This window comes from Rutilus rutilus (genome assembly GCF_951802725.1).
Source record: "Rutilus rutilus genome assembly, chromosome: 18".
NCBI lineage: Eukaryota > Metazoa > Chordata > Actinopteri > Cypriniformes > Leuciscidae > Rutilus > Rutilus rutilus.
In genome coordinates this window covers 31347289-31419377 of record NC_140231.1, presented here as the reverse complement: position 1 = coordinate 31419377, position 72089 = coordinate 31347289, and the positions used below count along the sequence as shown (strand labels likewise).

The 72089-nt window shown below is 37.3% G+C and overlaps 2 protein-coding genes across 2 annotated transcripts in view; both read right to left on the bottom strand.

Moving 5' to 3' along the window:
- Nucleotides 1–35966: 35966 nt before the first annotated feature.
- On the bottom strand, nt 35967–51303 carry smad7 (SMAD family member 7). Its single transcript, XM_084387429.1, has 4 exons — nt 50232–51303; nt 49209–49262; nt 45544–45615; nt 35967–36871 (listed from the first exon to the last, which is right to left on the bottom strand). Exons 1-4 carry the CDS (start codon nt 50692–50694, stop codon nt 36333–36335), a joined length of 1128 nt encoding a protein of 375 aa, XP_084243555.1. The 5' UTR covers nt 50695–51303; the 3' UTR covers nt 35967–36332.
- Nucleotides 51304–62024: 10721 nt separating this feature from the next.
- Nucleotides 62025–72089, bottom strand: part of dym (dymeclin) — an 80259-nt gene continuing 70194 nt past the window's right edge. The window contains exon 17 of the mRNA XM_084386620.1: nt 62025–63793. Within this exon, the coding sequence (XP_084242746.1) occupies nt 63644–63793 (150 nt within the window). The 3' untranslated portion in view covers nt 62025–63643. The remainder of the gene's footprint in view (nt 63794–72089) is intronic.

Genomic DNA, 72089 nt, shown 5'->3' with positions numbered 1-72089 from the left:
ACACACACACACACACACACACACACACACCGTGTGAATGTGATGCAGGCAGGAGTGTGACCGCATGAATTGACATGCTGTGAATAACAGCTTCCTGTCTCCTAGAAACAGCGTGGCGGTGAGCGCTGTCAGCATACCGCTGTTCACATTTCCCACTCTGTGTGTGTGTGTGTGTGTGTGTGTGTTCTGTCTGTCAGACAGACTGATATGAGGAAACAGCATCAGCCTTCAACATCACTTTAACTTAAAGGATATTTTTTTATCCTTTCAAAACGCTGCTCATCACCTATTTACAGCTAGTGTTTGGAATAGTGTACTTCACAATATATACTGTATAACACTACTTTTTTTTCTTACACATTTTACTAAGTCGGTGAAAAGATGTCAGCATGCAAAAATTTCAAACAGTAGTTTGCTGTAATATTGCCATATGACCTCATCACGACGCATGTTCAAATCAGCCAGTGGCTTCAAGTTATTTTCTCAGATTTAAATATTCAATTATTTATTTATTTTTTGTTGTTGTTTGTTTTATATTCAAATAAATTATTTACATTATTATTCATTTCATATAAAAAAAAGTGTTTTAATATATAATTATTGTTATTTTATTAATATTATTTTATTTCTAAAATAAAAATAAATTATTTTAATTATTATATGTGTTTATACTTTAAGTATTTAAATCTGATATTATAAATTTAATAAAAAGGATTTTTATTATATATTTTTTGGTTATATTAATAATAAATTATTATTATAGATTAAAATAAAAAATACTTAATTCATATTTTTATTTTATTGTCTTTTTATCTTAATTTAATAATAATAATAATAATAATATACTTTAAGTATTTAAATCTGACATAAACTTTGCTGAAATAAATCTCTATGAAATGTTCATTATTACAATTTTTTTTTAAAATAGCATACTTTTTAATACAATTTAGTGTAAAATGTCTGAACTTTAATCAGAAATTCTTTTAGCTCTTGCATCACATGGAAATGAGAGGTTGAATTGATCGCATTGCATTGTGGGATACAGTCTGTGTTCCAAAACATTCTTCATAAAACAATCATTTCCTGCTCTGAAATGTGATTGGATAAGCGGCATTTGGATCTGTCTGCATATTTTGTGGAGTATGTTTCTGGGCTAAGGCAGATTGTGTGTGTGTGTGTGTGTGTGTGTGTGTGTGTGTGTGTGTGTGTGTGTGTGTGTGTGTGTGTGTGTGTGTGTGTGTGTGTGTGTGTGTGTGTGTGTGTGTGTGTGTGTGTGTGTGTGTGTGTGTGTGTGTGTGTGTGTGTGTGTGTGTGTGTGTGTGTTTAATTGTGAATGAAGGCTGACTGGAGCCAGAACCTCCTCTCTGTCTCTCCCACCCACCAACACTGGAGCCCAGGCACCAAGGACGAGCGTCTCTCTCTCTCTCTCTCTCTCTCTCTCTCTCTCTCTCTCTCTCTCTCTCTCTCTCTCTCTCTCTCTCTCTCTCTCTCTCTCTCTCTCTCTCTCTCTCTCTCTCTCTCTCTCTCTCGCCACAATACACTATTGAGAATGTGAGACACAAACAGGCTCAGGACTGACGCCATCACTGCTGGAATAGACAGACAGACGTAGAAAACAACCGTTTACATGAGCAGATATTTAATTTTTCTGTCCGCTCACCCACCACATTTCTTTGTGTGGTCACTATTATCATCATTCTCTCTCTCTTCAGCTGCCAGACATTGTTGTATTTCTTCAGGATCAGTTCTGGTCATATAAACCGCGTCTATTTCTGTACTTTTTTTGTTTGATGGTGTGAATGTGTAAATTGTCATTCCTCTGACAGACAGAAATAATCCTCTGAATTATTTTATTATTCGCCTGTCTGGAATACTTAATTCTGATTGGTTTAATCATAACATTCTATGGTCAAAAATAATAATTTTAAATATTTAAAATCATTTTTTTTAAAGTATTTTAATAATATAAATAATGAATGAATAAATTAAAATAATTAGATTATCAATATTTGTGACTAATAAATACAAAGTTCTGTCATGAATCTCTAGATGGCGCAGGCTGTCCTTAACTCCATTTACTTGCAATCTCATAATTCTCTATAGGGCACAGCTGATTGATTATTTCTGTATCAGTAGCCAATGAGCTCGCTGCTCAACCTTCAAATACTTGGTCAGCATTTGCTGTAGCAGTTGCAGTGCGCTTTCAGAAACCTCCCCAGCTCCACCTGTATAGATCTGCTAAGGGGTTATTTCATGTATGTTATATGTGCAGCAGCAGCATGTCTTTTTTACAGCAGTGTGTCTGTATGTATTTGCAAAAGCAATAGTTAGTCCCATACTTGCTCTGCAGCAGCAACAACCAACAGCAGCAGCAATAACAGCAGCAGCAGCAAAATATTAGCAGCAGCAACAATAAACACCAGAAGCAGCAGCAGCAGCAGCAAAATATTAGCAGCAGCAGCAGCAATAACCAACAGCAGCAACAATAACAGCAGCAGCAATAACAACAGCAGCAGCAATAACCAACAGCAGCAGCAATAACAACAGCAGCAACAATAACAGCAGCAGCAATAACAACAGCAGCAACAATAACAGCAGCAGCAATAACAGCAGAAGCAGCAGCAGCAAAATATTAGCAGCAGCAATAACCAACAGCAGCAGCAATAACCGACAGCAGCAACAATAACAGCAGCAGCAATAACAACAATAACCAACAACAGCAGCAGCAATAACAGCAGCAGCAACAATAACAGCAGCAGCAGCAATAACCAACAGCATCAGCAATAACAGCAGCAGCAATAACCAACAGCATCAGCAATAACAGCAGCATCAGCAATAACAGCAGCAGCAGCAATAACCGACAGCAGCAACAACAACAGCGGCAGCAATACCAACAGCAGCAATAACCAACAGCAGCAACAGCAATAACAGCAGCAGCAATAACTGACAGCAGCAACAATAACAGCAGCAACAATAACAGCAGCAGCAGCAATAACCAACAGCATCAGCAATAACAGCAGCAGCAGCAATAACAGCAGCAGCAATAACCAAAAGCAGCAACAATAATGGCAGCAGCAATAACAGCAACAGCAGCAATAACAATAACCAACAACAGCAGCAGCAATAACAGCAGCAGCAGCAGCAATAACAGCAATAACAACAATAACCAACAACAGCAGCAGCAATAACAGCAGCAGCAGCAGCAATAACAGCAACTGCAGCAATAACAATAACCAACAACAGCAGCAGCAATAACCAACAGCAGCAACAACAGCAGCAGCAGCAATAACAGCAACAGCAACACCAAAAACAGCAGCAGCAGCAGCAATAACAGCAGCATCAGCAATAACAGCAACAGCAGCAGCAGCAGCAATAACAGCAGCAGCAGCAATAACAGCAGCATCAGCAATAACAGCAACAGCAGCAGCAGCAGCAATAACAGCAACAGCAGCAGCAGCAGCAATAACAGCAACAGCAACACCAAAAACAGCAGCAGCAGCAGCAATAACAGCAGCATCAGCAATAACAGCAACAGCAGCAGCAGCAGCAATAACAGCAGCAGCAGCAATAACAGCAGCATCAGCAATAACAGCAACAGCAGCAGCAGCAGCAATAACAGCAGCAGCAGCAATATCCAACAGCATTAACAACAACAGCAGCAGCAATAACAGCAGCAGCAATAACCAATAGCATATCAACATTGTCATAACCATTATCATGCCAAACACTCCAAGAGTTGTCATGACAGAAATATAATCATTTATTAAAGGGGTGGTTGATTATGATTTCACTTTTCTAGCTTTAGTTATTAGTGTGTAATGTTGCTGTTTGATAAACAACATCTGCAAATTTACGACGCTTAAAGTTCAAAGCAAAGGGAGATATTTCCTTTTCCAGAAATAGTTTTTTAAGGTCTACAACAAAGGACTGGTAGGGACTACACGAGCTTCCTCCCGGGTTAGTGACATCACTAACCCTAAAATATAAAAGGCAGAACAGTTTCTGACATTTTAGTGCGTGTCTGTGTGAGGAAATCGGAGCTGCTAACACAGTAAACATGCACAAGCTTTTGAAGCCCCGCCCTCTTCTTGAAAGGGAGATGCAGCTCATTTGCATTTAAAGGGACACACACAAAACAACACCTTTTTGCTCACCCTCAAAAAGGGACAATTTTAACATGCTATATAAAAATATCTGTGGGGTATTTTGAGCTAAAACTTCACATACACACTGTAAAAAGGGACATTATACCACTCCTTTAAACATTAGTCTTTTAGCAAAAGTGATTTTGGTGATTTTGATGTCGATAAAAAGGATTAGCATGGTAAAATGGGTTGATTTTCCCTTTCAACTTACACCATTTTAAATGACGTTTCCAAGAGAGAAGGTCATGTTATGAAATAGATCACTGACAGCCTAAATACAGTATACATGCCTGTGATCATGCTATTGATTAGACGATTATGATGGTGTTGATTAATTGATGTGGTTTTGGCTCAGTTCTGACACTCATTAGACCGTGTTTGATTGACAGCAGAGTGTAATTGATATGGTAATTCATCTCCCTCTCTCTCTCTCTCTCTCTCCATCTGCTAAACACAGCTCATCTGCATTGTATCCTGCGGTCAAGTGTTCTCTTCCCCATCGCTGTGGGTCGGGGGTCACCCGGGTCGAGCGAATCTGCCCCGCCACGTGAGCCACAGAGACGCATTCATCGCGGCACGCTGACACACACACACACACACACCTAATTTCTCGCTCTCCTCTTTTGACATGCACATCCTCATTCTCGTTTATACAGTCATTCCATCATGCTCTCTCTCTCTCTCTCTCTCACTGATATTCTGGCTGACATTGCTGGCATGGGCAAAGTCTTCCACTCTCATCTCTGTCAGAACAATCTTTTCAGTCCCCTACTGTGTGTGTGTGTGTGTGTGTGTGAGAGAGAGAGAGAGAGAGAGAGAGAGATCCTAAAATTCCCACAAATTCTTCGCATTGGTTAAATGCTTCCAGTAGCCTGTGCCAGTAGAATCGTACACAATGTATTCTTATTATTGTGTCCCAAAATGACTGAATTCGTCAAATAATTTTCTGCATTTAATACAATACAGATTGTTTCAAAGCATTTTTACAGTAATGAACAGGAAAATAACAGTGTTAATGTTGCAGCAATTTCAGCTATAAGCAGCTCTACAGAAGACAACAGTGTTCTTGTTTTTCAGCTCAGTATTCACTGTTGATTCAATTCAGTTCAATAACTGTCAATGATGCAATCAATTATGAAACCAATTTATTCAGCTCAATTAAGTTCTCAACTAATAGTGTCAGTGTAGTCAAAACAATTATATTTCTTAATATTATACAAAAATAATAATAATTTGTAATATTGTTATTTTTATTATATATTATTATATTTATATTATAATATGATTAATATTATATTTAAAAAAAATATTTCTTAATATTATATTTAAAAGACAATATTAATTGTCTTCTAAACCCCATCAAAAACTACAATGCCATATTTTTTTCTTATACTAATATAGTTGGTTGACGGTTCCCAGGCAACATTAATATAGGACTTGCACTGATATGATCTTTATGATCATTTTATTCTGATTTCGGCCTTTTTGTAGCTTGACACCAAATCTGTCCTCGTTCATTGTCATTGTATTGTAAAATGGAGCATGAAGATTTTGTTAAACATCTTTTGTGTTCCTAAGATCAAAGAAAATGGGGTTGGAGTGACATGAGGGTGAGTAAATGAATGAATTTTCATTTTCATCTCTTTGGAGTGCATAGATGTTGCTTTAAATGATTTTATTGTAAAATGTGGTTTATAGGCTTTGTTATATTGTTAACTAAACTCATTTGGAAGTGTTTGCATAAGTCAGGTCGTATAAAATCACACCACACATCGATTCACGAAAGGATGTTATTTTTTTCTCACCTTGCGCAGTGTATATATGGAGTCTTGAACACACAGTGTAGCAGTATTATTGAGAACTGATGTCTGAGAGCTCTGAAGCGCACACAAACTCAAGAGTGCAGGTTTGCATTGAAATAACCACAAAATACTGTCCCAAATATAGAATTTCAGTATAGAAATATTGGGTCAAAAGATCTTTCTGTAAAGCAGTTTAGATAGAGCTCTTAAAGGCACAGCAGCACAAAAAAAAAATAATTAAAGATCAAAGTGGTCCTGAAAAACAACCTCAAAGAAAAAATTATATTATAAAATATGCAAGATATATGACCCATAACCAGTGCATAGATGGTCTTCTAAAGAACTAGAGGTAAAATGTTCTTTGTGGAACTTAAAAATGTTCTTCTATGACATCAGAATGTTAAATGCCTTTTGGTTCTAAATAGAATGTTTATTTTTAAGAATGAGTGTGAACATTCATAAGCATCGCAGCTGACAAAAATATGTTCTAAGAACATTTCTCTAACGTTACCATTAAGTTATGAAAACGTTTTTCTCTGTATAAATAACACTGTGACAATAAAGTGATTTGATTTGTTTTTTGCTAACGTTCTGAAAATGTTTTTAAAGTCCAGAACACTCTGAACAAACGTATTATTACCATTATTGTTCATAAACTTGAGAGAACCTTGCCACAAAGTTAACTAAAGTTCTGAGGATGTTCCTTGTTATCTGGGATCTCATATAAATGAATAGTTAATTATGGGATCTTTTAGATGTTCAAATTAACTCCAGTTTAATATGCAAAGACCACTATAAATAAAGCCGTGTCATTGATCTGTTTCAGAATCCCGACCAGCCCGTCACAGCAGCACTGACTCAACAAATGGTGTGAGTTTGGGGGCGGGGCTTTCTGTTTGACTGACCAATGGGAGGAGTGATCCTTAAACTTATAGTGATGCAAAGATGTAAAGCCTCAACTTTACAGCAAAGACATTAAAGGTGTGTGTGTGTGTGTGTGTGTGTGTGTGTGTGTGTGTGTGTGTGTGTGTGTGTGTGTGTGTGTGTGTGTGTATCCCTCTGTCTTCCACTCTGATTTAAGATTTCATATAAGTAACACACTTAATTACCAAAGTTTGTCTAAGAGTGTGGTCAGAGATTGTGTGTGTGTGTGTGTGTGTGTGTGAGAGAGAGAGAGAGAGAGAGATTCCAGACAGACCACCCCACTGCCTTGTTTGAGGGGGTCTGTGGTCTCACTCTCATTCCTCATTTCCTTCTGTTCCAACTTCTCTCTCTCACACACACACACATACACACACACCGCAGCCGTTGAGTGTTTCTATCTGTGAAGCATCAGTAGCTAATGTTATGTTGGCCGTTACCATGGCAGCTAATAATATTCATCAAACCATGAGCACCAGTGAGCTGCAGCGCTCCGAAAACTTCAAGCACACTTATAAATATATGAACTGTATTATATAACAGAGTATTAAACCAAGTTTCATTTATTGTAATGTAAAACATTTGACCGTAAGATGTTGGCTCAGTTAACTAATACTTACTGATGCTTCCATTAGTCCTCCAAAAGAATATCATTTCGTTGTGGAATGTGAATAATCTTACTTACCCCAACGTTGGAAAGTGGGCGTGAAAGTGGGCGTGGCCACTTTTACTAAAACGGCCATCCTCTCGAACGGAATGAGATAATTTCACCGAACTTGTTGAAAAATAGTATACTATGTATGTAAATACATACAAACAAAAATACTAAGTATGGGCTCAGTCTGTGGACGCGTGAAAAAGGACACGGCATCTTGCCACTTGGTGGCGCTATAAAAAAAAAAAAAAAAAAAATTTGTTACAACTATAGAACTATATAAACTATATAACTATTCAACTGCTAGTCCGATTGACTTGAAAACTGGCACACAGTGTCTTTGCACAAGTTGTCTATGAGGACATTCACGTATCAGGAAAAACAGTGACACCACTGTCGTCGGCCAATGAAATTTGAGCACCTGTCAGAAAAGGTTAACACAGGGCGATCGGAACGAAACTCGGTGGGCCTGTTTGACTCACGGCCCTAGAGGCCTGTGAGAAATGTGAAAGAAATCGGCCACTGGGGTTGTTCGTAAATGATTGTATATTATGCTATTTTTTACACATGCACAAGATATACAACTTTGCCTCTGGGACCACCGCTGTCAATCGAATCGTTCGTTAAATATAGGAGACTATATGAAAAACCTACTTACGCAAACTAGTCCGAGGTTTTTTCGCTCAACCTCAATAAAACCACTGCAACACTATTCTCTGGACTCTCACGGTCAATTATTATTAAAAAAAAGTTGCACTTTGGCATTTGGATAGCTATAGCGGGGGTCATCTAGAAAATGGGTGTGACCAAGTGTGCCCAAGGCCTATCATTCCTAAAGGAAAACTCACGACATTAGGTTATAATAACCTATGGTTCAAAGCAACATATGGTTCTAAAGAAGCATGCAAACTTTTATGGAGATCAGGCCATATGTGATTCTATAAACATATATTTCCTTAGAAAATGACTCGTATTGGCTGTGAATGGTCTGTTCCATCTCTGGATGTAGATTACAGGCATGCATAAAACACATGCATAAAAAGATAGATTAAACACCTTTTTACCTTTTTATGCATGTGTTTAAAGGCCTTGAAGCACTTGAACCCCGTTAATTATATTTATATTATAATATTATAGAGAACAATGAAGAAATACCTGGAATATTAAAATGTACTGCGTAACGTGAGTGGCCCTGTCAAGAGCAAAGAAAACCTGAGAAATTACAGTATAAACAATTACGAGAGAGAGAGAGAGAGAGAGAGAGAGAGAGAGAGCTGGGCTTTGATTAGAGCTTCATTATTCATCTGATCCGCCTCACTCATTTCTCTGCTCTTTTCATCCTTCATTCCTTTCCTTTCCTGATCACTCTCTCTCTTCATCCTGTTTTCCGTCCATTCCCCTTTCACACACTCTGCGTTTGTCTTGCTAAATGGCGTCTGGCATGTCAAATTATTGCCAGCAGTTTAGCAATGGAGCAAACCTTCAGCTGAACACACACAAACCCATTCAGAGTGTGTGTACTACACTGCAACAAACTGTGACTCAACAAAACTAAAACACTCCCATTCTAATCGTAATCAGTGATATTGTCTTCACTGCAAGCATTAACATAAAACAACATGACACCATAATCAACCGATCCCTCTGAACTACAACTGCACAATGAATCCTAATGAATGCCAAAATGTCTGCTAGTACACGACACTCTTCGGGAAAATGGTTCCAAACTTTGGCTTGTAATGATGCTGAACGGTCTTTATTGGCATTGATGGTTCCATTTAGAACTTTTAACACCCATGGAATTTTTCTATTCCACAAAAGGTTCTTTGTAATAGAAAAAAGTTCTTTAGATGATAAAAAAATGTTCTTCACACTAAGAAAAAAATGGTTCTTCACTGAAATGGTTCTTTTGCGAAAACCCCTTTTTTGGAACATTTACATTTAAAGTCCCCCAGTGGTGAAAATCAAGCTTTTAATGTTGTTTATATGTCTATGTGGTGTTTATAACATGCTTTATTAAGACAAACCATGTGCAAATTCATAAGTCGACACCATTGCTGAGTGTTTTCTCCTTAAAACTGCAGTGAAACAAAGACAGTCTCAAAAACACGCTTTGAAATCGCTGGTGTTTCTGACGTCACAAACTACCTCGTAACCAATCAGATCAACGTGTGATCGTCAACCAGTGGATCTCTGAGCTGAGTGAGTGAGTGGAGGCGGGGCTCATTTGCATATTCATAGAACCGCATATACTTAATGAAGCAAGGGTGTCGAGTTACATTCAAGATATTTTAACGCATGACGATTTTGGTTTCAAGGAAAAAACGTTTAACCCTCATGTGGTGTTCAAAACCCTATAACACCTGTGGTGTTCCCGGTCAAAAATGACCGGCCTATAAAAAATAGCTTATAAATCACTCATTATACCATATTTTCACCCAATCTTGGATTCAATCTTTTTGTCAACATGTTCTCTTTCAATAAGGACTGGTTTTATATTTTGATTTGCATCTGAATAATCATAGGCCTCATTTATTTGAGAGTAGGCATTTCATTTTTTGAGTAATTTTTTTTTAATTTTTGAATAATTTTGGAAATATTAAATAAAATCTGAAGAAAATTGGTATTGTTGATCACACTAGTCTACTCTAATGTTTCACCAGGAATTTTGTTTTGAAACTTTTGTTTTGTAAAAAATATGGCACATAGTCACACTTGTGGTGTTCTCGGTCAAAAATGACCGGCCTATAAAAAATAGCTTATAAATCACTCATTATACCATATTTTCACCCAATCTTGGATTCAATCTTTTTGTCAGCTTGTTCTCTTTCAATTAGGACTGGTTTTATATTTCTGTTTGCATCTGATTAATCATGGGCATCATTTATCTGAGAGTAGGCATCTAATTTTTTGAGTAAAAAACAAATAATTTATGAGTAAATTTGGAAATATGAAAAAAAAATATGAAAAAAAATGGCTACTGTTGATCACACTAGTCTACTCTAATATTTCACCAGGAATTTTGTTTTGAAACTTTTGTTTTGTAAAAAATATGGCACATAGTCACACTTGTGGTGTTCCCGGTCAAAAATGACCGGCCTATAAAAAATAGCTTATAAATCACTCGTTATGCAATATTTTCACCCAATCTTGGATTCAATCATTTTGTCCACTTGTTCTCTTTCAATTAGGACTGGTTTTATATTTATATTTGCATCTGATTATTCATAGGCCTCATTTATTTGATAGTAGGCATCTAATTTTTTGAGTAAAAAACAAAACATTTTTGAATAATTTTGGAAAAATTAAATAAAATCTGAAGAAAATTGGCACTGTTGATCACACTAGTCTACTTTAATGTTTCACAAGGAATTTTGTTTTGAAAAACTTTTATTTTGTACAAAATGGCACAGAGTTACTCTTGTGGTGTTCCACTGGGCCATTGAGGGCCATTGTTTCAGTTGGCCATTGAAAGTGAATGGGAGAGACATGTGTTAGAAGTCCATGAGGAATATCTTTAGATCTGAGTGATGGATTATGGTGAGTTTGGGCTCTTTTTAATCTTAACAATCTCATGTAAATAATGATGTGCCATTTTTCATGATCGATGTATGTTTCATGAAGATACGAGTAAAAAGGCCAAGTCTAAGCTACCTTGATTGGCTACGTGAGTCTGTGCGTCTGTGGTATTTGTTTGTGTTAGAACTCCATGAGGAATATCTTTAGTTCTGAGTGATGGATTATGTTGAGTATGGACTCATTTTAATTGTAAGCATCTGCTGTAAATAATGATGTGTCATTTTCCACAATCGGTTACGAATTTACGAGCGGAAATGTGTCTAAAATTCAGAATCCATACATGGTTTACACATGGGTCTCTTGAAGGGCTTCTTTTAGAAAAACCTAGCTCAAGTTTAGTAAAAAGCCTGAAACAATTATGCTTGTTGTATTCTACTCATTGAGACCTTTCAAATGACATATGACACAGGACTATCTGAGCTGTATGATGTATTTGACATATTGCTGAATGTAATACAAAAAAGTAGTTTATAAATTATGATTTTTTTTTCTTCTAATTATCAGCAAATAACTCAGCACTACTTAGGAGTTTATCAAATTGGCTACATTCATTGTAAATTTCAGACTCTAAGCTTTCAAATGACACCTATTTTAAGTTGATCAAGGTAATAGTTTTGAAAAATATTATGATTATTTATTTCGCAGCTAGGTGGCGCTTGCAGGGGGTACACTCAGTTTTAGAGTGATAACTCAGCAGTCGTTCGGAGTTGATCAAAGTGATTAGATGCATTAAAAAGCTGAGATTCTAAGCTTTAAAATGATATATATTTTGTGTTGTTCCATTCATTGGATGCATTGGTCTCTCCCATTCACTTTCAATGGCCCATTGAAACAATGGCCCACAATGGCCCTCAATGGCCCAGTGGAACACCACAAGTGTAACTCTGTGCCATATTGTACAAAATAAAAGTTTTTCAAAATAAAATTCCTGGTTAAAAATTAAAGTAGACTAGTGTGATCAACAGTGCCAATTTTCTTCAGATTTTCTTTTCTTTTTCCAAAATTATTCAAAAATAATGTTTTTTTTACTAAAAAATTGAGATGCCTACTATCAAATAAATGAGGCCTACAATTAATCAGATGCAAATAGAAATATAAAACCAGTCCTAATTGAAAGAGAACAAGTGGACAAAAAGATTGAATCCAATATTGGGTGATAATATTGCATAACGAGTGATTTATAAGCTATTTTTTATAGGCCGGTCATTTTTGACCGGGAACACCACAAGTGTGACTATGTGCCATATTTTTTACAAAACAAAAGTTTCAAAACAAAATTCCTGGTGAAATATTAGAGTAGACTAGTGTGATCAACAGTAGCCATTTTTTTCATATTTTTTTTTCATATTTCCAAATTTACTCATAAATTATTTGTTTTTACTCAAAAAATTAGATGCCTACTCTCAGATAAATGAGGCCCATGATTAATCAGATGCAAACAGAAATATAAAACCAGTCCTAATTGAAAGAGAACAAGCTGACAAAAAGATTGAATCCAAGATTGGGTGAAAATATGGTATAATGAGTGATTTATAAGCTATTTTTTATAGGCCGGTCATTTTTGACCGGGAACACCACAAGTGTGACAAGGTGGCAAAACCCCCCGTAAAAAATTAAGAAAATTGTCACAAAACATTTCAGAAGTAGTTATACCATTTGTGAAAAAAGTCACTAAGTTTCAGTCCAAAGCGACAACATTAACTAGTATTTTCAGGAAAAAGAAAATCTTCTCCGGGTCAAAATGACCCGAACACCACATTAGGTGGGTTAAATATGTCATTTTGGTGATCAAAGATGAGTTTTAAGGGATACAATTATTGACTACAAGGGGGACATTAGAAGAAAAGTGCTGAAGTGCTAAATAGAACTCTTTTCATAAGGTTCCATAAAGAGCAATGCTTTGAAAGTGCGATATAGAATCTAAAGAACCTTTTTAATAACAGTTTATTTTCATTAACATACGTTTTTTTTATATAATTTATTAATATTATGCTTTTTACCTCCACGTGGTCTTTTTACCCCTATACATAATAACCTGTTGGCTTTGTTTTACATTAAAAAAACCATGATTGGTAGGAAACCAGTGACAATTTGAAAGTTAAAGAGATTTTACGAAGGATATCAAGTGTTGAGAGTATGTTGACAATCTGTGCAGTTTGATGTTTGAGCTCGAGAAACCCGATAAGGTGCTTTGAAAGAAAGTTTTGACAGTTAACGATTCAAAATAAATAAAGAAATAAAGAACCATTTGAGCATAAAAAGGGTTCTTTACGATGGTATGGTTCTAAATAAACATTTTCTTTTAAAAGTGTAACGTCAAGATCTTATTGTCTCTTTGCGTTTGTGATGTTTGACCGCGGGAGATTCTAACCTTTCAGTCAACCTCTGGCCACACAAACACACAGACTGTGGGAACGGCCTTCCATCTGAGGACAGTACAGGCACACACACGCACAGATGTACCATCTGACACACACCCACATTCATTCACCTATTCAGAGTCATTGTCCTGGATGCTTACATGACTGTAATCATGTGTAAAGCATCATAACGCCTGTAATGCGGTTTAAAAGTAATAATTAAAGCTAATTAAACCGATATAATGATCTGCGTGTGATGTTTCCCGCTGTGAGGTTTACACGCGATATTAAACGGTTTTAATGTATAACTGCAACTGGATTATATTAGATATGTATAGAATAAACAAGGAGCTTCACTGACAGTGTGTACATATTTAAAGCAAGAGTTCTGTCATCATTTGCTCATCGTAATGTCGTTCCAAACCTGTATAACTTTCTTTATTCTGTGAAACAGTGTAACTATCATAGAACTAAACCCATAAAAAATATAATTACTTGAAATATGATAATAAATAAATAAACTATTTGATTTCAGCTATTTGCAAAGGCAAATTTCTTTTGTTTTCATTCAACTGAAATAGCTCAAATTTTATTTAAAAAAAAATAATAGCAATGACAAAAACACAAAACTAAATTGCACAAATTTTAACTAAAATAACAAAATTAAAAAATTGAAAAAAATATTAATAAGTACTTTAATAGTATATCAGTGATAATAAAATAACACTGCTGTGAAGGACTTGAGCACCATATTCTATACTCAGTATTAACCATTACAGCAAAAGGGAAGATTAACAGCAGATATCAGCTTAAATATCCGTGTATTAGTATGACATAGAAGCCTTACTAACATTTCTTACCCCTGAAACAAACCTTCTCTTTCAGAATCTGGATTTTGGACATTTGACCTTGTTGTAAAATATAAAATGGGTCCAACAAAGATGTTCTTAAATTTCACAAACGATAATAAAAGGAAAGTTCACCCAAAAATGTTTTTGGACCCCATTGACTTTCACTGTATGGACAAAAACGGTTCTTTAAACAGTTCAGGAACTGTGAGTAAATAATGACAGATTTTTAACTTTGGGGTGAACTATCTCTTTAAGTAACTTTAAGTTTCTGGTTGTTTTGCTATATTTGTGAGGGTCGCATTATATATAATAGAACTAACTTCTGAACAATCTGACTGCAATAAAGTTTCATCAAATTTCATAAACAGTCCTCTGTGAAAATATGCCAAAAGGTGTCTGCGAAGGGTGCAGTAATATGCGCTACACAAGTAAGTACGCAAATATGCAAATGATTCATCAATGCATTGCTGTCAGGAATGCTCTCCATCCGCTCATCTTCAACAGTCCAGTCATCTAGTCAGAAACTACATTTCCCAGCATGCCTCCTGTCCCTCACCTGCACCTGTTCCCCATCAGCACTCCAATCTGGACTGTATAAAAGCACACACCTCACAGTCACTGTCTGCTCTCTAATGTGGTTTACAGACTCTATACCTGAGAAATCTCCATTTATACTCCGCCTATACCTGTCTACTCACCTGTTCTGTCACTCTCTCCTGCACCCTAGTAAAGAACGTAAAGACTCCATTAGTCAGTATTCATCTGCTCCATATCTGACTTCTCCATCACTCTCCTGCTTAGTTGTTGTTCACCTCTGTGCCAATAAATCCCTGTTTTGGGTTCAACTAACTTCAGAGTTCTCGGAGAGTTTCATTAAAGTCCCCCTGTGGTGAAAATGTAGGTTTTAATGTTGTTTATATGTCTATGTGGTGTTTTTAATATGCTTAAGGTCAAACCATGTGTAAATTCATAAGTAGGGCTGCACGATTTGGGGAAAATGTCATATAGCGATAATTGAGGTCAATATTACGATTGCGATATGCGATATAATAAACAAATGGTTTCATGAGTCAACTTGCTTGGTTCTCAAGGAAAATAAATGCACACACAGATTAGTGATAATCTGCCTAAAGAAAAAAAGTTCTTTAGTCAAGAGCAGTGAGTATTTTTCTCTGTTCCCTTTGTTCTTTGATTAACTTTAGCGACAGATGTAATTAGTGGCTACTGTGTACTGTCCCTTTAAGACCAGCTGCTGCTGTCAGAGACGCGGATCTCACACGCGCCTCATTCTCTCACGAGTCATAACTCTTCACGTTCATCATAAAACTACTCTTATGTTATGAAGATACTCGACAAAAAGACATTTTGGCATAATTGTGTGTGTTATTGTTGGTTCAAGCTCGAAAGAGAACTGTATTCTGGCATGCTGTTTTGTGCGCACGGACGATATTAGCGCGAGTCTTGTCAGGACATTCACAGGCAGCGAGCTCTTTTTTGTCTTATCGCGCATGGCATGAATGGTTTAAAAGCATTTGCATGAATAAGAGCGGGATCATGTAACACTAGCCAAAGGATGCCAAAAATTAACAGATGCTGCGTTAATTGCGTTAACAGCGCTAATTTGTTTATTTAATATAAAATCGCAGCATCATATAATCGCGTAGGCTTGACATCGCGATTGCGATATGATTAATCTTGCAGCACTATTCATAAGTCGACACCAGAGTATTTTCTCCTTAAAACTGAAGTGAAACAAAGACAGTCTCAAAAACATGGTTTGAAATCGCTGGTGTTTCTGACGTCACAAACTACCTTGTAACCAATCAGATCAACGTGTGATCGTCTCTGCAGTCTTATTTTAGAACTATTTACATCCTATTATAGTATTTATTAGCTTTTATTTTAATATTTTCAGTGGTCATTTTGATTTTAGTTTAACTTTAAGTCATTTTGTTTTGCTTTTTGTCATTTGTACTTTTTTGTTGTATTTATATTTATTATATAAATATAGAATTTTTGTATAGAATTTGAGAATTATTATTAATTAAATATTTTTTTCAGTCAAAAAAAAAATAGTTTACGTTTTATTCTGTATACGTTATATACTGTCATTTTTATTCGTTTTTTCATTTCTATTTAGATTTTTTTTATTCACTTTTAGTTATTTTAGGAACTACACAAACTTATTTTAGTTAGTTTAAGTTTGTATTTATTTTATTTCAGCTTTATTTCACTTGCCAAAAACAACTTTGAATAGTTTTAGTTGTAATAATAGGATAATGTCCGCTACTCCGCTTGCTATAGCGCCTCTTGTGGCAATGTTGAAAATGTGACGCATGCTTTTGTTACATTATGAACTGCAATTATGTATATTAATTATTTACGTTCACATAGGCCTACATTGTGCCGTATGGTTACGCTGATTAATTCAATGCACAATAGAAGTCAAATAACAAACTTTAATGTTGGCTTGAGAGTGAAGTTTGAAGGATTTGAAGGCAGTAGTACATTGTTAGCATGTTTGAGTATGTTGCTCTCGTTTTAACATGTTGCTAACACAATTTACCACATTGTTAGCATCGTTCTATAGCATAAATTGGCATATTGCTAGCATGTTTTACATGTTGATAACGTGATTTAGCACAGTGTTAGCATCGGTATAGCATTTATTAGCACGTTTAATCATTTTCAAGCATTTTTTAACATTTTGCTAGCATGATTTAGCACACTGCTAGCATGTTTTTATTATGAATTGGCACACTTCTACTATGTTTTGGTTAACATGTTGTTAGCATTGTTTAACACGGTTAGTTAGTTAGCTAGCTAGCTAGCTTATTTAAACATTCTGTCAATGTAAGTCTGTGGGATTTTCCCAAGTTTTAATTTTCATTTAATAATAGCCTAAGTTTAAGTAGCATTTCATTATGTTGGCTTTCTCAAGCCAACATAATGAGAGGTGTGTTTAATTAAATAAGATGGAGGGAAACCGTAATAATTCCTAGGAATTAGTTAATGAGGGCTCAGACAGTCTGTCTGACCATTTCTGTACCGCATTCGTTTTTCATGATGCAAAATGAGCTGACGTAGTGTCTATCATGCATCTTAATGTTACAAACACTGTGTACGTTAAACCACTTGAACCTCCCTAGCATTGACCAATCAGATTTTAATGTTATTGTCTCCAGCTAATCTGCCCTATCCTCGTCAAACACACAAAAAACGAACAACTTTAGCTCAGACGCCGTGTGTGTGTGTGTGTGTGTGTGTCTGTGTGCTCATGGGTTCTCAGACTAATTATCTCTAATTGACCTGGGGAAAATGTCAAGCCTGTATTAACGCTGCATGGTAGCAGCAAACGATCAAAGACATGTGGGGGAAACTACAGGCTTCAGTATGTCTGACACACACACACACACACACACACACACACACACACACCCTCTGTTTTATTGTTCAGAGGTGCAGACGTGATTTTCAGGAGATCAGTCAGGTTTAAACACATGAATAGAGCAGAATAACCCTGAGCCTGTCAGAGCACGAGATGAACCAGAGATTCTCGGCTGTCAAAAGCAGATCATCTGAAAGTTTCGGCTGATTTTATCATTGACAATATGGAAACGCAGCAAAAGTTAATTCTTTTTAATGATTATTCATAATGATCATTTTCATGCATTCACTGATATATTTTTAGCTTTGAACTGACTGCAGTGTCAGAATCATGTGTTTCTTGTCTCTCATACTGCACTTTTTTTTTTATTCTTCAAATACTGAACATTTGATTCAGGTATTTTAAGAGGAATTTTTTGCAAATATTTTAGTTTGTGTCATTTATTATTTTTATTTATTTTTTTAACCTACTTTTCCAAAAAAATATTTGAATGCTGAACAATTCATAAGGTATCCAAATTTTTTCAGACATTTTTAGTGTGAAAATGATTTTGCCATTATGTATTAATTTAGCTGTTTAGCCAAATAGTTTATGAAGTATAGGTCATTTATTTGTGAACAATTCACTTAGAAAACAAGACATAACAAAAGTTTAACAATAAATAAATATTTCATATTTTTGCCATTTAGTTGCATCAAATTTGCAGTGAGCAAGCTTTTTCTCTTCGTTTCTCAGACAGCTGATCGTCAGACGTCAGCAAACACACACACACACACACACACACACACACATCAATCTTTCCTTTAGCTGGAGTGACAGACCTTTATTATTGCACAATGGGAAACCCCCTCAACAATCCCCAGAGAGCTGCAGATGGTCGCCCATCACACACAGCATCCGATAACTAAAGCTTATCTCTGCAGATTAATATTCATCAAGAGCAACAGAACACGGTAATGTGATCAAGAGTCCAAACAGACGTACAGCAGGAGCCACTTCACGATCAACACACCCGATCTAGCCACTTTCGGCATGTTTTACGCGTTTGCGTGCGTCTGAGACTGTCTCTCATATCTCTGACACCTCCGAAGCTGCTGTTTTTATTGTTTTAATCAGTCATCTGCAATCAAACAGCCCACAAAAACCTATAGAGCAGCATGCAATATTCATGATGAATGCTGCAGCTCTGCCGTATAATATTGCATTTCAGTTATTGTCAGGCGCGCCGAGGACCAGATGATCATATCACAACATTTCAGTGATGTATGGTTTTAATCTAGAGGCTATGAAGTGTGTGTGTGTGTGTGTGTGTGTGTGTGTCTGTGTATTTTTAATACATTTTAAAGATTATTTGTTGCGAACTATGTTTTTATATATATATAAAGTTTGGGGTTTTTTTATGGATTTATTATTAATATAGATTGTATACTTATATACAAACTGAATATATGAATATATTTTAAAATGTAATTTATTCCTGTGTTCAATATAAAGTTCAAAAGAAGAGCATTTAGTCTGTTTGACATATAGGCTACATCTTTTGTAATGTTATAAATTTTCTTAATGTCACTTTTGAACAATTGAATGCATCCTTGCTGAATAAAACTTAATTTCTTTCGTTCTTTCAAAAACAAATCTTAAATTCTTACTATTCAACACATCAGACTGTTGTAGCCTATTGGTTGAAAACACTTGTAGTGTACACATTGGGCCAGGGACGTGCAGAGAGTTCCTCAGGGGCTCAAATGTAAAAAACGGGCATATATATATATATATATATATATATATATATATATATATATATATATATATATATATGCTTTGCATCACATAAATAAATTACATTAAAAAGTATATTCAAATAGAAAACCATTATTTTAAAATGTTTTTTTTTTTTTCTGTATTTTTGATCAAATAAATGCAGGCTTGATGCGCATGAGGGACTTCTTTTTTTTTATCTTTTTTTTTTTTTATTAAAAGAAAATAATGTGTGAGCAAATTTTTGACCAGTAGTACTGTACCATTATACTATTGCTGCAAAATTATCAAAAATGTCACCATCTAATAAAGTCACCATTTGGCTGTTGTTGTCAGCCTACACTTCACATAATAGGTCTGGGCTTCATTTAACAAACTATGATAGTTTCATCAAATGGTAAACGGTGTATCAATATAGACTAAAATAATACAAGTGACTTGAATACTACTTACCTGGTGCTGGTTGTGTGCAGTGCTTTGTAGTCAATTAATATCCATTAGTTCAACGACGCAGATTCAGATCGCTTCATAAATGTAAGTCCGTCTGTCAATTAGGGCTGGGAATCGATTCCAAAAAGAATCGATTCCTCGATTCCGAGGCGTTGGGAATTGAGAGTCGATTCCAAAGGTTGGAATCGATTCCATTAGGGGAATCGACTCCTCTTTAAGATTTTTTTTTTTAACACAAACCGCGGCCTGTTGCCGAATTCATCTGTCAACACAATCACGTCACCTGTAAAGAAATAAAGTTCAGACTACTAATATACTATAGTGGGCGCGCGACCTACAGTAGGCTACATTTATTGCATTCGCAGCGTGAGCTGGAGGAATGGTTAAGCCTGTTTTATGCTTCTGCGTCGAACTGCCGCCGTAGCTACGTCGTAGGCTGTGTGTAGCGCGCGTACCCTACGGCGTACCCTGACGTGCACCTCTCCAAAAATGTAACAACGCGTCAATTCTACGCCGACACAAGCGCTGTGATTGGTCTGCCAGAACCCCTCCCTCGGGGTTTCACACGCTCCCTAGGTACGCGTCAACGCGGACAACGACACAGAAGTATAAATTAAAACCAACACGTTGCCTACGGCGTATAGGCTCCGGCGTAGGTCCGACGCAGAAGTATAATGAGGCCTTTACTGTGGGAACACAGTGCTTGTGTGTAGGGGTGCGTGCGAACATTATAGTGTGCACGTGACCTACGTATGACACAGACAGAAAAGAGCTCTTTTCGTGCTTTATTTGTGTCGCCGACTCGCCGCAGGTGTGCGTGTAAAAATAGTTTATATGTGTAAAGGCCTAAAAAAAGTGAATGTGTAAAGGCCCTAAAAAAAGTTTATATGTGTAAAGGCCTTAAAAAAAAAAAGTTGTGTAAACTAAAGGCCTAAAAAGTTTGTATGTGCAAAGTGTGCATGAGTCTGTTGCTGAACAAAATGCTTTTAGAATTTAACAGGAATTTTAGCTATAGTTTTATGATACTGGATGAAATTATGTACCACAAATAAATAAAAATCGATCTATCCACATATACACTTAGTATGTGGATAGATCGATTATGTGTGTGTGTGTTTAGTTAGGTATGTAGCCTATGTAAAATAGAATCTACCGCATATGTATATGGTGAACATATTCCTAGTCTTTACACTGTACCTGATGCAGGAAGCACGACGTGACAAATCCCCGAAGTAAATGCCTTGTTCTATTTATGACCAAACACTCGCAAGTCGCGGACAAATGGATTTGCAACGGTCGCTTTGTCACGCCCGGTGTAGAGAGTTTCTTGCTGTGTGGCACGGTAAGACGCGACAATGTTAGACATGCTGTTGGTATTAAAAAAGAAAAGAATCGAAAATAACAGTGAGGAATCGATTCCAAGAATCGATTCTTTTCGATTCCAGAAACAGGAATCGGAATCGGAATCGATTCCAAAAAATCCGGAATCGAACAGCCCTACTGTCAATGTAATTTTCAAACGATTTATTTATAAATTACTGCGCCACTTCACATCATCCAATGAAATTTGAACTTGTTGTGCCAGATGACGATTGGTCTTTGTATTATACATGACAAACAGGCTTCAATGAATTATGTAATATTTTAAAATATGTGATATGTGGATTTTTAATTGAATCGACACACTACTTTTTATTATTGAAAAAAAAAAAAAGTAAAAAATTGTTTGGTTTATTTTTTTTCCTGTGGTCGAGCCATATAGGCCTACTCACTGAAAGAACCACATTTGGCTCGAGACTGAGCATCGGTTCCCGAGCAGACTGTGGGATACCTACGTTTACATTAGTGCATTTTCATTTTAAAACGCATAACTTTTGCTACGGTTATGCCTGCTGTCCACACACACTACTCCGGAGTTTTAGACCCTCGAAAACGGAGACTGACCCGTGACCCCGTCAGTCAAGACCATAGACTGTAAAAAAGACCGGTTTTTGACTGTCAAAATGCTGGCGGACACACAGCTACAGTGAGTTGTTCAAAATCTCTCTTTTTAGTGAACTCTGTGTACACAAACAATGTTCTCAATGCTGGAGTTCATGTGTAGAGCCTCTGGTGATACTTCCAGCAAAGTTTCATGTTGTGTTGAGCCTTCTTAGTGTTTTAAAAATAGCGATTTCGATGCTATCATAGTCGTGCCCCAAGCACTCCCATTCAAAAGGCAATTTGACCTAAAACGAAAATACGGTCAAACTTAAAAGTGGCGTTTCCATCCTAACTATGCTTTTAAACGAAAGTTTGCCTCGGGTAGATTCACAAAAAGACCCTAGGCTGCATTTTGGCGAGAGTTACCCTTTAAGACAGGTTGAAATGTCATTATGTGGTGAACCTGTTTTAGGGTTGATTAATCAATAGAGGTGTTTTGTTTGCTGTCATGATCCGTTTACTGCAGCTAAAGAAGAACCTCACACACACACACACACACACACACACACACACACACACGAGTGACATCACTGTGGTTTCCTGTCGGTACATCACCGTCGCCCTCGGAGACAGAGACAGACATGATGCGAGAGATGAGCTGCTTCCTGCGGGAGACACACACACACACACACACACACACACACCTCGCTTTACATCTCACACACACACACACACACACACACACCCCTCGCTTTACACCTCTCTCTGTCTCTCACCAGCTCACTTTAGATCTGTGAACGTGAAAATAGATTTTTGAGCAGATCTCAGAAATCACGACATCCTGCTAACACACCTTCATCTTCTTCATCAAGATATCGTCTGGTATTTTAATATATCCGTGTCACTCTCAGAAATAAAGGTACAGGAGCTGTCACTCGGGTGGTAGGCCTATAGGCCTACTCTTCCTAAAGGTGCTAATATGTACCATTTATGGGTAAATACGCTGTCAAACCAACAAATAAATTTTTTACGATGTGTGTGTGCCTGTGTGACGTGTTTCTTTATCCTGAGAAAATTAAAATGATATAATCAGGCCAGAGATGATTTATTAATTTACTTCTCAGCATACTTATTTCAGCGGTGTGTTTGCTTGTGCTCTATGAACTAGTGCGTGTGTGTAACGTCTGTCTGTTCAAGTCGGGATAAGGTCACTGAGGTTTCACATTGTCTGTGAGTGTGTGAGAGAGAGAGTCTATGTGTGAGTCGATCTGTGTGTGTGTGTGTGTGTCTGTGTGTGAGAGAGTCTGTTTGTGTGTATGTGTGTGTGAGAGAGAGAGTCTGTCTGTCTGTTTGTGTGTGTGTGTGTGTGTGTGTGTGTGTGTGTGTCTGTCTCTTTGTGTGAGTCTCAGTGTGTGTGTGCGTATGTGTATGTGTGAGTCTGTGTGTGTGTGTGTGTGTGTGTGTGTGTGTGTGAGAGAGAGAAGTGTGAGTCTGTGTGTATGTGTGTGTGTGTGTGTGTGTGAGAGAGAGTCTGTTTGCGTGTGTGTGTGTGTGTGTGTGTGTGTGTGTGTGTGTGTGAGTGTGTGTGCATTGCATGAACACTCTGGCTCTGCACTGCGTAATCATCAGATCGTTTGTAACGGAAACTTTCTTTGCTTGATTTCTGTGAATTTGAAGTCACACAATGAATTCCTCCTGCTTGATGTTTTGTACTGTAATCAAAGAGCAGACCAAGGTTTTTTTTTTTAGAAACCGCTCAAAAATGCAGTTTAGAGTTCAGAACTTCATTCAGTTTTTAGGTAAAACGCCAAACAGGCATCTGAGGTTACGTCGAGACTTAGAAACGTGAAATAATGTGCTTGGCATCTGGAAGAAGCCGAACTTTCTGTTCAAGCCGTTCGTCTCTCAAACCTCCACTTCTCGGGTCTATTTTTAGCTTTTACCCCATTTCTAGATTAAACCGATAAAGCATTTGAGGCCAGTGATTTAATGTGTTTAAGAGGCGCCTAAAAACCCTTACCTGGTAAAGTTCACTATACTACTATTCATACGTTTTTTAAATCCCTTCTGCTCACCAAGGCTGCATTTATTTGATCAAAAATACAGTAAAATCAGTAATATTGTGAAATATTATTACAATTTAAAAAAAAACATATATTAAAATGTAATTTATTCCTGTGATCAAAGCTGTATTTTCAGCATCATTACTCCAGTCTTCAGCATCACATGATCCTTCATCATTCTAATATGATGATTTGCTGCTCAAGAAACATTTCTGATTATTATCAATGTTGAAAACAGTCATAAATGAATATTCATCATGATGTTAATGGTTTTAGTGTTTGTCATTACAGAAATGCATTAGTTTGCACAGACCGCGAGTGTAAAAGCGTTTCTATTCTCCTCTCCTGACCTTCGACATGCAGAACTGGTTTATGAACAGTGAAATCTGCGTCTCATCACTGCTGTTCACTATAATACGGCTGGATTGACCTGTCAAGCTCATTTTGATAAATATGTTGTGCGTCAAGCCGAATATCAGTATGTGAGTATATTTTAAATCTTTGTTATTGCAGTGAACTCATCATCAGTTCTCGGGTTACACTTGATCACCTCTATTGTCAAAAATAACACTTGTATATCATCGCTATTTCAGGACGTGTCGTTGCTTGGCAACTACATCTAATTGTGGTTTTATTGGTCACTAATTGTGGCGATTGGAAGCGCTGAAGACCCACAGCTCTGTGATTGGAGTATTTCTCAGTATTTATAGATGGTGTATTTTTTCACATCAGCTCTTCTGCTTTGACTACATTCTGTCTTTATCTGTTATGATCTCTTATTATGAGTTTAAGGGTCTTAATTTACTTTCATCTGTTCTTAAAATGAGTGCTTGCGTATGTCTTCTACAAAAACATCATGACGAGAGTCATAGTTTCTGCTAAAACTAAAGTTATGAGAGTTAATGTAACTACTGTAAAACCATAAACTAAATTATTTTCTGAAGTGTGTGTGGTGAGTGTGATTTTTTGGGGTGTTCTGAATGGTTGCTAGGGTGTTTTAGGTGGTTGCTATGTGATATTTTGGGTATTCTGAATGGTTGCTAGGGTGTTCTAGGAGGTTGCTAGGTTGTTTTTAGGGTGTTCTAAATTTCTGCTCTACGTGGTTGCTGGGTGGTTTATAGTGTGCTCCGAATGGTTGCTAGGGTGTTCTAGGTGGTTGCTAGGTGTTTTATGGGGTGTTTCGAATGGTTGCTAGGGTGTTCTAGGTGGTTTCTAGAGTGTTCTGAATGGTTGCTAGGGTGTTCAATGTGGTTTTTAGGGTGTTCTGGGTAGTTGCTTGGTTGTTTTTAGGGTGTTCTGAATAGTTGCTAGGGTGTTTTAGGTGGTTGCTATGTGATGTTTTGGGTGTTCTGAATGGTTCCTATGGTGTTCAAGGAGGTTACTAGGTTGTTTTTAGGGTGCTCTGAATGATTGCTAGGGTGTTCTGGGTGGTTGCTAGGGTGTTCAATGTGGTTTTTAGGGTGTTCTGGGTGGTTGCTAGGTGGTTTCTAGGGTGTTATGAATGGTTTTTAGGTGGTTACTAGGGTGTTTTTGATGGTTGCTAGGATGTTTAGATGGTTGCTAGGAGTATGCTAGGTTCAGTCTGAAGTGACAAGAGTCAGTCTCTGTGATCGTCTAGTAGTCCCTCTTTGAATGTAAGTGTGTTTGAGAACCTCTCCTCGTCAAGCTGTCATTCAGATTCTGGATCATTTGGCTGTGAATCTGGAGCCCCTTGTCTCATAATTAGACACTTGGATGCCGTTTGTGTGTCCATAGGTATGACTCTTTCTGTTGATGGTTGCTGTCATCAATCAGTGTGACAGTATGACATCAATATTGTGCTTGTGTGTGTTCCCATAACATCCCATAATCCCGTCTGTCCTTTACCGCAGTGATGTGTTGATGTGCAGTATAGAGATGCATTCAACCCTGGAACCAGAACATCAATCATGACACACACACACACACACACACACACACACTTTTTAAGATAAAAAAAAATGTAATAAATGTAAAAATGAATACAAATAAAAAAAAAGTATAATTTGAAAAAATAAATAAATATATACAGTTTGTGCTGATCTAAATGTATATGTATATAACCTATATGCATAATTACTAATAATGTTTCCGGTACAATGCCAAAATGTTATTATCCCCAAATGCAAAAATTGAAGGAAAATACAATTATTTTGAGGAATATGACTTGGACATGTTCATGACAGGCTTCATACATGCATGTTTTTCATACATGCATAGTCATACATGTGTTGATGCATGGAAGATTAATGCCCTGACATCAGGAATTGTGTGTGTGTGTTTGTCCCAGTGTTTGCTGTGAGCGTTTGTTTTTCCAAAGACCCATAAATAAGGTTGTATAGTGATCCAGCAATGTACACGGCCAGATGACATGCTTTATGTTTCTGTATGTGTGCTTGTTTATGGCACATGTGTTTCTGCTTCTGCCCTGTGTCTGTGTGTGAGTGTGTGTGTAGTAATGGGGGTGTTGAGGACTCCCTGTAGTTCCTCTTTCAGACACTTTAATTAGATAAAAGGCGTCTGGATTAAAGGCAGTTCCTTAATGCAAACTTCCCTCCAGTGCGGTGGAGAGCTGATTTATGGGGCGTTAGCAGACAGTGCTGCCCAGTCAGGAGCTCCGCAGGTGGGGGAGACAGCAGTCCTCCACCCCCACTGATGGAGAACCAAACACCAGCCTGCTGTCACCAATACAGACACACACACACTTACAGCTGAATGCGCTCATATTACTTGCTATTTTATATGAATATGCAGAAGCAATAATATGCTGTCCTGTTGCTCAACCAGTAGATCATAACACTAGCCATGCCAAGGTCATGAGCTCGATTCCCAGGCAAAGCAAGAACTGATAATAATGTAAACTTGAATGCTTTAGATAAAAGCGTCTGCCAAATGCAAATATTGTGAATGAGTCATATTCTACTGAAAAGAGTCTGTGGTCAGAATATTGATCTGTGTTTGAGAATGCAAATACTCAACCAATGGGGTGCGACTATCTGTATGACCGACCAAGGGGAGTGTTTAGGAAACCTCTGTGAAAACAATCATTACTTTTTCAATTATGTGCTGTAGAAATGACTTCACATTTAAGCAGTGTTGGTTATTTAAGTGTTATTTTAGTATAATTTTTTTCAACATTTTGTGCAACCTTTTTTTTTTTTTTCAGTTTTAATTTTAGTTTTTTGTGCTTTTGTCATTTTTACTTCCTATTTCTTTATAGCTTTAATTTATTTTTATTTGTTTTATTTTTAGTAATTTTATGATTTTTTTATTTTCTCGGTTTTCATCTAATATTTATATTTTATCTTATTTAATTTCAGCTTTATTTCAATTACCAATAAATAAATAAATAAATAAATAAATAAAATAAATCATTTTAGTAAACAACTAAACTGCATTTAAGGACCATTCACATAAATAAAGCTAAAACACAAAGAAGAGCTCTGAGAGGTTCTGAATTTTCATCCCTTGTCTGAACGTGTACATAGAAATGCATTGTTTTCAATTCAAAATTTTCCAAATTTAGTTAGTAATGAATTTTCATTCTTACACACACTTTCTGATTTACTGTGTGTTTATGGTCTGTACCTACAAAAAAATTCAAGACTGACAAAAAAAAAAATAATAATTACAAATTGTTGTGCAAGTAGCCTATGTTCTGTTATACACAAATCACAATTCTAAAATTCATTTTATTTAAATTAGCTTAAGTGCAATTCAAAGTAGGCTATAGTATTCTATCACTTTGTTCCAATATAGTGCCTAGAATTTTATTGAAACATCAATTAATTAATTAAGTAAACTACATACATACATAACTTGAAATCACTGATAAAAAATTGTTCATTAAATTGATTATTTCAACTAATATAAATATTTGCAATGGCTAATAATGTTGCATGGCCATTAGCTTAGAAACATGCTAACAATATGCTAACTTGAATCTTCTGTGTGCTAGTCAAGTTTCTTGTGACTGTCCTTGTCCACACTAACGTAACGTTTTCATTTGAAACCACACCTTTTTCTCTCCATTTTGGCCTTCCGTCCTCCACACTGAGATTGCGTTTCTGTCCAGCGAAAATTGAGCTTTTTGATAACAGTGGATAAATTGAAAACGCAGTTTTTGCGCTATAAGCGTGGACTGTGAAAGCGGTAATATGACGCATGTTTAGTCATGTGACGCATATTTAACTGATAGATATGTAGCCTATATTTATACCGCTATGCTTGTTATATTCTATTCACTTTCACACTGTTGCTAAAGATGTTACTTTGTACACTCTTCATATCACAGTCCTGCAAAGATGACAGAAAATGTACTCGCAATTCCTGTCCTGCAGCAAAACATGAGAGCAGCGTTTTAGACCAAACACATGGTGAGTGAGTGCGACCTGGACCCATCAGTGAATGGTGTGATTTTATTTTATTGGCTAAAATGATCCTGTAAGAAGAATAGCATGATAACTTTATTATGTCTGTTCCGTCTGAGAGCGTTTATAAGGATTTACGCATGCGCAGTAACGGGAGTTCAGCGTTTCCCGACGATTCAGTGTAGGCTATATTAGAAAATTTAGGAAAACTCTTGAAAACGCTAGTATTTTAAAACGAAAACAGTTTTCAAATGTATCCAGATCGATAGACGTAGCATTGATGCCCATGTAAATTGTTTCAGATTTGTCTCTTCTGAGACTTTGTTTCAGTTAGTAATGTTCCCTTAGAAGGCAGCTCTTAGACACTGAGGGAGTTCAGTGTGTTTCATTTAGTATGTTCCCTTAGAAGGCAGCTCTTAGACACTGAGGCAGTTCAGTGTGTTTTGAGCTTATACATTTATTACTGTTTATTGAACCACTGCATTTATTTGTTTGTTTTCTGGTTGCAGGGCTAGTTGGTGGATTATCCAATATGCATTGAGTACTTCAGGGATATTGGCTGCATCCGAAATCGCATACTTGCCTTACTATATAGTTGGCGAAAAACAGTATGTGACAAGAGAAGTATGTCTGAATTCACAGTAGGCTACTTATAAAAGAGAAGGCAAAAAGTACCTGGATGATCTACTACTTCCTGCGAGATTCTGAAGTTTTCATATGATGGACACTTTACTATCCCATGAGGCCACAGGAGAGGATTTATGAATGGCAGTGAAGCGACGCAACTGACGCTGATAGGTCACATGACAGTGACAACATGGCGGATGTGTTGTAGTACGTCCAGATTCAGAGGCGGACAGAGTACACAGCTTCATTACTTGAGTAAAAGTACAGATACCCCTTGCTAAATTTTACTCAAGTACAAGTAAAAGTACTACAGTCAGATGTCTACTTAAGTAAAAGTACTGAATTACTTGTTTTTAAAAGTACTTGAGTATCAAGAGTACATGAGTACATTTTCTAAATATTGCATTACTACTGCCACAGTGCTTTCATTGGTAAACACAGCAAACACTTGAAGTGAAAACTATCATTAACTTGTTCAGAAAATTGAAATAGTCTGGCGAGGTGGGGCCACGGGGAAGACTCATGAATATTCATTAGGGAAGTCATCCCTGATTGGTCTGATGACCTACCCCTAACCCCACTCCTAAACCTACCCGTCACTGGGGGTCTTATGACCTCCCTAACCCCGCCCCTAAACCTACCCGTCACTGGGGTTAAGACCAATCAGGGATGACTTCCCTAATGAATATTCATGAGTCTTCCCCTACCATCCTGGGATGGACCTGCTGCGTCTTCATCCATTGTTTCGTCCATGGTTTCGTCTCTTATCTAAATCTGACAATGGAGTTGACTTTGGTGGAAAGCTGAAGGTGATTGCTGATAGGCTGTCCCAGTCAGTGGTGTCTGCACAATCCAATCACATTTGAGAGGGAAACAACAAATTGAGGGTTTCCGAGATGTTTTTTTTTTTTTTTTTAAGAAGTACGGGTACTCACGGTTATGGATAGAAATGTAGTGGAGTAAAGAGTACAATATTTGCCTCTCAAATGTACTTGAGTAAAGTCATGAGTACTGCCCAGAAATGATACTCGAGTAAAGTACAGATCCCTCAAAATTGTACTTAAGTACTGTAGGCCTACTCAAGTAAATGTACTCCGTTACTGTCCGGCTCTGTCCAGATTACATTCACACTATACACACTCATATATAACATAGTTTTTTAGTGGTTGTGAAATAATTACTTATTCAATATAAGTATCTACTCAAGAAAGTATGTCATTTTGGACGCAGCCCCTGTTTGTTATATACTGTTAGTTAATTGAAAACAATAAAGCTAAAATGACTGGTAAAGTGAATATCAGAACAATTAAAGGGACAGTTTACACCACATGAAATACAAGTTGTTTTTTCCCCATCTTGAATAAACAATATAATATCAAGGACATAAAAGTATAGTTGTACTAGAAAAAAAAGGAAGATATTTTGTTTCTTCGGATCAAGCAGCGACTGCAGCCGTCTGTTGCTATGGAGACAGAAGTTTGTGAGTTGGATGTTATTTTCTTGGTTTGAGCTTGTGAGAGAGAACGAGATCTACACAATAGGTGGTGTTCGTCTGTGCGTGTGTGTGTGTGTTTGTGTGCTTCCTAATTTATGGCAATCCACATAGGAATTCACACAACTCAGCTTTTCCCCAACAACAGCCAGAGAACACAACTCTCTCTCTCTCTCTGTCTCTCGCTCTCTTTCTATCTCTCTCTACCTCTCTCTCTCTCTCTCTCTCTCTCTCTTCTTTCTATGTCTCTCTTCTCTCTATGTCTCTCTCTCTTCTCTCTCTCACTCTCCCTTCTCTCTTTCCTCTCTCCTCTTTCCCTCTCTCTCTCTCTCTCTCTGTCTCTCTCTCTCTCTCTCTCTCTCTCTCTGGGCTCCGTCTCATTGCTGCAGTGTATTCACACGCACACAGAGCGTTTATAAGTCCTGTGAGCTCAGGGGTTTGTTCACTTCCTGTGGGCTCCTGTTTTCATACTGAGAATGTTGCATACTGAGTCATTTATAGACGTGTTTATCTGATGAAGTGCCTTGAAATGCGCTGCATTATTCAGTGCGTTGACGGAATTTCAACTGAAACAGGAAGTCAGGGCGGGACATATCGTACAGCTCCTCCCCTTTTTAAAAACAGCCAATCGCATTTAGTTTACATCACAGCTCGGCCAGAGCCGTTGAGCTTGTCAGAACCGTTTCTCCTCATAATCTCCTCTATAGGCCTTACAAGTTTGACAGTATATGGTATGATTCGTCGGCTAGCAGTTGTGGAAAAGACATAACGAGAAAGACTACATGTCGCCTATGTGACGTCACCCCATAAAGTTGACTTACCCGTGGTTTTCACCAACCTCAACGATTTTGTCCTCTCCCTGAAAGAAGGCGGTGAAGTGCACCAAAGACAGTCATGTTTAGCGGGATCCGTGAGCTAGAGCCGTGTGCTAGTGGTGGTGACGTTTCAAACGCGTCGAAAGCAGCGAAGAGTTGTAGTCCACAAAGTGCTTTCACACAAAGTCTAACCGTATCAAACTTCTACCCGCTAAACTGTAGCATTCTTTACACGAAAAGTTCTATAAAAAATTCACAGACAACATATGTTCACATTCATGGCAAAATTCAAACGGGACGAGAAAATAATTATTTTCTCCCATTCACTTGCATTGACGGTTTTTCAACTTTGAGGTCCAGGGGGATTAGCGGAAGGGGCGGGACTTACCAGCTCTATATCGCTTCAAAATACAGCAAATCAAACGTGTCCGATACTTTTCCTGTTCTGCGGCGACTCGAACATATGATCCGTATCGTGTCTCTGGACCGGAGCTGCGGCGGTTCGTGTGACACTATCGTGAGACTAGACTTCATTCGCCCCAATGGAAAGCATATTACAAGGTCTGAATCGTTCCCTATCCCCTATATAGTGCACTATGTGCCATTCACCATGTAGAAAACAGTAAATGTGTGAACAAGTGACCGATTTATAATGAAGGGGGCGGAGCCTCAGATTCTAGAGAGCATTTGATTGGACATAAAATCTGATGAGACGCTCAAGTAATCCATGTTGGCGAAGTGAGATACTGTAAGTTTTGAATGCTTATATCTTCTAAATGCAAATTTTGTCATTTCTATGGAGCACACTAGCTTATAGATAACCTTAAGACTAACATATTCATACTAAAAGCCAAAAAATCTTTAAGATTAGGGATTTGAACCTTATACTAAACTAAAAGTTTGGGGTCAGTAAGTCTTCAAAATGAAGCAGCACAACTGTTTTCAACACTGATAATAAGAAATGCTTCATATTATCTCTAACTAACCTTGTTTGTGTGGTTTATTTACAATCCATCAATCTAGTCTCATGCCAATAAATCTGATTTTTTATGTTTACTTCCTGATCATTGTGTGTTACTGTAACCTCATTTTATCTAAATGTGTGACTGTAGTGTGTGTTTATGTAGCTATTATAGGTTGGAGACAACGTTTTCTCAGGAAGGAGCCTCGTCTGACGAAACCTTCCTTCGTGGACGACCTCAAAGGTAAGAAAATGATTCATAAGGGTTTGGTTTAGGGTAGGGTTTGGGCTCGTCGTTCATAATTATAATTAGCTTCATCTAAAAACAACAGAAGTCTGTCATGTGACCTCATTTAGATGTGTGTTGTAAAAGCCCACTGAACGCAACAAAACATTACAGTGACATGTTTACCGGATCAACTGTATTACTGTTATTTATCTGTAAAAAAAAGAAAAGAAACAGGAGTGTGACGACTTTTTGTGACGAATTTTAATTGGCCTTGGATGAAGCTCAAACCTTAGTTAACTGGGGTTCGTGAGTTTAATGAAAGGATATTAAGTAATTAAATCATAAAAATAATTAAAAAACGATAATAAAAATAAAACATTAACTGAAAAAAAGATTAAAATAGATTTGTTTACCTGGATGTCATGTGACCATTAACCGACATCAGAGAACAGTGACCTTAATTTGATTATTTTTCATTATTAGTATTGACTTAATTTTATTAGTGACCTAACTTATTAGAATAAGACCTAAATTACCTAAAATTACCTTTTTACCTAAAAACTTTGCATTGCATGTAAATATGAAATGAGAGAATGTATACATTTTAATGTGTTTGATAGACAAAGGCCTTCCAAAGACAGTAATACGAATGACTCTCTGATTGATCATTCAAATAATAGCCTAATTAATGTGTTCCTCTGGAGCTGATTACATATGCATTGAGAAAACACTTGTTAAAAGTGAAACTTGTATAGAAAGGACCATTTTGAATACAACAAAGAATCAATAAACTGAACAATTCACTGCCATTGTGAGAATAAGATGTAATTATGTAATCAATAGATTATTTAACACTTTCACCCAGCACTTTCTTTGCATTTCAGCACACCTAGGCAACTATAGGCAGTCGGGGAAGCTTTTGTTTTTAAAGTTTCGTTATAAATTGGCAATAAAAATGCATGAACATTCTTGCAGGCCTATAGCCACTTTAAAATTACAAAAATAATGAATGCAACCTATATGCATGTGGATTTCGGAAAGAAAAAATACTTTAATTTCAGTCTGTTCCTCACTCAAAGCTGTTGCATGACAATAGACGAGCGCTTGAGTCATATGGACGAGTTACGATACTTTTGTCTTCTTTTGGCCCGTGACATATTCTTCCAAACGGGTTTAACGGCATGAGGGTGAGTAAATGACAGAGCTGATTACTGCGCGAGCTGTGAGTGTGACAGAAGATCAGACGCTGAGGCCTCGGGCGCTTCGGCTCCGTCATGTCGGAGGCAGTCGCAGGCTTCAGTCGGCTGGTCGTAGCGTGTGAAGAGCGAACGGAAAGCGCTCGGGCGTACGAGGGCGACGCCGTTATCTTGATGGATGAGAAAGAGGAAAACAAAATGAAATCAGATAAAGCATCTGACTTTGTGGGTTTTCTCCAGAAGTGAAGCAGGTATTGGCTTGTGCTGGGTCTGACCGACACACATCCATTTGCACAAAATATAAATCGAAATGATATTTTTCTTTCTTTAAGACATTGTTTACTTTAGAGTTAATATTCCCATACTACTATTCACTAATAGTGCGGACACGTTTTTATTTGTAATAAACGTTTTTTTTTTTTTTTTTATTCAGTACAACGAACATATAATAACTGTACTTTGAAATGTAGGCTACTAATGAAAATTTATTTTATATATATATATTATAAAATCAGCATATTTCACTGATTTCTGAAGGATCATGTGACACTGAAGACTGGAGTAATGGCTGATTCAAAATGAAGAAATAAATTATATTTTAAAGTATATTAAAATAGAAAACAATCATTTTAAATTGTAATAATATTTCACAATATTGCAGTTTTTTCTGTATTTTTGATCAAATAAATGCAGTTTCCAAACTTTTGACCGGTACTGTTTGTGCACACACACAAATAATACAAACTTTTATTCTAGATGCGATTTGACAGCACAAATATATATAATGTTTATTTTTGTATTATATTTTGGGGTCAAATATGACCTGAACATTTCTTAAGATTTTCATAAAATTCACTCAAAACATGTTTGTCCATTACTTACATTCAAAAGTTGTGTAAAAAGTGCTTTTTTTTATATGCATAAAAGTTTTTTTATTTTTTTATTGTGCATTGTGTATTATTCGATATGTAAATGTTTTTGTTTTTTTGGACTACACACCTGAGTTTTACACATCATCATCACACTTGTGCACATGTTGAAGTGCTAGATAATTAAAAACAAATAATCAAGAAAGACTCTAGAATGTAAAGATTCCAAAGCAGGAGTTCTAACATTCTAAAACAAAAGCACAAAGAACTTTGTGTTCTCGAGTTCTAAAACCTATGATCTGATGCTTTTTTTTTAATGGTGTTTCAAAGTGTTGAACTATTAAACTGTTGATGTCAACAAAACAATCCTGTGTGTCTTTTTAGAAGCATATTTGTTTGAAGCGATATGCGTGCGTTATCAAGATGGCTGCCGCGGGGGCAAATGCGCCGTCCCTCGGGGCAGAGACGAGCCGGCAGCGCTGAGAGCTCCTCCTTTGTGTTTCCTCAGACAGTGATCTGCTTGATCCGGCAGGGTTACAGAGATAAACACACCAGATCTTTAAAGCCACGAGGTTTGGGATGTATTTGAGTTGGCGGAATACACGAGGCGAATGGGAGAACCATTCCTTCAACAAACATGTAAAATGTAATATTTTATTTACTCATCCATTTGTCCTTGCTGTGATGTTGTAATTAGCTGGTTTTGTGTTCACAGTTCAGTGTCTTTGTGGACTAAATAAGCTCTTGGTATTGGTGTCGGGTCGAGGCATCTGTCCGGTTTCCTGGCCAGCACAAGCTTTAGATGCATTAGGAGAGTTTGGATTACAGAGACCAGGACACCACCATGACACTAATACCCAGGAATGCACTTTAGACACCAACATGCTCTGAACCGACCCAAGAAAGACAGACAGAGGAGGAAAGAAAAAGGATAAGACTTCATTTTTACGTTTATGTTTGGATCGTGCAATGGTCCGCCTCTGTCGGTCCTGAGGTCTGCATGTGAATCTGGGGCTGGTGAATGTAGGTCTGTCAGGGCCAGTGGGGTCAGAGCAGGCTTACGCTGTAATCCCCCCAGCAGACGTCCATATCAGGAGGTGTGGCGCTCGCTCGCTCGCTCGTCTAGACGTCCCCCTCCCCCAGAGACCTGCTGTTCCTGGCACACAACCGGCCCACGGGGCGTTCCACTTACACTGAGGGAATTTGCTCTCGCACAAACTCGTTCACATCATCAAATAATGCAACTCGGCACGGATGGAAATAAAACGTGATTCTGAAATTAAAGAGATTGTCTAAATAAGATAATGTATTTACTGTTTATCAGGAGCACTCACAAAATATTTCAAATAAAACATTTTAAATATATATAAAAATGCAGCTTTTAGAGAAAATCGAATAGAATTTGTTTTACGCAAAGGCCTATGATGACTGCAAAAGTGTCTTAATTTGTGGGTGAATAATAATGCATTTTTCTGGACAAGAAAAACACACACATTCAGAGATATATTCGGTATTTTTTGTTTTATTTTGGCATTTCTTTGTTTGCATTTATATTAAGCAAAGTGCATCTCTTTTTCATCATCTCATCAACACATTGCACAATACATAAATAACAATGCATATAAAACTTCGTATTTACAGGTAATAATATATTTATATTTAACATAAAATACATTTTAGCTTTTATTTCACTTAATTAAATCTTAGTCATTTATTAAAGTCAAAGTGAGTTTTCGTTTTTTCCATTTCTCTCATAAAACATCGTCCGCTCCTCGCAGAAACAAAACAACATAGTCCATAAACGGTAAGGGCTAGTCCGTCTCCATAGCGATGAAGGAATGGGGGGGGTGGGGCTTGCTGTTATCGGTTATTAAATATGACCTCCAGCCAGCAGGGGCAGCTGCTGATGAACTGTCTGGTGTAACACTGTCCCCAGCCCTTCACGAAACTGATCTGGACGGTGAAACCCGTCCTCGGCTGCTGGCTAAACTCGTGGTCGTTGGGCCGTTGCAGGCTCCCTGCCTTCTCAAAGTCGAAAGCCTTGATGGAAAACCCGGGGAATACTTTATGCACCAGCAGCGTCCGCGAGTCGGGGTTGTCCAGTGTGGCTGACTTGATGAATATGGGGTAGCAACTCCGGTTATACACCCACACGCCGTCGGGTTCGCGGCTGAGCTGGATGCCGTAGCCGATCTTGGCCCGAACCATTTGCACCAGTTGACTCTTGTTGTCGGAGGCGAGCTGGCCCAAGCAAAAGCCCGTGCCCTGAGGTAGGTCATAGAAGATGTCCAGAGATGGCTCCTGGACGGAGTAGAGGCGCCCGACGCGGGTCTTTTCCTCCCAGTACGCCACCACACACCAGTGAGGCTGTTCTCCACGCTCCTGAAGAGCCAGGGAATCTATGGAGAGACACAAGAAGAAGACACCGTTATTAATCATGCCAATTTACCTTCGTTGAATCCCTGCTGGATTAGAAAACCAGGGAAACCCAGATTATGGTGGTCAAATTGGTACTTGCTGGTCCAGAGTGGCCTACCAGGCTGAAACTAAGACCACCAGTGGGTAGGCCAACCGATTAACCAGAATAGGACCAATAAGAACCATCAGAAACTGGCTTTACTAGAGTTTCCAACAGAGTAAAAGTGAACAAAGTGTTTACTGAGAAAGGAAAGAGAAAGAGACTTTTATAAATTATGCCAATTTAACGTCATCAAGTGAACTTCATTGAATCCCTGCTTGAATACCAGGACAAAATGGTGATCAAACTGGTATTTGCGGGTCCAAAGTGGTCTACAAAGCTCTTGCCGAAGCCAACCATCTAAACTAGATTATGACCAATTTGGACTAGAAAGAACCATCAGAAACTGGTTACAGAGTAAGAGTCATCAAAGTGTTCTGTTATTAATTACGCCAATTTAACTTCATCAAGTAACCGTCATTGAATCCCTGCTGAAAAAAACCCCCAAAGTTACTCGATTAAAGTGGTCAAACTGGTAGTTGCTGGTCCAAGATGGTCTACCAGCCTGAAACCAAGACCCATCTAGACCAAACCCATCAGAAACTGACTTTCCAACAGAGCAAAAGTGTTGTCGAGGAAGAGCGAAGAGAGCAGAATGACTAGATTAAAGGTAAACACACACACACACACACACATCGCATGCCTTCTATCCAGGAAAACTGTCCTGAGCTCTGCCAAACATATCTTGCATCCTTAATTTCAGATGTGGGAATGTGAGGAATCTGCCGCCCCGCGCGGAGCAGCGCCACTGGCCTCCAGCGCGTGTTTACATTAGCGGTGTTGCTTATCATTCGTCTGTCCCGAACGCCAACCCGAACAATGTTCTGACGTCAATGCGACAATAAATCTGCAATCGTGCTCGCCCTCGCCAACCGACGGCTGAATGTGACGCAATGATGCAATGAAAACTTAGCCACGCCCACAGGAAATCTCATTGGTCCGTTTCCTTCCCCATATATTAAACATCACATTTTGATTCTCTGTGCAATGAAAGCCACCCTGACATCTGGTTAGTAGTGCACCATGTTAAAGCGCTCGGCTCTTGAGTCATCGGGACTCTTTGTCTGTCTACAGTGAGGACAGTCTCTCTTTAATCTCAGATGGGGCGAGTAGGCCGTAATTTAGCAGTGTAGTTAATTACGCACCAGCCCAGACTAACGTGATGACTAGAGTAGGTAGAGCCTTCATTACAACCCTTACAAACATGCATGTTTGGATATGTTACCAAGGGAATACCAATTATACACTCCGAAGAGCTTACAGTGCCATTTAAGTTGCATGGTATATGAATACAGTAATCAAACTGTATCGTCGTATGTATATCAAAATAACATAGTATTAGTAAACCATGGCACTTTTGCACCATCAAAAATGGACATGCCTTAAATATACCGTGGCATTACCATGGTGCGGTGATGGTGTCACATGGTAATACCAAATTACTGAAATTCATAAACTATAATATATAATAGCAGTGACTTTTTGGGGTCTTTTTTTCTTTTAAGAATTTTTTTTTTTTTATTGCAAGGACGCATTAAATTGATCAAAAGTGACAGGAAAGACATTTATTATGTTACAAAAGATTTCTATTTCAAATAAATGTTATTTTAAACTTTCTATTCTTAATTCTAAAATATAAAATGTCACGGTTTACACAAAATAAAACTGTTTTCAACATCGATAATAATCAGAAATGTTTCTCGAGCAGCAAATCATCACATTAGAGTGATTTCTGAAGGATCATGTGACACTGAAGACTGGAGTAATGATGCTGAAAATTCAGCTTTGATCACAGGAATAAATTACATTTTAATATATATTCACACAAAAAAAATGTATTTTAAATTGTAATAATATTGCACAATATTACTGATTTTACTGTATTTTCTATCAAATAAATGCATAAAAGACTCTTTAAAAAATATGAAAAAAAAAATCTTACTGACGCCACTATGCAGTTTCATACCAATAACATGGTTGCTATGTGTCAGACTGATGCTATTTTAGTCTGGATAGTTGACTAGTCTCTTTGACGACATCATGAACAGCAAGCAAACCTGAGTAACACACACACGAACGCAAATCATACATCAAACAGACCTCTGAGTGTGTGTGTGTGTGTTTAGACAACACAATGTGTTTAATCAAATAGAGACACACGACTGCACAGGTACGCACATGTGTGTGTGTGTGTGTGTGTGTGTGTGTGTGTGTGTGTGTGTGTGTGTGTGTGTGTGTGTGTGTGTGTGTGTGTGTGTGAATGGAGGTGTGTGTATAGGTTATGAATTTACTGCCATGTGTGTGTGGCGTCTCAGTGTCGGTTGGATGACCACAGTGTCACCCCGAATGACATGGTGACAGCCAGACGCAGAGAGCGTCCTGAAATAGAGTGTGCAACATGACACACACACACACACACACACACACCTCATGTCTTCTGCAGCCTCGAGTGTTCAGTTGACATCCTGAACTCTATTAGATCAATCGCTCTCGCCTTATTATTTCTCATGAATCATGGAATCCAGTCATAAAAATGGAAGTTTCTGAATATCATGGAATTTTTACATTAATAAATCAAAAGTAGGGCTGTAAAATGAATCAAATTCAAATTACGATATTGGACTAGTGTCTGTAATTATTGCACAGAAACATAATCTCCAAGATCTTCACGACAAACCACCAGAAGAAAAGTCCCTTAAACTGAAGAAATTATATAACAAATATATTACTATTGTACAGTAAAATTTACTTCTCAAAGTAGTAAAATATCATTTTAGATTACTGTTATTTGATTTTGATGATTATTTTAAGGATTATCATAATTAAGAGATTTTTTCATTTATGCATTAATTATATTAATTACATTAATTTGTACTGTAAAGTACAGCGGATCAAAACAAAAATGCAATGTTTCAATGTAAATTAATTGTATTACATTGTAAAAGATTGATTAAATTAAGTTCTATGAAATCTGTTGATTAGACATGCGGTTTAATGACTAAAATGAAATTATACCATTAAAAATGGAATCCAGAAAAATTAAAACAGAAAACATTTAATTTGTTTGTTTAATTTGGGAAAAAATAGAACGGATTTCATAGGGTCCCATTAACCTCTCTCTCTCTCTCTCTCCCATCCCCCAAGCAGTCTTTCTCTCTCCTAGAGGGGACAAAAAGACTCTTTACACACACACACACACACTCAGGGTCTTTGTTTGTGGTTGAGCTGAAGTCAAATCTCCATTTAGAGCTTTACTGCCTCAGGTAACAAACCATCCTTCCTCTGTCCACACTGGCTCCCTTTGGTCTGAGCGCTCAAATACACACACACACACACACACACACACACACACAGTGGTGTTTTCGGCATATGTCGGGGCAAAGTTTTTTCATTTAAGGAGACTCAGCTTTTTAAACAGTCACTTTGTACAAGAAACGAACACAAAAGTGTCTGTACATCTAATGGAATCACACACACACACACACACGCACACGCACGCAGACGCGAGTCACTCAGCACTGCAGTCTGGAGAAGTTAATGATTATTTCTGTCTGTCTCCACACACACACACACACACTGGAGGGAAGTCGGTGTTTTTATTGATCTGCTCTCGTCTGGCTGAGGTTCACTCTTTTACGAGCAGTCAGCGCTCCTCTCTGACGGCGCACGCGGGTCGAGTGAGGTCAGGGGTCAGAGGTCAGGGGCCGCTTCTGAAGCTAAACCAATGATGACGACGACACACAGTGACATTCAACATGGGTTATGCCAACTCTTCAGACGCCACAAACACAAGAGTGCAAGAACACAGAATGGCGGCACACTGCAAGAAAAACAATTCTTGCGATTGCAAATTGTGGCTATACGACTATCACTATAAAATAATAATAATAATATTACTTAATATATTATTATATTTACGATAAATATTATTATTATTACTAAAAAATCTTAAACAAAATAAGAAACATTACTATTGTAATGTTTTATTGTAAAATAAAACAATTGAGCATTTAAGAAAAAAATGTATATTAATGTTATAACATTATTATTATTACTAAATAAAAATTTTTTTTTAAATATTTTATTATTATTTATTATTTCACTGTAAAATAAAAAAATAGCATTGAAGAAACAATTTTTTTTTGTTATTACGATTATTATTATAACTCAATAAAAATATTAAACAAAACAGTACAACTGTAAACATACTACAATACTTATTTATTCATATGTCACATGGGTACATTTTTTTTAATTGAGATTTATACATCACCCGAAAGCTGAATAAATGAGCCTTTCATTGATGTATGGTTTATAATATGACAATATTTGATACAACTAATCTGAACATCTGGAATCTGAAGATGCAAAAAAATCAAAACATTGAGAAAATCTCCTTTAAAGTTCTACATTTATGTTCACGATTCGCTGCATTCACTCACAAAAATAAATGTTTTATATATTTACGGTAGGAAATTGACTAAATATCCTCATGGAACATGATCTTAACATCATAATGATTTTTGTCATATAAGAAAAATCAATAATTTTGACCCATATAATGTATTGTTGGCTATTGCCACAAATATACCCGTGCGACTCGTGACCACATATATAATATTTAACATTTATTTACTTGCAAACCGGCAACTAACTATAGAAGAACACCGCTTGCACTACAGCGCCTCTAGTGGTGAGAACCACAAACATGCAATGCAGCGCTAGCGTTCACGTACACGAGCAGGGTTCGTGTCAGGCTCTAGAAAATGATCAAACAACTGGCAGACGTTTAGGATTCGTCATGCAAAATACCAACTAAACAAACAAACCCAGAGGCAACTTCTCTGATGTGTGTGTGTCAGTTACAGCTCTATAAATATTATCTTTTTCCTCGGGCGTCTGTATTATAGCAACACTCTCACACACGCTTGACCGAGAGACGCGCAGACGGACAGACAGACGGACTCAAATGTTTGGCAGCTTCTTTGTTTGGAAGTCAATAAAGGAAACTGGCAATTAGATGGAGAGCCATTACATAACACACACACACACACACACACACACACACACACAGTCAGGAAAACCTGCAACGCACAGGAAATACTTCATGTTGTCCTCCATTGTGCACTAATACGTGGATCAGACCTCTCAGGTTTTATGACGCACAGGTCGTATACTGTACGCTCGCTGTGGGAGTGTCGGGGCAAAGGAAACGCTTTATGAAATCATGTTGATTATGAGGTCAAAGGTCAGAGGTGTAAGCCTCTCTCCACCAATAAAAAGCCACGACTATATTACATTATATAAAAGATCTTCTTCCAGCACTGGTGGAGCCTGTTGAGAGGAGACACCAGTGTTTAGACGGTAATTAATTACAATGTGCATTTCAATTGTTCAATGCAATTGAGCAGCCAGTCAGACCGGAGCCGGCGAGAGAGTTTCTGAATGAATGTGTGTGTGTGTGTGTGTGTGTGTGCGTGAGAAAGCGTCCCGTCGCTCTGAGTGTTTAGTTAAGCGATTAGATTGCGGTTTAAGGAAATGTTTGTGGCTGAGGTGTCTGGATCCTGAGGGTGTTTGTGTGCGTGTGTGTGTGTGTGTGTGTGAGTGACAAAAGTCTTCCAGCACTGAAAAACGTACGAAGAGCTGATGTCAAATTAAGCCGAACGTCCAGCTTGATTGAGGAAGTGGTCGTTAACGAGCGAAGCGCACAAACAAAGCGTTCACAGTTCAAACGGAGCAGCTCTGGACGCTCAAGGAGCCGCTTTGTGTCATTTTCTCCAAATGTTTTCTTTCCGCTCGGCGGAGGCGCCCGGGAGGCCCGACTCAAGACTCAAGGCTTTTTCCTCCGAGGAATGATGTCATTTCCTGTGCTGCCCTTTCCTCCTCGGCTAACCCAAACAACCCTGGAATGAGGCGGGAGGTTGCCACGGTAACAAGGCCCCGAGGGCGAGTTGCCGAGGGCCCTTCGGTCATTCACGGGACCTTTATAAAGGCCTGATTGTGGATCTCAACAGCTGAACCGGATGAGGAGCGACACACTTACAGAAGAGGGTCATTTTTGTCCAGATCGGAAGCAAAGATGTTTCATATACGAGGTTCAACTGACCTGATGAAATCAGTTTCGCACTCAACTTTATCCGTTTCCAAAACAAGCGGGAAAATAAACTCTCCGAACAACATTCATATGAAAGCATGAAGAGAAACGGCTGATTTTAACGTTAGCAAAAGAGATAAATGCAGCTTTTATGCTAAATCTACTCAAAAATATGTGGATAGTTTTACTTGTCAGACTGGTAGATTTTAAAAGAGGTGCAAAAATACTATTTATGTTGCAAATCGCAATCATTTCAAATTGGTTAAATATAAAATATTGAAAACTAATATTGAAATAAAGCATACAAATAAACAGCACACAGAAACGTAAGCCGACACTAACAGAAAAACAAACATTAGTTATCTTCATTAACTGTAATTTTACAGATTTTTACTAACATTAACAAAGATTAGTAAATGCTATGAAAATATATAGTTCATGTTCAATAATGCATTAACTAAAGCCGACAAATGAGTTCAGAAAACCTTCTTAACTCGTTTGCTGTTGTTCTCATATTAAGGTTAACTCTTAATAACCTCAGACTAACCCAGACAAGCAATGCTCAGACTCTCATCCACTAATCCTGAACACACACACACACACACACAAACACGTTTACTTAGCTATCTAAATGGGGACATTTCATAGACGTAATGGCTTTTATACTGTATTTTTACATTTTTAAAAAACCTTTAAATCACTTTATTTTTATACGAGATTTATAAATGAGGAGGGAGATTTTGGTCACTTCTGGGTACAAATTAGTCCCCAAAATATAGTTAAGTAGGTGTACACACACACACACACACACACACACAACACTTAAGTCGCAGTGTGTGCGCAGTGTCTCTACCTGTGTGATGTCTGGAGCGGCGAGTAAAGGGACGAGCGAGTGAATCAGAAGGTCAGAGAGACGCTCTCTTTGGGAGTGTGTGTGTTTCCTGTGTGTCGGGCTTTTCTTCCTCCCCCTCATCCCTCCTTCCCTCTCTGAGCTCCATTCACTCATTTCAGCAGGAAAAACACACTTCAGCGAGAGGATGAACCAAACTCAGACTAATGGAGTCAGGAGGAGGTGTTTGTTCGGGACAGAAGCGGTCGGTCTTACATCCCACACACACACAAACAAGAAGCATAAAACAAATGCCGGGGCACCTTCACACTGGAGGCCAGAGAAAGGGAGCAGCTCACACACACACACACACACACACATTCATGGCACGCACACCGCTCTGAGTGCTGTACTTTAACATGTGTTTATGTAAAGCTTCCATCATTTTGCTCTTCTTATCTGAAAACCCATCTAAAGACCCTTCACACACACACACACACACTCCGCCCAGCGCTGAATTAAACACCATCATAAAAACTCTTTAAAGTCTCTGTAATGAGAAACATCTGTACTCAGGAACCCGGCCTAGACCAAACTAATCCTCCTCTCGCTCTCTCGTAAACACAATCACTGCTGTTCGTGTGTATTCAGAGCTCAGGACGGCACAACACACACCGGCCTCGGTCTGCTGAAGAAGAGCAGATCACACACACGCACACTGTACCCTTTTTAAAGTCAACATGAAACCAGTGTTGTTCTATTTAACTGAAACTTTTGTTCATTGAAATAAAGCCGAAATAAAATTTAATATAAATATTACATGTAAAACTTAAAAAAAAAAAAAAAAACCTTAAGTGAAAACAAGAAAACTATAAATAAATGAGTTTACATTTTAAAGAAACCAGTGTTGTTATTGTAAACTAAAACTACTAAAAATAATTTTTTCACTTGACAAAGTAAAAAAAAAAAAAAAAAAACTTAAAATAAAAACTAACTGAAAATAAAATAAGTACAAAAAAAATAACTACTATAAATAATTCATAATAATACTAAATTCATTCATCTATTATAAATATATATATATTTTTCTTTAACTTTTATTTTATTTTTATTTTATTTTATTTTATTTTTATTTTTTTTAAATTTACAAGCAAACCCTGATCTTGTACATAGTTATTTGTGGTCGCACATGTGGACCATGTTCAACCTTGAAAAAAAAAATAATAATAATCATAAAAAAATCAAATAAATAAATTCATAAATAATTCTAAAATAACCCTGCATGCAGCATTTCACTTCTGTTCTGTGATATTTTTCTGATCAAAACAGATAGCGATGGATTTTGATCGGTAAACAATTCCCACATATCATCATCATCCAGTAGACTTCAGGCGACATCGGTTGATCAGGAAAGTATTTTTAGACGCACAACATTTTTGATGAAAGATTACAATCACATAATGTGCACAACCAAGACCAGGAATGTGCATTTAGAAAGTAAATAGGGTGGATTTATATTTCATGTTGACTTATCATATTTCTGTGCCTTAGAAAACAATATAAGCAGAAACTCTCTCTCTCTTCCTCATTCTCAGCACAGGAGACAGGAGATAAGGTGTTGAGCTCTTACCTGAGAACCCCATAGGGGCCGAATACGCCGTTCCCCCAGTTTCAGTGGAAGCAGGCACAGAACCTGGAGAATCTGCGGAGAAACAGAGTGACAGCTGTCAATCACAGGCATCAGAGACCCGCGCAGTCTTACGACATACACAGATCGGCCTCATTTTGGCTCAAAAGGTTTGGAAACCAACGGATATTCGTTTCCCATTCCTTACACTTTTCTGTCATGCAAAATAAATGAAGCGATTCTTAGTTTAAAGCCTTTGCCAAGAAAGCTAGCGGTGGTTAGTAATAGGAATACGCTCTTTAAGCAGGATATACTCCATCAAGTCCAAACACAGCGAGCTAGTCAGGAAATAGCAGCGGCCTTGAAAACGGCGTACAGTAAATGTTGTAATTGCCGTGCGCGCAGACAGGAAAAACACACTCTTTCATGTTTAACCCTTTAATAAAACGAGCCTGGGACATCGTCTCCGTGTGTTTCCTTGAGTTACTCTGATCAAACAACTGCAGGAGAAAGTGTGTCAGTCACAGTGAAGATGATGATTGGGAGCAGTTTAGCTAGCGCCCGGTTTATGCTAACAAAGACACTTTAGCTTCATATAGCTAAAAGAATAAGCTAATGCTAATGTTAATTGTGACCACAAAACCAGTCGCATGGGTCAATTTTCTGAAATTGAGATGTATATATCATTTGAAAGTTGAATAAATAAGCTTTCCATTGACGTATGGTTTGTTATGATGGGACAATATTTGGTCGAGATACAACTATTGAAAATCTGGAATCTGAGGGTGCAAAAAAATCAAAACATTGAGAAAATCTCCTTTAAAGTTGTCCATTTATGTTCACGATTCACTGCATTCACTCACAAAAATTAATGTTTTATATATTTATGGAAGGAAATTTACTAAATATCTTCATGGATCATGATCTTTACTGAATATCCTAATGATTTTTGGCATAAAAGAAAAATGGATAATTTTGACCCATACAATGTATTGTTGGCTTTTGCCACAGATACACCCGTGCGACATGTGACTGGTTTTGTGGTCCAGGGTCACATATGTGAGGTGTTTTTTTAAAGCTCATGCGTGTAGTTTGGGTTTCTGAAAAGAACACCACAAGTTACCATTAGCATTAGCCTGTATTGCTATCATCACATTAGCTTTGCTAACTTGAACACTTGAAATATTTTGTCAATATTTTTGACCATTAACCGACAACAGAGAAGCATAAACATATTTAAACTTCAGATCTCAGGGGGAATTAAAGTGCATTTTCAAAGGTCACAGTTCGACTGACAAAAAAAAAGGCCAGGGAATCTCTGACGTATCGTTGTTTTCCCATGGTTTTTGGGTTAACATGGCGACATCCTGGTATTCTTTAAATGTACCATCGATATCCATAAGTAAACTAATATGGTTATCATTCAGCACTTGTAAGGACAATGACGTTTAGCACTAGGATATTAGAAAACGAGTCTTACAGGCCAAATTGTGAGCGTGGAGTGAGAAATAGTGTCACTTTCGGAAGCAACTTTCGGAGTTGGACACTTTCCCTGAGCTGTGGTCAGTCTAATGAGACACACGGTCAAACCTGAACCTGACCGCAGAGAGAGAGAGAGAGAGAGAGAGAGGGAGAGGGAGAGAGAGAGAGGGAGAGAGAGACATAGAGAGAGAGAGAGAGAGAGAGACATAGAGAGAGAGAGAGAGACATAGAGAGAGAGAGAGAGAGACATAGAGAGAGAGCGAGAGAGAGACATAGAGAGAGAGCGAGAGAGAGACATAGAGAGAGAGCGAGAGAGAGACATAGAGAGAGAGAGAGAGAGAGAGAGAGAGAGAGAGCTTCAAACACGCTCTGTTTTTCCAGGGAGAAGTTTTGCGGTCCCTTCAGAAGCTCTTCCTGATCTTCTCGTTTCACAAAATAATGACATTAAAACCTCCAGAGGTCACAGATTCAAAGCGTATTTAAACGGGTCCCGTGACGTGGCGAGATGAAATGACAACCACACAAAAAAACCATGGGCATTAGGCTAACGACATCTCAACAGTTCTTGCCTGAAACTTTGCTGTCTTTGTCATTTATAATCCTGAATGTTTGTGTTTCTCTTTCTCTTTTGTGCCTCTGTGATTAAGAGCTTAAAACAATTGATATGCAAATGTGCCTGCATCAACGACCGTCTCGTCACACCTCCTCGTCACCAGCGTGCGAACGTCTGACAGTTACCACCGCGACAGAGACGTGTGTGTGTGTGTGTGTGTGTGAGACAGATCCTGACGTTATCAACCAGACGCAGTCCAACAAGCCACCAATAACTTCCTCCCATCGTTCAGTGCCACTCTCTCTTTCAGTCGCAGAAAACCAGCCGTCCTCTATTGTTCCCCGTCTCTCGTCCAAGAGCCCGACGCAACTAATGGAAGTGTGTGTGTGTCCTCACAGGAAACGTCCTCCCCAAACTGGCTTTCCTGTCCTCCACCGCGGCGCCTTTTCTCGTTCACATTCTTGCTTTCTCTCTCAGTCGCTCCGAAACCCCAAACTGATTCATAAAAGAAGAATGACTCAAAGAGCGAGAGCCAATGTCAGTCAGCGTACAGTCGTTCCCACACACACACACACTCGGAACATCATCTTTGTTATTCGTACTATAAACATTGAGACGCACAGATCTGGGCTGAAATGTGTCGCAGAAACATGGTTTTGAAACAGGCACTCGAAGCTGAGCGAGTTTCTCGAGTGTGTCCTGCGTAAGCGATACTGTTCAACTCCGACGGCGTGAGCACTTTTGGCAGGGACAGAGAAGGATCTTTACGAGGGCGATCGGCAGGAAACCTCATCCGGGGCGCTGCCAAACACAACACACTTATCTGAAGCCAATACACAGGACATACTTATGAGCCATACGGCATTATGGGTAGAGAGAGAGAGGAAAGACGCAAAGCGACACTCCCAAAACCTCAGATTAATTCGGCAGATAAATCAGCTCTTTTCCTTTATGTGATCTACGTTTCCCCAAGTCCAAAACGACACCATAATGTGTCTATCAACACACTGCTGAATCATTACCATGCTCATATACCGTGGTATTTACATGCTACCAAACTTTGGGAGTTCAAAGAAGAACCGATGGTATTTGAATCTGGTAAGCGTTCGGTACAATGGTAAGATAGACTTACTTAGAAATATGCCACAAAAAGATTACTATCTTCATATACCACATTATTACCATGTCAAAACAACCTACCAAACTGGTATTTGTGAAAGAGTCTCGTTTTATTATCTTTACCTGTAGCAGGGTGCCATATTCACGTACCACGGTATTTACAAGGTAAGAACAATGTCCAAAAACCGACTCAACTTCAACTTACAAAGGTACACTTTATTCTACTCTGTCTACATGTAGTTACTATAGTAATAACTATACATTATGCATAATTACACGCAACTACAACAAACCCAATCCTAACCCTATAGTAAGTAAATGTAGTTAGCTAATATATTTCAAAGATGTGTAATTGTGGACACCTTAAAAATATCATTGGGATTGTATTTACATGGTAAGAGGAACACCAGGGTATTATCATTGAAAAAAACTTCATTGCTAGTGATTTTCAACTCAAACTAAACTTTTGAAAGGCTCCACATCTGCTTAAATTTAAGATGAAACTTCAACTTACCAGGTGGTTTAAGAAAGTCGGTGGGATATCTTGAGTACGGGGGTGGGGGGGATTCTAGAGAAGAAAGAGAGAGAGAGAGAGAGAGAGGCCGTGAGTGGAGATGTGGGCTGATGATAAGGCCTGGCATTCTCTGGGAAAAGTGTTTGTGTAGAGCTGAGGGTTAGAGGCAGGACAGCTCTGATAAACACACGGCCGCCTGGCGCCAGACTCCACACACACACACACACACACACACACACACACACACACACACACACACACACACACACACACACACAGATCACTGCAAACTAACTTCACTGAACACTGGGGCCTCCGGCGGGTTTCACATGAACAACCACAGACTAGATGTCCAGCTGAAAACTCTGCACATTTATACACATAAAAACAACATTCGTCACTGTATAAGAATTGTAATTATAATCAGCAGCTCATTCTTGATACCAAGAAACAGGACTAGTTACTGAAAAATGTATGACATGAATGTGGATAATAGTATTACAAAAATATCTGTATTTCTTAGAATCTTGAATTAAAGTTCATTTTTATACATAAGCCTGAGCTACACTGCAGAGTCTGTTTTACTATAAGAGTATTTTATTAGTATTTAATTAATATTAAGCAAAAGATAGTTGATTTGATCTTCTGCATGTCAGAGACAAAATAATGTTCGTTTGAGACCTTCTATATGATTTGATCTATTATATATATAGATATATAAACAAACAATAAGAGTGTTAACATAGTACAGCATAAGCACTGTATAAAACATGTACAAAAGCCAAATCCCGTCTATTCTATTCAATTCTATTGTAAACCGGTTCTAAATAAACTGTAATTACGCAGCACAAAACACCACTGTTATGTATGTTAATATAGTCCTACATAAGCACTTTAGACTTGATCCAAAATAACCCTCTTTGTTTTTCAGCACCAACTAAAAGAGCCCAATCTGACAGAAAGCCCGCTGATTTAGCACATTATTCTGGAGTGATAGAAACAGGAGAGGAGAGATGTTCTCACCGAGCTCGCACAGTCTGCTCATATGATGCGGGTTGCAGCACACGAGCTCCGGGTTGATTTTCCCATAGGATTCACAGCACGAAAGTCTCTTTAATTCCGAGGAATGCCGGAGGTCCGGCCACCGGAACACCTTATAGAGCAGCAGCGGGAGCGGGTACGACTGTTGCCCGAGCCTGGAGTCCACTTTCCCGGGGAGGAGGAGGCAGGGGCTCCGCGCACCCCCCCGGGACTCGACCGCCTGTAAGAGCAGCTCCAGCTGCTTCTCCTTGATCTTCTTCAGGATCGAGTATGTCAACGCTTTCAGTTCGGCCTCGGTGCCGGGGTTCGGCTTACCGGCTCCCGGTTTCCCGAGGCAGCAGCCCGGGGTCCCGACGCCGCGCGTACCGGCGTCCCCGTCCCCCTCCACGGGCGCTCGGCTCCTCCAGAGTCGCCGGACGAGCCCCGATCGTTTGGTCCTGAACATGCGGGACGACAAGAGGGTTCCCCGGCTACAAAACGGCCATTTTGTCCGCAAGTCATGAAGATCCGGAGGTCCGAACCCACAGGCGCAGAGCAGACGACGGAGAAACGGCGAGCAGGAGAAGCGCACGCGATCTGTTTCATACGCCAGACTTTTAATATTTCACCAGACGTGTTCAGAAAGAAGCTGAAACGACTGTCTGGGATGCTGGACACGATCGCAGATCTCAATCGGTTAAAGAAGTTCGCTCTTAATCCACCGCGATCGTTCGGGATCTCGTATTCTGGATGAATAATCTTGCGATTCGCTTGACATCAAATCTGCAGCTCGGATCAATCTGACACCAAGCCTGTATAAATCCACATCAGACCCAGGCGAAGGAGACTCTCTCGACGATGATTCGCAACTGTGAAATATTATAACGCGCGAAATATCCACAAATATCCGTCTTCAGATGATCCCACGATCATAAATGCGGGAAGTTTCCGAGTCCGAGACGCAAGAGAGTCGATGAAGAACTGAAGGACTGAGACTGAGATGAAGATCAGACGCCTGTGTGTGTGTGTGTGTGTGTGTCTCTCTCTCTCTCTCTCTCTCTCTCTCTGTGTGTGTGTGCGTGTGTGTTTTCTCCGCGCCTCTCATTGGCGCGTCGAGGGTCACGTGATTGTCTAGACACCCTGTCGCTTTAAAAAAAAAAAAGAACAGGCAGGAAAAAGTGATTGGATTGCGCAAACATAAAACAAAGTAACATGTACCGTCAGACAGACACACACAGTTTATAAAGTTACAGTGTAACAGATGAAATCAGAATCTTGTTTTTCTGCTGCTTGTGTTGTAATGCAAATACGTCTAATTTCGATGCTAGGGAACACACACACACACACACACACACACACACACACACACACACACACACACACGAAGGCGCCAGACACACAGGTAAATTCACATTAAGAATGAACCACACACACACACACACACACACACACACACACACACACACACACACACACACACACACACACTGAAAACAAACACAAATATTTATGATGCAATCATGACATGTTTATATGGAAACACATTTCTTTAGTTGTGAAATCTACATACAAATATACTGGATATTCATTATATACATTTATGTTGGAACAAAACAGTTAAAAAAAATTATAATAATAATTATTATGATTATTACTATGTATACTTTTATATTATAAATAAATGACGTATTATTATTTTATTTAATAATTACAATAATAATAATAATAATACTAATTATTATTAAATAATACTACTAAAAATACTTATATTTTAAAATGGTATGTAGTAAATCATTATTATCTTTGCTGTGTTTGTGAATGGGTGAACATGTTCCTGTCTGTAAATGAGGACAAATGAACTGCTGCCGCCTAGTGGTGAGAAATATTTCACAACTCAATATCAATCTCACACACACACACACTCTCTCTCTCTCTCTCTCACACACACACACACACACACACACGCGCGCACACTCTCTCTCTCTCTCTCTCTCACACACTCACACACACACACACACACACACACACACACACACACACACTCTCTCTCTCTCTCTCTCTCACTCACACACACACACACACACACACACACACACACACACAATGTCAGTAATGGTAATGCTATATTTGAGTGTGTGCGGTGAGTTTTGCTGCATCAGTGAGTCACTGTTCTCACACTGATCTCAACAGCTTCATTCATGTTCTCCGTCATGAACTGAACGTTCGTTTCAAACACTAAACAATTTCGCGGGAATTTTTTGTTGCGGTCACGCCCTCTGATCGATGAAGGACACAATGGCGCGCGCCGGGTGACTACAGGATGACAGACGGCGTTCTGGCCGCGTGACGCAATCACTGGCGCGCGGGTCTGCGTGGCCTCCGCGAGCGCTTTAATGAGGCCCGTCTCGTGACGTCAGCATAGCTGAACATTCCACAGATGCAATAATGACTGAACAAATAAAATGATATAAACTGCTTCAGACTTCACTATCTCGTCATTCCAGAGAGAGAGAGAGAGAGAGAGAGAGAGAGAGAGAGAGAGATAATGATGGCGCCACGCGAGCTCTGAGATCAGCTCATGAAGATCTGCTGCTGTCATCCATTCACTCAGAAACACTACAGTCTCTCTATTGCTTTGGAAATAAATTGAGACTAAGAAGTGAGATTCATTATTTTTTCTTAAATAATTTAATTAAGTATGTATATGTAATATGTATAAATATTGTTTTATTTTTTATTTAAATAATTATAATTGAAATAATAATATAATATTAATTATAATGTAATTATTTTCTTAATTAATTATTTTTCTTTGTCTATTTATTTTAGAAAAAAATAATTTAATTACATAAATAATGTTTATTATTCTAAATACTTTTTTATTATATCCTTTTCATCCTTAATTAATTAAAATCCTTATTTAAATATATAATTTTAATTATTATTTAATTTTTCTACTTGTTTATTGCCATAATTTATCATGAATTCTCTATGTATTTATTCTCTTTTTTTATTTTTATTTAGTTCAAATGTCGTCTAACAAAAACCAAGTGTCCGGTTATGTTTTAGTTTGGGAAACACTGACCTATGGGGGAATGACATTTATGACACATGACAAAACAGCTGTTTATTAATCAGACATGGACTTACTGTATATATACTGGTTCGTGATGAGAAGGTTCATCTTTAGCTGATGGTCATGAAACCCTGAAGAAACTCAGATCTGATGGACCAGAACTCGACTCAGTACACGAGCTGCGGCTGCTTTCCATGATCCGTGTTTCTGGAAAGTAAAAGCACCTGTATAAGAACAGGAACTCTGAGCGGGTGGACTGAGTGTTCTGCGTTCACATTGGGTCAAGCTCATTTAATTAGATTCGTTCTGCTGGACATGAAAACAAACGTCTGTCTCTGTGAGTTTCAGAGAATCCCTGCCTCTTCACACTGAAGCTGATCAATCGACCGCCAGAAGCACAAACACCAGACCACAGGAAGCTGACCCTATTGATGAGGTCAGAGGTCACGCCCAGAGCAGAACCAAAGCAGACCGTACAGAGATAATGCAGACTGACTGTCTCTCCATCCGTCTATCTATCCATCTATCTATCTATCTATCTATCTATCTATCTATCTATCTATCTATCTATCTATCTATCTATCTATCTATCTATCCATATCTATCTATCCATCCATATCTATATCTATCTATCTATCTATCTATCTATCTATCTCTATCCATATCTATCTATATCTATCTATCTATCTATCCATCCATCCATCCATCCATCCATCCATCTATCTATCTATCTATCTATCTATCCATATCTATCTATCTATCTATCTATCTATCTATCTATCTATCTATCTATCTATCTATCTATCTATCTCTATCTATCCATATCTATCTATCTATCCATCTATATCTATCTATCTATCTATCTATCTATCTATCTATCTATCTATCTATCTATCTATCTATCTATCTATCTATCCATATCTATCTATCTATCCATATCTATCTATCTATCTATCTATCTATCTATCCATATCTATCTATCTATCTATCTATCTATCTATCCATCTATCCATCTATCCATATCTATCTATCTATCCATATCTATCTATCTATCTATCTATCTATCTATCTATCTATCTATCCATCCATATCTATCTATCCATCCATCCATATCTATCTATCCATCCATCCATATCTATCTATCTATCTATCTATCTATCTATCTATCTATCTATCTATCTATCTATCTATCTATCTATCTATCTATCTGTCTGTCTGTCTATCTATCCATATATATCTATCCATATCTATCTATCTATCTATCTATCTATCTATCTATCTATCTATCTATCTATCTATCTATCCATATCTATCTATCTATCCATCTATCTATCTATCTATCTATCTATCTATCTATCTATCTATCTATCTGTCTGTCTATCTATCCATATATATCTATCCATATCTATCTATCTATCTATCTATCTATCTATCTATCTATCTATCTATCTATCTATCTATCTATCTATCCATATCTATCTATCTATCTATCCATCTATCTATCTATCTATCTATCCATATCTATCTATCTATCCATATCTATCTATCTATCTATCTATCTATCTATCTATCTATCTATCTATCTATCTATCTATCTATCTATCTATCTATCTATCCATATCTATCTATCTATCCATATCTATCTATCTATCTATCTATCTATCTATCTATCCATATCTATCCATATCTATCCATATCTATCTATCTATCTATCTATCTATCTATCTATCTATCTATCTATCTATCTATCTATCTATCTATCTATCTATCTATCTATCTATCTATCTATCTATCTATCTATCTATCTATCTCTTCCTCCAATCAGCATGTACAATCTGCTGTTACCAGACATGGCCAGAATCAGTTTTATTATTATTAAAGTCCCCCAGTGGTGAAAATCAAGTTTTTAATGTTGTTTATTTGTCTATGTGGTGTTTATAACATGCTTTATTAAGACAAACCATGTGCAAATTCATAAGTCGACACCATTGCTGAGTGTTTTCTCCTTAAACCTTTAAATAAAACTAAAACAATCTTAAAAATCTTTAAAATATACAAATTAGATGAAAAACTTGAAAAAAAACAGAACAATTCATGAAAATCTGAGTAATATATCAGACAGTCTTCAGACTGTATCAGTGTAAAAGCCTCTTGCTAAAAAATAAAGACAGGGGCCTTTCTTCAAAATCACAACAGCACTTTCATGTGTTCAGGCTCCGAGAATGTATGTAATTACCTCATATAATGACCCTGCCGTATAGAAGCTTTACAACAACACAAGCTGCATGAAAATACGGCTAATGGAGTCTCTATACGGGCCAACAGGACCCCTACACCTGCAGAACAGAGGGTTTACACTCAACTTGTAAGCCAAACGGATGGAGAGCAGAAAAGTCATTTACTCAACAGTAAAGAGGCTTGATGGACGGACTGACACGCGGTTAACGCGAAAGGAAACTTAACAGCAGGGAAGTGCGCGCGGTCGGAGGTGTCTTGTCTAGAGTTCGACACAAACCGTCTCCCGTGAAAGAGTCGAGCCCCCTCTCGTCACCCCAGATGGGACGCCATATGCCTGCATCTCTCAATGGATGCTATTGTAAAAGCTGGAACTGCTTTATGACTGTCAGTTGAACTCTAGACCTCGGCTTTACGAGTCTTATATGACATTGAATTGCTCAGTAAAACTTTGGGTTGTCCACTCGAGTGCTTGCGACACCGAAGGGTCAGCGATCCACACACTTACATGAAGATGCTGTATCAGCGGAGGAAGGGAAAACAGGAAGATGAAACGGAGATTGCATTGCATTGATAGATTTATACATTGTGCACGTGCAATTCTACACTATTCTAGGGTGTCTGTGATATTCTGCTCTCAGGATTTATCAGTCAATGTACCTTTAACAGCATTTCTGATGCCAGTGGCTTCACAGTTGTCACAGTGACTCTGGTGGAGTGGGCGGATCTGGAGGTTGACCCAGACATCTGACCTGCTGTCTGCCGTCTCTGCCGCACGGACCGGGAAATACCCAGACATCAGGACATTTGTGTGACGCATTACCAAACATATATCTGAAAATAAAAAATAAAATGAGAAAAAAAGCAAAAAATAATCTGGGACGGCAGACTAGAAGCTTGTTTCCGCCACAATATAAAACACTTTAAAAGATAATTGTGACTTTTTATCTCACAATTGCGAGTTTACATCTCGCAATTCTGACTTTATTTCTCACAATTGCGAGATATAAAGTCAGAATTGCGTGAAATAAAGTCGCAATTGCGTGATATAAAGTCAGAATTGTGAGATATAATGTGAAAAAAAGACTGACTTTTTAATTTTTTTATTTTTTACCTCAGAATAGTTTATCTCACAATTCTGACTTTATAACATGCAATTGCGACTTACTTGATATATCGCAATTGTGAGAAAAAAAGTCAGAATTGTGAGATAAAAAGTCGCAATTATTATTATTTATTTATTATTCAGTGGCGGAAACAAGCTTCCATAGACTAGTGATGTTATTGTACAAAAGAAATACAAAATATATATATATATAAATATTAGATAACATTTTTGAACTAAAAATTGCCTTTGCAACAAACTGAAATAAGTTTAAATACAAAAATGTCTAAGTGAAAAAACTTAGGGTGTGTTTACACGACAATGATGTACTAAAAAACGTATGCTGTGCATTTTTGGCGTGCAGAAGACAACGTTGTCGAAACCGATCCCAGTTCACACGGATCAGAGAAAATGACACAAACAAAAATCAAGGTTACGTTATTCATGCCAGGCCAGTAGATGGTGATTTAGTAAAGAAACAATATGCATGATTATGCACAATATGCACAGAGACGATATCCTTTTCAAAAACTTGCGCTTTAAAACCCGTTTTCAAAAAGTTTGTGTTTTCAGGCCGCCAAACAACGGCAAACGTTGACGTGTAAATGAACGGCCAAAAACGCAGAAAAAGTTTGTCGTTTTTATTTGAAAATGGTGTTGCGTAAACGGCCCCTAAAACGCTCACGTGCACTGATGTGAGTAATGCATTACATAACATTACAAAAAATATTTATTTATGAGGCAGAAAACCAAAATATTTGAGTTAGCTGAAATAAACTAAAATATAAATATTAGATTTCAATTAAATTAACATTTTGAAATGAAAAGTTTAAGTGCTAAAATAACTACCTGAAATAATACTAAAACTGATGCGAGTAATATAGTACGAAATACATTTAAAAAAGAAATATTTATTTATTTATTTATTTATTTATTTATTTATTTATTTATTTATTTATTTATGAGGCGGCAGACCAGTGCTGTCATTGTTAAATAAACCTAAAACTATTAAAAACATTTTTGTTGATTAAAAATAAAGCTGAAATAAAATAAAATTAAATATAATATAATATAATATTTGATGAAAAACTTAAATTTAAAGATTTTTTTTTAATGTTGCATTGGCAACAAAGTGCTAAAATTACTAACTGAAAAAAAATAATAATAAAAAAAAATAATAATAATAATATATAAAAAAAATTAAAGCAAAAACTAACAAAAATGACAAAAGCACATACAAATTAACAAAAACTATATATATATATATATATATATATATATATATATATATACTGTATATTGAAGTAAAAATAATAGCATATAAATAATATTAAAATAACATGGCGGCAGACATCACATAGTCTTCAAAAACAAAAATATGAAATTTCTAAATGATTAGAGCCAGTGAAAATAAAACAGCCTATAAGGATAAGACAACATTGTATCTCTGATCTCTGTTTGTAACCAACAAACAAATCAATAATTAAAAACAAGAGAAATGTTGAAACAGAAGCTCATCCTCATGCATATAATATTTAATCACCATATGGAACTAAAAGGCTTTCCGCACTATACGCTTAACCTTGAGTTATGGCCAGTTAATCCACCCAGAAGTCATCGGCCCTGTCCCAAACGACACACTTCATGTGCACATGTGGTCGAGAAGGCCTCATTTGTCATTTTAGGTTTCAGAAGGGTGTTCGCGAGCGCTCATATGAGCCCTAGATACACACTTTTGCCCAACAGACAGTGGCATTACATCATGAATGTGTGTGTGTGTGTGTGTGTGTGTGGACTCGCGAGGGCTCAGGGCTCCAACTGGGACAGGGCCAGTGTTCACTCACTCTCTGAGATGTGACTGTTGTTCTGGAGAATCTGTGCAGATGTAACACAAACTCAACATGCAGGGCACTGTGACTGCGACGACACACTTCATTCGGCCGGTGTCTGCTGGAAACACACTATCCCTTCAGCACCTGAAACACACAGCAGGAATAGAGAAGGTGACCTCACAGGTATCAAGAAAAGCACTGCGGCAAAACCTCCATCTGCCGTTTGTGCTGAGAGAGAGATCACAGCACACAGATCTCCACAGACATGCTGCAGTCTCATGCTCACTTATATTAGAGGGACATTCACTAGCCGCGTTTCCATTACAGATTTGCGCAAAACACACGCGATGTTTTCTAAATGTCGAAATGACGGCGTTTCCATTAACCGATGTTATGCGACTAAAACCTCGTTAGTAGGTTTATGTATCTCAGACTCTCATCCACCATTATTATTAATCAAAGGAGACGTATGTGTGTGTGTTATCCGATCATTAAAGTCAAGGAAAGACCCTTATACTTGAGAGCGGCACATATGAGGTGTTTCTCACTCATTTCTGCTTCGAGGTCTTGATTCGTGGCATTTCTTTGAGGTTTAGAATCCAGTATTACTGTAATTAAATTAAAAGACAGTATTCCTGTTACATGGAAAAACAGGCCAGTTTTACAAAGTCTCCTGGACCCCATATCTGGATGATTTGGAACCTATTATATTACAAGGAACAATGTAACTGTGTGACTTTCTGGACATTTAACCATTATTTTTTTGTCATCCTCTTCATCTTTTGGAAATGTTATTTAATACATGTTATACATTATATAATGCTATTTTTCTTTTCACAAATCTGCCTTATTATGGTATGGTCCTGTTTTATATAAAAATCTGAGCTTTTATTTTTTGGGGGGGGGGGGGGGGGGGTGTCTTGTTATATTTGTATTTTAAGAAAAATTCAATAAACATAATTATAAAAAAAAATATATATATTTTTTATGAATTTATGAATTTAATGAAGATCTCTGTCTCGTATTCTGTCCAAACACACCGCGTCATCTACGTCAGCTGACCTGCAAATGCGAAGTTTTGCGAAATATTTCTTTTTCGAATTGCCTGAAAAACCTCCTCATTCGCCACTTTTTCGCGATAAATGGGAGTTTTTGCCAAAGTGACGTGTTTCCATTGGCCGTATTTTCAATTCGCAATTTCAATTTGCGCAATTTGAAGTGTAATGGAAACGCGGCTTGTGCGCTATTAAACCAAATGACATAAAATTACAAAAACACAACTGCAATAAATCAGATGTTCACATTGATTTAGCAGTAATAATGGGTGTTGTTTGTGGAGTTAAAGGATTAGTTCACCATTAGTAATGGCCGATGGTTTGGCTAGATAAGACCCTTATTCCTCGGCTGCTGTAGAGTCTTTGAAGTTGCACTGAAACTGCCATTTGGACCTTCAACCCCATTGGACCCCATTGAAGTCCACTCTATGGAGAAACATCTTGGCATGTTTTCCTCAAAAACCTTCATTTCTCTTCAAACTGAAGAATGAAAGACATGACCATGGGTGAGTAAGTGATCAGGACATTTTTATTCTGAAGTGAAATACTCAAATAAAGGCATAATGTGGTGAAATACCAAGACATGTGAACCTTTAACACTTTATTTAGACATTCTACTGACTATAAGTAACTTTGCAACTTCTTGTCAACTTATTCCAAGCCGAACCCTAACCTTAACAGTAATGAGAGTCAGTCGACATGTAGTTGCAAAGTTACTTCTTGTTAAAAGAATGTCTGAAGTGGACTACGGAGATGCAGTGCGGCTGAACGCTCCTCCGGACTCTGTGCTGTATGAATGCTTTGACAAACACACAGTGTTTCTGATGGAAATTCTCTTTCTGTGCGAGCTGTAATTACAGTAAACGGCGTCTTCCTGTGCATTCCTGCAGAACAACACAACCGGCACGGCCAAACCCTGTCAGCTTGTATCTCTTAAACCACTCGCTTTAAGGGCAACGGGCACTTAGAATGAAAAAAACTTCATTCATTCACTGTCATTTTAGATTAGACTGAGTATTTATAAAAAACTAATAAACATAGGTCTTTTAAAACGCTCACAAATAAGTTTTTTTTATTTATTTTTTTAAGTGCCTCTATTGTGACATTTAAAAGGATCCTAATTTTGTTTTTGGAGTCTCCTACAATACATTAACATGCATACAAGGTCAAAAAACACTTTAATTTTCTCATAATATACATTGCAGCATCACCTCATTTATCAAAGAGTCTGAAAACAGTTTATTCCAAGATTCAGTCTCTCCAAACCCCTCCTTAATGCGAGCTTTCTCTGCTCTGATTGGTCAGATGACCCAGTCTGTTGTGATTGGTCTACTCTGCTCTGATTGGTCAGATGGTTCAGTCTGTTGTGATTGGTCAGATGGCTCAGTCTGTTGTGATTGGTCTACTCTGCTCTGATTGGTCAGATGGCCCAGTCTGTTGTGATTGGTCTACTCTGCTCTGATTGGTCAGTTGACCCAGTCTGTTGTGATTGGTCTACTCTGCTCTGATTGGTCAGATGAGCCAGTCTGTTGTGATTGGTCTACTCTGTTCTGATTGGTCAGTTGACCCAGTCTGTTGTGATTGGTCTTCTCTGCTCTGATTGGTCAGATGAGCCAGTCTGTTGTGATTGGTCTACTCTGCCCTGATTGGTCAGATGGCCCAGTCTGGGCGACCACTTTCAACACGTCAAAAAAGAAAAGCATAACTATATCTGAATTTCAGCACCAGATCATCCTCAGCACTTGCACACAGTGATACGAACAGTAACAATGGTGTCATTTGTTTCTGTATCAATCTCATCTTTTGAAGTGTATCAAAGTGGATTTGCAGAGCTGAAAACAGCATCTTCTCAACATGAACCAAACTCTTCCAGTCTCTACGCCGTTTGAAGGTCAAAGCAGACGTTGTTCATGGGCAGCCAATGAAGGCCATCAGCTGGCAATGGCATACTGTACTGTAAAAAGCGCTATATAAATAAATGTGACTTGACTTGACATTATGCAAATTTGTAACCTTGTTACACAGGTATGTAACAGGGAGTGAGACTGGAATTACTGACGATTCATTTCAGCAGTTCGAAATTGATTCTTTCAGGAGTCATTAACTTTATTTGTCGTGAACTTTTGATATTTAAAACTGTGCCGACCTTTTACCTTCACAAACAGCTAGTGTATTAGTCGCCGCATGAAAGGTATTCAAAAAAGCATAACGGAGCATTTTAAAATCTATTACTTTGAATCAAGTAATGTTTTGTTCATATTGCACTGACCCGTCCCGTACACGATCATACTGACGTGCGGATGAAGCATCTCAGAAAAGATTTCAACTACTGATGGCATTCCTGTCACAGGCGTTTTTGCCTCCCACGATTCATTTATTCTGTAATGGAAAGCACACAAGAGTGACAGAGGATCTTTCACTTTCACTTTCTCCGAAGACACACTCATATGAAATCACATGTGCTTTAAAGAAATCACAAGAATGTCCAAAATTATAACTGGAGATTTGTTGTTTTTATTGGTGGTATTTCACACTGTAGAAAGACTTAATCTGAAGCAATCATAACTAACGCAAACAAAACTCCTCAAAGATGCAGTCAAACCAAGCTGTTGTTTTAAATGACTGGTGAATCTGAAGCAGAAGTGAGTCCTGATCCAGTTTCATTACATGTGTAAACACTCAATTCATTTCCAACAGCCTTAACTTACAGTAAAACCAAAATGTAATATTCTTTCTTTGTATTTAGTTTTTTTTTTAATAATCTTTCTCATTACATTTTACATCAATATGCTAATGTAAAAAAAAGACAAAAAATAAACAGATGCTATGCAAGATACAGGGGGAAATAATCATACATATTAAACATTAAATATAAAATTCAATGTAAATACAAAAAAAAAAAAAAATACACAAAATTTGTTCCTATAAAAGATCCACGAAGAAAACTCAACAAATTAATAAAAATCATAAACATAAATACGGGCCCTTTAAGCTTTAAGTTTGTGATGTAATGTAACAGGGACGTAATAAGACCTAAGATGATCTCCAGTAACGGGGCGCTGGGAAATATCTGCCCTACGGCCTATTAATTATATAATCCGACAGGAAAGATTGTCCATCTCTCTACCTAAAAATATATGAAAACAAAAACTGGGGAAACAAAGAGCAATGCAACAAATGCAGTGTGTAGTTGTCTATACAATAATGTACATGCAATTATCTGAATCTATAATGTACATAAATCATACACTAAACTGCATTTACATGGGAAAGTTGCGTATGTTATTACACAAGTATCTAAATATTATTATTCATATTATGCTTAGAAAATCACTTAAATGCAATATGCTCTCTTAAGCGTATGTATATATGTGTATATATATATGTGTATATATGTGTGTGTATATATGTGTGTATACCAGACACACACACACACACACACATACATACATACATATATATATATATATACACACACACATACATGTATGTATATAAATAAAGGTTTTGGTTTCTCTTTGTGCAGATGCTCAGATGTAGATTATATATGGGTACGATGAACAAAACATAATGGCAATAAATAAATTAATATAAAACAGCAAAGCATCCTACATATAAAACAAGCCAGAAATGGTCAAATATTATTTATTTTGTAACTTACTATATATTGTGATATGTGAAGAAGCTGTGCATAATAATCAGCTCATTAATAATAATAATTCTTAATGGGGTCAAAGTATCTTCGCAAAGTGTTATTAATGTTCACCTTTAGTCAAGAAATGTTTTGCTTTTACTCATTTTCCCTACATGTGACCAAATCCATAAATCTGAACAGAAACAAGAAAACAAGCAAATGATTATCACCATCAACCGAAGTGTTTTAGCTACATCAGTCCTGTGCCTGAAACCCCAAATCGTACCATTCCCAGAATCCAGTGCATCCGGCGGTGGGTGTCCGTGTTCGTTTGCCCTTTGAATGGTGTGACGAGGACGGAAGCTCAGGGTTCGGATATGACGACGCGCGAGCCGTACGTAGGCACTTGAGCTGCACGAGCGCACACACACACACACACACACACACAGACACCTGAACAGACGTCCCGCGTCCTCCATCAGGGCGAGTCCATGCTGAACAGCTCGATGCCCTGAGAGTTCCAGTGCAGACCGACTCCGGAGTTAAAGACCAGAGACCAGACGTACGGGATGAAGAAATCCTCAGGCTGCTCTTCCTCCACGTATTTAAACTTCAGCTCCGGAAATATCTGCATGAGGATCACACACACACACTGTGTTACAAAACTGCTGATAAAATGTTAAAACAAAACAATGCATCCTTAGATCAATCATCAAGCAGGCAAAACATTGACTTTTTTCAAAAGTGAAAAACTTTAGCAACCATTAAGATATAATATTTGCTCACGTTTCAAGATTCATTCACTCAATGGCTTTTCAGAAAACAAGTCCAAAAGTCATTGACATCAGTGTTATTTGAGTATTATTTATATTCTTTATTATTGTTTTCAAGAATATTTGACAAAGTGCATTAAATGATTTCAGAAAACTTGCCTTCAGAAGAAGTTGATTAATTAATCAACAAACAAAAAAAGACAAAAAAGTAAAAAAATACTTATTTGATTCAATAAATTATTTTTGTAAATACACCTGAACTACCATTAATATAGAAGCTTGTTTTTAAAATATTTGTTTTTTAATTTTTTTAATTTTTTAAAAACGTAATAAAAAAAAAAGTTAATTGCAACTTTTTCTCTCAGTTCTGACTATTTTCTCTCACATTTTGTGAGTTTACATTTTGCATTAAGGTTTCTTTTGATGATTTTTTATTTCGAGCTTATATCTCGTAATTCTGACTTTATAATTCGCAGTTGAGACTTTAAAAGATTTATATATTTTATAGTATTCATTCATTAATATTTTTATATTTTATTCATTTTTATTTCCATTTTAGTAATTGTAATGCTTCAGCTTCAAGTATTAAACTTATTTCAGTTAAAGTTTTTATTTTTTTATTTAGTCATTTGCAATCGATTTAACTTATGTAAAGTCTCATTTTGAAGAAAGATTATGAAAACAAATATTTGTTCTTTAGAGTAACACGCACTGACTTGTTCACAATGACCAAGAGTGCCAATCAAGTCAGTTTTGATTTAATGTGACTAAGTGTAACATCACACACGCACAGATGTTTTAAAAGTCTTAAAAGTTCTGTTATTATTGTCTAAGTAAAAAGTTTGAAGAAAGGACCGAGTGCAACTGAAGAGCGTAAATAAGCCTTCATCATGAGTGGAGCCATGTGTTTAAAGCGCGGTGAACACAGATCCGCGTGTGTGATCTGATTTCAGGTGAAGCGGCTGCAGTTTTGACGCAGGTGTAATTCCATCCACCTGTGAGGTAAATACACTTGAGTTTGATTGACTATATGACGGACGGGAACACCTCAGACGCTGCTTTTCATGTTTAAATACAACCCTCTTAACCCCTGGTAAAGCGATACGCAGCGCTACTACCCGAGACGCTAGCGGCCGTCTCCTGTGTGCTAATCAGCGTGAGGAGGTGTGTGTGTGTGTTAGCTAACCGGAGGGGTTGAGTTCCTCTCTCACACACACACACACATACACACACACACACACACACACACCACAACCGTGAGCGTCTACGTTTACAGACGCCTCGGCCTTGGAAGTATTTTCCCATCATTCCTTTTATATTCAGTAATTCTCAGGCTTGATCCAAACCAATAAGCTTCGAGATGAATCACAATGATTTTTAGAACTAGATCTTTATCGTTATAGTTCATAATTCTTAAAAACTGAAAAATTGAACTTTGTAACCTATCAATCCATCCATCCATCCATCCATCCATCTATATATCAAACCATCAAACCATCCATCCATATATCCATCCATCAAACCATCCCTCCATCCATATATCAAACATTCAACCATCCCTCCATCCATCCATCTATATATCAAACCATCCATCCCTCCATCCATATATCAAACATTCAACCATCCCTCCATCCATCCATCTATATATCAAACCATCCCTCCATCCATCCATATATCAAACATTCAACCATCCCTCCATCCATACATCAAACATTCAACCATCCCTCCATCCATCCATACATCAAACCATTCATCCATCCCTCCATCTATATATCAAACATCAAACTATTCATCCATCCATCCATGCATGCATCTATATATCAAACCATCCCTCCATCCATATGTCAAACATTCAACCATCCCTCCATCCATCCATCTATATATCAAACCATCCCTCCATCCATCCATACATCAAACCATTCATCCATCCCTCCATCTATATATCAAACATCAAACTATTCATCCATCCATCCATGCATGCATCTATATATCAAACCATCCCTCCATCCATATGTCAAACATTCAACCATCCCTCCATCTATATATTAAACCATCAAACCATTCATCCATACATCCATATATATATATATCAAACCATCCATCCATCCATCTATCCATATAAAATTAAATCTATAAAATGTGTTAAAAAATTAATTACAATAATTTGAACAATAATTAACATTATACAACAACTAACCTTTTAACCTAACAAAACATCTTTCCATCACAATCCAGTCAAATGCTAATGGATAAAGTCCTGCTCCACAATTTCACAGTGGAGATTTTAAAAAGTTACACCTAAAATTCTTCAGTTCTGCACTAAAAGCTCTCGGTGCAGCCTTGCCTGGCTAACTACGGCCGCTGTTCCTGTTGTTCGGTATCAATGACCTCTGATCCATCTCTGAACAAACACAACAGCTGACTCCAGCCCACAGGAAGCTCTCAAACATGTAGTCTGACTTCAGGCCGCCAACAGGACTTTCAGAAACAGGAAGATGTCTGTGGCACTCTGAGTAACACCGTTCACTCTTGGCTTAATTTGCAGTACCACAGAAATCCTCCTTCCGCTCTTTTCAGAGGCCATGGAGGAAAAGAAGCCCAGAAGACATGAAGGAACCCCTTTCACTGGAACTTTACAGTTCCCCTGGAGCGATTCTGCAAACAAATGCTGTCATTTCCCATCAGTGCAAAAAAAAAAGAAGAAAAAAAAAAAAAGAGAAAAAAAGAGGCGGCTGGTGAAACGTCGCTTTTCAACGGCTGCTGCAATGAGCAACTCCGTGGAAGATGTTGTCACTGAAATTTGAGTTTGAGGCAGTGAAACTTAGAAAGATATTCAGAGCTTTGTTTCAGACTAAAGGTTTGCATGCATAAAAACACATGCAAACTCGACGGCACATGCAAACACAGCCTTTCAAACAAACAAAACAGTGTGTCTTGTGAGTTCTTTGTGGATTTAACGTACTTAATATGAGCTTTGAATCATGCCTCCTTATATGCTCAAAACACAGGGCACTGCCACTGCAAATTAATATGAATAAGATGAAATGGCCAAGTGATTTATCACAGAAATGGACACTGGTGTGCGAATTGATGCCACAGAAAGGACAGTATTAATCTGATTCATGCATTTGTGTGTTGAAATGAGATTAAAAAAAAAAAATTTTTTAATAAAAATAATTATTAATAATAATAATATTAAAAAAATATATTAAAAAAATAATAGATATTTTTTTTCTTTTTTTTTTGTATACATCCGTAACGTGGGCCCTAAAAGTCTAAATAATACACAATGTTCTTCTTTAATATGCAAATTCAGGTTGTATCATCCTACGAAATCATTCTGAAACATTTCAAGTATGATATGATATATAAATAGACATTTACATATAAATGTTTAGAATATATATGTTTATTGAATTCCTTTTTCTTTTTTCTTATTAGTTTCATGACAATTATGCACATTTCACTCTAAATTCTCTTTTTTTTATTCATTTGTAATTTTCTTTATATGATTTTAATCATATGCTCACACTTGAAGTCGTGGAGATTTAGTGGCAGCCACAAGTTGTCCAACATTTTGTGCTCTCATGCGTGTTTGTGTGTCTGACTTATTTGCATGTGCTTCTAAATTGCACAATTATTCTTCATGCTACCTGCGCTACAGCCATGACATGTTCACGCAATCCATTCGATTTCACTAGCAAATTAGGACACTATAAATCAGGGCCATAGCAGAGAATAAATGAGAAATACGTTTCCGCTCATTCTTTTATTAATCTGATATTATGTCCAATGAAATGTCACAAACAAAAAGGAATAGTGCTTGGTCACACCAGGGTTATTATAGTTAACTAACGGTGTGTTTACATGACAACAATGTACTAAAAACAGACGACAACATTGTCAAAACGATCCCCGTTCACACAGATCTGCGAAAATGACTAAAAAGGCTGTATTATGCATGCCAGACCAGTAGTCGGCGATGTCACTTTGTCAAGAAACACCGCTCGAACACGTAATATACATGCGTGAGCGTCGTGATATCACCGTTTTCACAGATTCACGTTTTTGTTGTTTACATGAAGACGGTAAAGGCAAAACCTTGCACTCTGAAACACGTTTTCAAATGTTCACGCTTTCAGGTCCCCATAACGCCGTTATTGCGTAAATGAACGACCAAAACGCATAAAAGGTTTTCCGTTTGAAAACGGTGTCGTGTAAATAAAAACATTTCCGTTACTTGAGATAAACATTAACTGAAAAAAAAACTTATTTTATTTTAGCCAGTTGCAAAGGCAACATTTCTCTTGATATACAAAAAAATTTTTTAATAATAAATAAATGACAAAATAATAAAAAATGCCGAAACCGCAAACAAAATGACTAAAACATAAAATGAAAATGGAAAAATTTTAAACTAAATGAAAATATGATTCAAACTATAACAGTATCTCAGTGACAATAAAATAAATGTGGGTAACACTTTATTTTACAGTATCCTTGATACATATGTTACATGTACTTACATGATGCATAATTACATGCAACTAACCCTAATCCTACCCTAACCCTATAGTAAGTACATGTAGTTGCTTAATATTACTCAGTACGTAAATATATAATTACACTGTAACAATGACACCTTAAAATAAAGTGTAACCTAAATTTGTTGACATAAATAGGCAGAATATTTACATTTATGAATTTGGCAGATGCTTTTATCCAAAGCGACTCATTCTCTGGGAATCGAACGCATGACGCCGGCATTGCTAGTGCTATGCTCTTTATGTTTTAAGATATAGGAATTAAACAGGTTCATTTAAGCTACGGTGTGCGTTTTGAATGATCAACACCCTGCAAACCTTCTAAGGTTTCTACATTACTGTGTTCACTACTCTTCAGAAGTTTGCGGTCGGTTTTCAAAGGAAGTCTCTTATGCTCACCACGGCGGTATTTATCTGAATAATAATCAGAAATGTTTCTTGAGCCGCAACTCAGCATATCAGAATGATTTCTGAAGGATCATGTGACGCTGAAGACTGGAGTAATGATGCTGAAAATTCAGTGCTATTATATTCACATAGAAAATTTCACAATATTACTGTATTTTTGATCAAATAAATGCAGCCTTGGTGAGCAGAAGAGACTTCAATCTCACAGAACGGTAGTGTACATCTCAATCATTAGAGTGATAGTATTCAATCAGACAGCTGCCGGTTTGAACAGCTACAGGAGTCGCAACCCAACCCAAGCATGATCCAGCTCAACCAAACGCTTACAATTTCCTACATAAAATATGCAGGAAACGCCTGGAGATTGGCCGTCCCGGGCAAAACCAGCAGCTGCGAAGTGGCGGGTCCATCAACAGCGATCTGACCCAACCCCAATCAACCCGAGCCGACCCAAGCCAGCGCTCAGGTGAGTCGCGGGCCAATCGACAGCAGGTAAGCTGCCCATCGGCGTTAATAATGCATCAGCATCCTATCATATTCCCCAGCGCTCTCATTGTGAAAGACAGAGGCTGTATTGAAGCGCTTTCATATCTGACTCCACAGAAAGGGCTCAGAACTTGGCTGGACTCGCTGACTCCGGGTCTGCTGGCTCGGCTACACTGCGGCTCTATTCATGGCCGGTCAAAGTCTGTCTGTTCCTTTCAGACGCCATACAAGCACACGGACCCGGTCTGTCACACGTGGGAGGACATGAAGCGACTCGCGTGATGAGGGACTCCGGGTCACAAGGTCAACGACTTTCAGAATGGCGGGGGACGATTAATGAACGATTAGTTGAGTTCATTCTTTATTGTTTTCAAAAAACTTTACGGGTCAATGTGTCAAGAACTTCCCTTTTGTCATATTTGTCCCTAAAATCTAAAGAAAGAATTACGAAACTATATTTTTCTTGCTGAAAATATTGATTTTTTTTTTTTTATATTGTGACAATATTTCCGTCAATTAAGCACATTTCCCCTAAATTCACATTAGTGAAAAGTAATAATCCAAGTCTCATTATGATTATTTTTTTATAATTATCAATGTATTTATACTTCATGTATTTATTTATTTATTTATTAGTATTTATTTCATGCTTATTATAGTAATTTTATTTCATAAAAGTTAAATATTATTGTATTGCCCTAATGGAAATCTGATAAAAATGTATAAATAAATTCAAAAGAGAATTCAATGTGAATCTTGGGTAAACTGCACTTAATTTTTATGAAAGCATTAAATAAAATAAATAAAATATATATATATATATTATTTAACTGTAATTTATATATATATATATATATATATATATATATATATATATATATATATATATATATATATATATATATATATATATATATATATATATATATTATTTAACTGTAATTTATATATATATATATATATATATATATATATATATATTATTATTTAACTGTAATTTATATATATATTATTTAACTAATTTATATATATATATATATTTTTATTTAACTGTAATTTATATATATATTATTTAACTGTAATTTATATATATATATATATATATATATATATATATATTATTTAACTGTAATTTATATATATATTATTTAACTGTAATTTATATATATATATATATATATATATATATATATATTATTTAACTGTAATTTATATTATATATATATATATATATATATATATATATATATATATAGCGCTTTATTTACTTTTATATATATATATATATATATATTTTTTTTTTTTACAAGTATTTTTTACTTTTCTTATGAAAGCTAACAAAATATCTTTAAAATCCCAATCCAATATCATTATAATATCAATAGCACATTACAGAATTTAAACTTGTTGATGGTGTACAAATAAAACGTCTTCATCAAGAAGTGACTCAAATGAACCAGGAAATAAACAGGCGCTGAGTATCAGCTTCATGTCAGAGTACATATGAGTCCCACTGAGGGCAGATGAAAACCCAGAGCTATTTAAACTCTTAGATGTTCTCTGAACTGAAGTCTTGCGTCAAACTGTTCTCTTCTCAGTTCTCAAACACACACACACACACACACACACACACACACACACACACACACACACACACACACACACACACACACACACACACACACACACACACACACACACACAGAGAGAGACATACACCCCCCTGCGGGGCCCCAGTGTTTCCTGGGAAGAGAAGGGCCAGACAGAGCCCGGGCAGAATTGGCTCATGGTTGGCTGAGCTCCAAGGTCGCCAGTCGGCTTGGCCCTGGTTTGCAGCAGTCGGAGCCTCAGAGCAGAAACAGTTCACTAACACACACACAGATCGGTCTGCTCACACACACAGGGGAAATGGACGCAGATGATTTTACATTAAAATGGGGCAAAATCAAACACACACAAACTGAGAAAGAGACATGAATCACTTGTGTCTGGATTCAAGACATACACCGATAAGAATATATTGTGACAAGAGAACATCGCATATCCATAATGAGAGTCAAAATAAAGGCCTTAGTGACATCACAAAAAAAGAAAGTTGGCAACCCATTAGATTTGGATGAAATTCAAAACAGTTTGGGATGAGATTATGATTTTTTTTCTTTAGAATTACATGCAATGATAAATTGCTCAAAAAAGGACCAGAATTATAATTTGGGGTTAGTAAGACTTTTCTTTCTTTTTTTAAGAAATGTATACTTTTCTTCAGCAAGGATGCACAACTGTTTTCAACATTGATAATAATCAGAAATGTTTCTTGAGCAGCAAATCATCATATTAGACTGATTTCTGAATGATCATGTGACACTGAAGACTGGAGTAATGATGCTGACAATTCAGCTTTGATCACAGGAATAAATTACAGTTTAATATATATTCACATAGAAAACAGTTATTTTAAATTATAATAATCTATCACAATATTCTTGTTTTCATTGTATTTCTGATCAAATAAATGCAGCTTTGGTGAGCAGAAGAGACTCCATACAAAAGCAAAATAAAAAAAGTCAGTTCAGCTTTTAAATGCATTAGAAAACAGAAAACTCTGCAAAAACCTGATTGAGAAAGCAGTCTTTTTCATGACTAGTTAAGTGTCATATCCAAGAATTTCAAAATGCATCCAAAAGCCTTTATGAAAGCATGTGTGTGTGTGTGT

Excerpts from the sequence above, each read along its gene's own strand:
- smad7 (XM_084387429.1), bottom strand. The coding sequence starts at position 50,694 with ATGTTCAGGACCAAACGATCGGGGCTCGTCCGGCGACTCTGGAGGAGC. Across the intron at positions 49,263-50,231 it reads GAGCAGACTGTGCGAGCTCG|AATCCCCCCCACCCCCGTAC; the intron begins GTGAGAACATCT and ends TTTCTTCTCTAG. Across the intron at positions 36,872-45,543 it reads GGCCCCTATGGGGTTCTCAG|ATTCCCTGGCTCTTCAGGAG; the intron begins GTAAGAGCTCAA and ends GTCTCTCCATAG.